Source organism: Hemitrygon akajei, chromosome 9 (assembly GCF_048418815.1).
Source record: "Hemitrygon akajei chromosome 9, sHemAka1.3, whole genome shotgun sequence".
Classification (NCBI taxonomy): Eukaryota; Metazoa; Chordata; class Chondrichthyes; order Myliobatiformes; family Dasyatidae; genus Hemitrygon; species Hemitrygon akajei.
Window position 1 is genome coordinate 45,348,487 of NC_133132.1, and position 60,948 is coordinate 45,409,434.

Sequence of the window (60,948 nt, forward strand, 5' to 3'; positions counted from 1 at the left end):
TCTAAGTATCGTCAGGGTCAAAGCAACGGTTTTGCTATTTCACCTCATAAAACAGCATTATACTAATCAAACTTGAAAAGAGTTACAGATTAAATATAAAGTTAGAACGAAGACCAGCAGGACCGGCAATCTGAAATGAAGCAAATTAGTATTGATAACATTGGACTTAAAACTAAACCGATATTTTAGAAAGTCTTACATTCCAAAAGTGACATTCCGAAGCCAACCTGACGTAATTTCATTTATTGATTTATTTGACGGTGGAGTTTATTGTGATTGGAACATTTAGGAGATTAAGCCGTTTTTTTGTAGTGTCCTGTTCTGTGTCTCGTCCTATAAATTAATTGTGGTTGTTGAAATAATGCCTTTCGGGGTTATGCTGGCGCTGCCTGCTTATATTTTCTAATCACAGTGAAATGTTTACGTTTCTCACTCTAGGCGTACTGTAAGATCTCCTGAGCATTTCCAATGATACTCCAACCCGTTTACTTTCCCTTCCGGTCGGTCTGGAAAGAGTAGTAGGTCCGTTGTGGATTTTCCGGCTACGTTTTTGGAAATCAATTTTGGAAGTCACCGTTCCTGACCCAATTACTTACACCACCGAATTCATTTATCAAATGGTTTATTAATTCTCGATAAATGTCCAATAACCGACTAAGGACTAAATGAAGAAAATATATTGCAACTTATGAGTTCTGAAATTAAGCTGTTGGGGTACGAGGAGACGGGATCTTGCTGAAATATTGACACGGGCTGAAAGTTATCGGCCAGTTATCGGAAGCCGCAAGAGGACGGATCCGCGACAGCCCGCCTGCACCGATCAAAACTTTTCCTATAGAGTTCAGAGCAAAAAAAAACTCTCCGGTAGAGGTGATCGGCGAAAAAAAAAACCCAATAGGATGTTTCAAAACGATACTTGGCAGAATTAAGGGTGTTGGGCCATGCCGTAGCAGCGAATGCCTTTATCGCAGAACTGAGGAATTCATAAATAAGTTATGAAAACTCGATCAGGCCCACTGAAACACAAAAGGCAAGTACCTGTGAGGTGTTGGGTGAGGTTCGAACGAGTGCGCCGCTTTCAAGCACGCACTCCAGATTTTAAGTAATAGTTCTTGTAAATAATGAAAGTCTTTTTAACTACCCGCGCATTAACATTTTAATAACGCTCTGCTCTAACTGAGGAGTCACTCGTTTGATCTGAACCACCTGAATGCCCTTCACTGAATGCCCCCCCCCCCCACCCCCTCCATGCTGTAATGTAACTGGCTTGCTGTCTGTTGCATTGTGCCTCATCGTTGCTTCGCGCTATCCGCCCGCGCGGTTGCCCCGAACTCCAGGGGCAACACCAGTTCTCGAAATGCGACCTGCTCCGGGTTCAACGACAGGATCGTTGATGACCAGCCGTTTAAAAATAGCCATAGCGGGGATCACAAAATGCGGCAGGAAACTTCCTGTCTGAAAACAAAAGCAGAGCGTGTTATAGTGACCTTTTAAAATTTCATTTGAATTTATAGCTCATAACTTCTGTTTTGAAGTTACAGTGTGTTATTTATACATGAGGGCTGCAAAATGATCTAAAGGACGTTGGGTTCTGAGATGCTACGAAACAATATTTAATGCTCGTCTTTCTGGGTTTTTTTTTGTGTATTGATTAAAGTAATCAGGACTTTTTTTTGTGAAAAGGAAGCCGAGATAAGAGAATCTCAGCATATTATTAAGGATAACATGCAGTTAATTTTGCATGAATGTAATCGTGCTTGCAATGAAGTGTTAATTTGCATGAGATGCCGAGCCCAGTACAAGAGGACAAAAATCACTAATTAGGATTGCAGAGTGTCTTGTAAGCTTCAAGAACTGTTTCAAGTGCTTGGGTGATGCAGAAACGCTTTTATGCAAATCTGTAGCAGAACATAAAATTTGGGCATTTGATAAAATGAATGATTATGATAATATATAGATAATGAAATTTATAAAGAAAATGATCAATCGGGCAGTAATTGTGTTCGCGCTTTTTACTAAAGCAGAAAGCAAATCTAATTCAAATCGATCTCCAATTTAAAAAGCGAACGCAGGGCCGAAAAACCACTGGGACGAAACGTTCTTTCAATTGTGGGGATAAATACTTCCCTTAATCGCCCCCCCCCCCACACACACACACACACACACACACACACACACACACACACACTTTATGATGGGCACCGGAATGATGGAATGATACAGTCCAAATTGTTTTTATTTACGTATATGCTCTTCAACGCTGAAATAAGAAGTCATCTCGCGAAAAGTCATTGAATTTAGGTGCACGACGTCCGTGTAAAAACAAAATTAAAAAGGTCCAAGAAAGTTTGCAGCGGTTTATCAAAAGAAGGCTTCCTCCCTAATAATAAAGCCACTCGACTATCCTGAATTCTGGTATGTGCAACTATGTCCAGTACAACCACCCAAAAAAAAACTCAGAAGAAACCGGTCGGGAATGAGGATGGGAATCGCCTATATATATATTTTTTGTTGTTGCCACAAATAGGAGTCAAAACATGATCAACTGCGTAAAGTTCCGAAATTTTTCATTAAAAACCGAGCAACTGCATAATTAATTATTTATAGGCCGATGTGTTCTGCACCGCAAACGCAACTGAACTGCAAGTTTACCCAGTGCATTTTAAAATTACACGGCAGAAGTCCGTCAGACTTGTAAATCCCCCGAATTTACTTCTGTTTATAAGTATAAAGCGTGGGTCCTGTTGATATCAAGCAAAGGCACGCTATATTTAATGGTAGGTAATAGTGGATGGGGGATTGAAAGCGGACTGTTCAAAATGTGAGATCTTTTGGTCTAAAATATTATTCTATACGTCGTGTGAGTCTCCCAACCCACCACGACCTCATAGTCTTCTCTAGGTGTCTGACTCGAATGACAAAATAGCTTATTTTTCACTACATAGCTGGGAAATGTAGTGACTGATAATAGAGATTTCTCTTTCATTTTTTACGCTTGACTTAGTTATTGTTGCTTTTCTTTTCCCGTGATTCCTTCAGAGGATTAGCTCTGACTTCACCACTATTCGCGGTCAAAGTGCCCCAACTCTATATGACAATTGACGTGGATCAAGGGATTGCTAAGATCTGATTTGTGCCAGGCAACTCATCGAGCAGGCTGTTTGAGGCGCATAATAAAGGCGTTTTTGGTGAAACGTTTTAAAAAGTAACGCTCAATTATCAATAGGTTTTTTTTTTGACGGATTACAATTCTGGGAGTTGGGAACTAGCGCAAACGTACAGCGTTTTCTGCGCACAGGCTGCAGTCTTACACATAATCTGCTTGAAAATTAGGTAGATAATCTTTTGATTCGTGGTATGTGATACTTACCAGTTTTTTTAAAAAAGCCAAGATTGGGGATATTACTCGACCAAAAGAATTCGTAAATAATAGTCTTAAACGGAGCTCGACTTTTACGGGCTGAGGGGCACTTACTGGACCGAATACACTGGTTGAGATTTTAAACAGAGATGATTATCTACCACTCTGTTATCGGCTGATTTGTAGACTCGCGTAGGGGCTTGAGTTAAAAGTTGCCGAGGGATGAAGTTTTTTTTATTACCTAATCAAAGTTAATCTTCACTAAGTGCGTGTTGTCTGTCTACTCGGTAAACTGGGTGGTTCTCTAGGGTTCAGACAGGGGGATAATTAACAAACACGCAGCCGAGAGGAGCGCACAAAGGCGGCTTTGACTTCCTCGCTGCTGGTCGCCTCTAAGATGGTAGCACATCTTGTGCAGGTCCAGCTTGTGTCGGTCACCCTCTCCCTGGCCCCAGCCCCCCATAACTCCTTCAAAAGAGACACACAGGAGCGGGTGGGAGACGTCCCGTCTCTGAAAAGTCAGGGAACTGACTTATTTCAACTCCGCTAAACAGAGTTTCAGATCTTGCTAACAAGTTCTGCCAGGCGATGACGTGATCGAGGTAGTGAGTGGTGGTGGGGGCGGGACCCCGGGAAAATGTAGCACATCGCGGTCGGGCCCACAGCGCCGCAGCCTTCAACAGCGTGCTCATCAAACTAATCATAATTGTCAGCAGAGCGCTGAACATCATTACAGCCACTCATCCCTCACTTTCCAAACACCGCACCTAGCTCTTGCACGCACACACACACACATTCAAAGTCAGTCGTACTACATTTTTGCAGGCTGTGAGTTCCCCTTTTCCAATTAGTTCTCTGCCTAGAGTAGCAGGAGTTCAGTCCGCCCCGAGCACCTCCGAGGAGGCGCATTGGTTTGCGTTTTCGTGAAATTGCTCCTTAAATAACTGTTTACCTCCTTGTTAGTGGCCAAGACTCAACCTTTGAAGAACAACGAGCCTACATTTTTTTGCGCCTGGGCTCATTCACTCGCGTTCTTTGGTAGGACTTTCTTCTTTTCAATTCTCAGTGTGTTACACCAATTAAAGGACGACGTGCTGTAAATGTAATGGGCTGAGGGGTGATTGTTTTTGACAAGCAACAAAACACATGGATCCACCCATCAGATTAAGCGATTCAAGGGAGGTTCATGCTGGTCAATTGCTTGAATGGTTCATGAACTGTAATACTGGGACTCCTGTGAAAAGGTCTCTTTGAATGGGGAACGCGCAGCATCTGCGGGAAATGAGTCTAACTATAGTCAGGGCTTGTCATTAGGAAAATAGATACCATCCACCACATTTCATGATACTAAACACACAACCTCTAGAAATGACTTTCTGAAGTAAAAACTGTACCTGAACTTTAATGGTTTTAATCTGCAAATACTAACCCTTCCAACAGATTTCAATAGTCTGTCATCTTTTCAGATATTTTAAATCTTTTAAATTTACAATAGTGTGACTTCCTGGAAACTCATGGCCGACATCAATTCCCAAATAAGAAGGCAGGTCGTTAAATATTCGCTTGCTATTTACCAACGTCCTGCAGCTTCCGCAGTTGTACTGAATCGTTTAAGTTACTTGCCTGGGTGTTTCAGGTCTTGCGTCGTGTGTGATAGAACAGCGCTGATCACAGGCAGAGCAAACTACCCAGAAGGACCGTGTAAGAAAATGAAGGGAAAGGCAGAGAGAGAAGGGGAAAGAGAAAGTGAGTGTGTGTGTGAGAGAGAGAGAGAGAGAGAGGAGAGAGAGAGAGAGAGAGAGAGAGAGAGAGAGAGAGAGAGAGAGAGAGAGAGAGAGAGAGAGAGAGAGAGGAGAGAGAGAGAGAGAGAGAGAGAGAGAGAGAGAGAGAGAGAGAGAGAGAGAGAGAGAGAGAGAGAGAGACATTTGATAACCAGGAACTTCCTACTGTTATCCAGAGCACATTACATTGGATTCAAAAAAATCACATCTGTCTCCTTGCCAGGGTAGATTATACCGAAACAAATGTGCGAGTCACATAAAGGCAAAATCACAATGACACAATTTCCTTTGTTTTATTTTAATTACTCAATCATTTTGAAACATAGTCAAATGCTACAATCCATGAATTCTTGAAAACGACGTACTAGCGTCCAATCAAGTAGGTAATAATTAAGTTCATTGAACAGTAATGACATTATATGTTGTATGTTTGTTAAACCCTTCTTTAAATAGACAAATGTCCAAGTTATACCACAATTTAGTACTATTAAACGACAGGGCGGCCAAATAAAAACATTATTTGTATATTGACGTCTTAGCTTATGTATAGCTGATGCGCGCAATAAATAGCATTCATTAATATCTTACATTAATTTGATATGTATTTTATAGCATTGAAATTTATGCGTCTTATTTATTGATTGCCCAAATCGTGTTAGCAAATTTCAGACATAAGAACGAACATTTTTTAAATCTTTGCCAACAAGCTAACCCTCCATGTGATGGTATGCCTGCCTTCCTTTGCAACACGAATAATGTTCCCTCCTACAATTTATAATTATTTCCATTAAACCCATTATGTTCTTCGTCCCATAAATGATCGTCTCTTTCGGTCTTCTGGCCAAATATTTCAAAAGCTTGGCATCTTCCCTGCTTCTATTCCCAGCTTAAAACCTGAAAATTGATATTATTTTTACTGAAGTTAAATAAAGTCATTTGCCGCCCTCTGACTGCTTAAAAGATACAGAATACTTATTCGTGATAGTTAAGATAATGAAACTTGATATGTCGCTCCCTTTTGTGACGCTAAGCACAAAGCCTATACTGTTTTACTGGTCCGTATTTATTGAAGGCATTTTCGATGTAGTGATAACTCTTTCGAATGTTGTAATGAGACTAATGAGAGTTGAACAAGAATCCTAGGTAATAACAGTGCTGGGTGCTATATGCCGTATCAAGCCAAGGGCGGGTGGAAGAGAAAGAGCGCATTTCACAAAGTGCAGGGCATTGCGTGGAAATAAATACATAAATGTACGCGCGTGTCAACAATGCGCCAAGGGGGGACAACCTTCCTTTCAGGGCAATTAAAATCTGGTCCTTGCAACTTCCAGTCTGAACCAAGCCTCTCTGAGACGCTTCATGCCTTCTATTTCGATAGTTCTATAGATGTCCCAAGTATATACTTGAAGCTGCAGAAGTGGCGGCGCAGGTCAACTTCTCAGCGTGAAACCTGACGTCTACAATACTTCGCCGATGTGTACATTGAAGCATATCACATGCATGCATATATGCACAAGTATATACGTATACCACAACCATCTATAGGCTGCCTGCTGGAGTTACTGTATGTACACTGGCAGATGCACAGGCCATAATTTTAATGTTGGTGTCTGTCACATGATGAATTTTAATTGGCGTGGGGACGCTTTTATGATTTAACAAATCGCGGAGTGCCTAATACAATGGACTGATATAAATATGAAATGCGGCTCCCATTCAGTTATGGGAACATAAAAGAATCCGCGAGTTAATTAGATGCAAGCGATGAAACTACTGTACATGTCTTCTCTTTGGTAGTCTGTGGTGGAAAACAAATGTTTTCGGGCCTTTACGCTTTGTACGTAGCTGGGGTCTGCTGAAAGGAAATAAAATAAGGCAAACTTAGCTTGAGAGTCATAATGTTAACTTTTACTGGTCGGTCAGATTACTAGGTGGCATCTCTGCCCACAGATTCCGCCGATTACATCATAGACAAAATATGTTTGGACGTCTTGCGAAAGAAGGCCGGGACAATTGTCGACTACTTTAATTCGAATATATTTCTTGAGACTCGCACTCGCCGATTTTGAGATTGAGGTTTGGGACGAGAGAAGGCGACCCATCTCTCTCTTGCAATTTAAGTAAACGTCACTGGCGCTGGGACATGCTGATCAAACCGTTGACCGCCAACTGCAGGTTCTATGCAGGACAAAAAGCCACCTTAACGATTTTCCTAATTAATAGTTAACATCTTCCACTAGATGAGAGTGATGTATTCTGCCGCAGTTTATTCTTTGTTAACCTCCTAATTAACTTTCGTAGGTCACCCAGGTCTCCCCAACCTAAAAGTGAAGAGAGGCTTTGTGCGACGTCTCGAAAACTTATTCTCTTTTTTTGGACCGAACGAGAGATTAAGGACAAAAAGACTCAATTTTGGCTTGATTGCGGCTGCACACACGCAGATACTTTTTCTGTCAGAAACGTAACCTCAATCCATTTCACTATTCTTGGTGGGTAATTGCGGTATTCGAGAGGGGGGGGGGGCTGCCTCCATGCATTTTTAAATGACCACAAACACGTGTCCAAAGCGGTATTTTGATGGTAGCAATGGTCAATTGGTCGTACAGTCAAGTGAGCCGTGCAGTGGCAATATTAAATGTGCGGTATTTGTTCACTAGGTTTTTGAAATTTGCTCTGAACGCGACCCAAAACCGGAGCAAGTGACGGTGCGGGTGCGGTGATCCACATACAGGGAGGGGGGGGGCGGGAGGGAACAGGAGAAACCAGGTCCAGGTTCAAACTGAGAGACAGTCAGTGAAATACAAACTGTAGTTTAGTAGGGCCCCCACCCCTCCATACCCCAACCCCCCTCCCAACCTCTCCCCTCTCATAATGAATGAAATTTAGCATTTGGCCGTACAGTACACCGCTTTTCATGTGACTCTGTATCAACACAAATCAGTATTTCCAGCAAATCCTTTGCACTTTCCATGTGCCAGAACATTCCTGTACTTGTGTCTGCAAGAAAAGGCGATTTTCTCACACTCATTAGAGGCGTACCTAGACGCAAAGGAGAGTCAAGCTCCTAGCCTGCCCGCCACTCCGACAAGTCACCTCATAGACCAAAAACACGGGGATGATTTTGAAAAGAAATTGACTTTTGTTTCGAGTTTGTGAAAACTCGGAATCAGGCGGGGGACAATGGGACTCCCCGCAGTGCTGAATGACTGGAGCCATCTCGAATCAGTCAGCCAAGGCACCAATTAATCCGCTCTTTGTGAGCTCCGAGCCAGCTCGGCCACAGCCACCACACTGCATTCGGCCATTGTTCAGACCTTCATGTGGCGGGATTTATCCATTTCAACAGGAAAGTTTTGTCTAAAATAGTTCGAGCGGAAGTTTCTCACTGACAATTTGCCCCAAATTGATAGATTGCCGTATCCCGACCTGCAGCAGGTTCGACAACGGTGTGCAGCGACGTTGCAGAAATAAACTCTGCTTTATAATTTATTTTATAATTTATCCCGAGCACCTTCAGAGCTAGGGACAATTTATTATTAAAGGATTGGAGGTCCCCCTTAAGCCACCTTAACTTTCTAGTGACCATATATCGTACCGTTTCCATTTGGCTTCTGAGGCTCGAGAGATGCTAAAACGCCAAGTAACATCACCCGCCGATGCAAACAATTAATATTACAATATGACTACTACCTGCATTACCAAGTTACAGTCTGTTACTGACGTGCATTATTAAGCACTGACTAGCCTCGTGCCTTCAAGAGAGCGGCAATGCGATGTTTCTCGGGGTCAAGTTGGCTCCGAGATACAAAATGTCTGCTAATGGGATTCCATTCCATGCAAATAGGACTAAAAGCACGCCACCGTACTCTAGGGTGACCTCCTCTGCCCATCAGTTCACTGGGTCCTTGACAGAAACACAACGGTGAGTGGGATTCTTCGCACTTCCTATTGGCTGTATATATTTTTTTTAAAAATCAAGTGTTCCCACGCGCGCAGTGATTCTGGCGGGAAACACCACAGAGCTGCGCGTCCCAGCGTTGCGTGCTTGTAGATTGGTCGGCTCCTCCGGCACCCTGCCGACACTCAAAGCACCGAAAGATTTCCCCTTAAGTTCGCTCTTACGTTCTTTAGCCTTGCCGTAGACCCCAGGAAGAAAAGAAAATGCGCGTCATATTGCACCAACCGTGTAGATTCCTGAGAAATATGGTCTGAAGTTCTTTCCCCATCAAATGTTTTAAAAATAAATTCCAGGGACAGTTGAATGGAAAATAAGCACTGACGCGATCTCATTGTGTTAAGCGTGGAGATATCACTCTCATTTTAATAAATCACGGAATGCCTGGCCTTGAACTTGGTTTCAATCGATTTCTCAACCTATCTTGAGAAAAATTCCCAAGGTGGATGCTACAGTTCGATATTTCTCCTCCTGCAAATGTCATAAAAGAAATAAATATCTCGATTCAATTCTTGACTTCTCGTATCTCAAAGCGCCCTGTGCGATTTACCACGGTGAAGGACATTAGCAAGCGTGGGACTTGTTCTGCCGCGGTTGGAGTGCACGATGACACGTTCCCCGCAACAGGATCGCAGAAATGACTATCTGACGGGGAGCGGAAAATATGCATCGTAAATGTTTTTTTATTGCACAATAAATAATGACCACAGGGGGAAAACTTCCTATTTTTCGAAATGGTCATTGGGATGTCTTATAATCACCCGAGACAGTCGACGAGAATGATTTTAAAGTTTCATGCATAAAATGGCACCCCCGGCAATGCGGCACGCCGCCGGCGTAACGTTGTGACTGAAATAGAAATTAAACAATTAGGTTAAGTCCTTTTCAGTCCTGATGAAGGGTTTCGGCCCGAAACGTCGACTGTTTATTCCTCTGCTGCCTGGCCTGCTGAGTTCCTCCAGCATTTTGTGTGTGTTGCTCTGGATATCCAGCACCTGCAGAATCTCTTGAGCTCGGGTTAAGTACAACAATTGGTATCACTTAGACGTGGAATTTTCTTCTGACAGAGTGGGGTTATATTATTTGAAACGAACTATAAATCTGAACCAATCTCACTTTGTTGATCATTAAGGTTGTTTGTCGCCAACCCAGCAATTAATGAGACACTAATGACTGTGTCACGATTCAGAGATGAGGTATGCGGTATATTGGATATGTGATGTATTTTCATATGCATTAATAAATGGAGCCCTTTCGCGCAACAGTCATAATGACTAGTGACGCAGGGAGTTAATAATCCGGAAGCACGAGCTCAAATCCCATCACGCCAGCTGGGGAAGTTAAATTAAGTTAATCAAATACAAAACTAGTATCCGTAATAATGACCATGAAACTACCGGATTGTTGTTTTAAAAAAGCATCTGGTTCACAGTTGGAAATTTGTCGCCCTATCGACTTTGGCCTACATGCGACTCTAGACCCAGCGAATAATGGTCGACCCTTCACTGCTGTAATCAATGGTCAATCAAGCCGCGCAGTTCAAGGACAATTAGTGATGGCACATAAATCCTGACCGTGCCTTCGATCGTCAGACATATCGCTGGAAAAGCATTTGCTTAAAGACATTTTTTTTCTCGTATTTTTTTTTACCTGAAAAGGATGAACATAAAATCTGGTGTTAGGGGCGACAGAATTCTTGTTGCGGATGTCACTGAGATTAACCGCTAAAATAGGAAATGTTGCAGTTGAAATCAAGACGATGAGAGCATTACATATTTAACAACAACTTGACACAACGTGATTTGCCAACAGATAAGCCCGCTTGTTTTAAGTCTGCCTCGGCCCAGAGGGGCTGCCTAAGAAGATGGTCACTTTTACCAATAGGATATAACGAAACTTCTTAGTTCACCAAGGATATAAAGATAGCGAGATTAAGATTATGTGTGTCGCTGTAGAATAGAATATGGCCAGTTTACTGTACGCCGATGGATGTTCTGCAATAACTTTTACAGCATGCTAAATTGAAACAACTTGCCCTTTTCTGTTATCTAAATCAGCATGCTATTGGTCGGTTAGCCCAACGCCAATATTTTTGCGTATGTTATTCCCAGAGTGAGGCTCAGATTAGATTATATCATTGGCACAGTAAAATTCGGGTGTTACTTTGACCTCGCGTTCCGATTGTCAGAGAGGCGCAAAAGTTTACAACTTCCATTGTTCGTTCGTTTAAAGATTCGACGCATTCTGTAGATTCCGTCCCGCGTTTCAAACTTAAAATTTAAAAATAAACATTAGTTTTTATTGACCATTAAGATTTACGCGTTGCTTCATGTAATCACCCCAGAGTTTTGATGTAATCGATAAATGTTAAATTCATGATCTTTCTCCATACCTGTTAAAGTTTATCACTGAACTGGTTAGCTGTGTACTCATTGTTATTTTGCGGCCATAATCGATGCTTTCATGCCGAGTATCTTGGGAATCAATGAAATATTAAAATAGAAAGACACCGAAGTTTGGAGTAAATAATGCAAAAGCAGTGAAACCATTTAAAAGTGCTCTAGAGACGTTGTTTTAAAGTGAATCCAGTTTTGAAAGGTTTACTTCGTGAAAGTAAATAAAACGATGGACTTGATTGTTTTCTGTTTGTATTTAAAGTTTCTGTACATATGTTGTTTAAACCATCCCAATATCCTCTACAGTTACATTTGTACAACATGCATTGGGCAATTGAGATGACAATATAATTTGGTGCTCTAGATGCCACAACAACATAAAGAACTCATAACCTCATGAGTTAGTATTCAAACGTCCAAAATGACAGTAACCTATCTTTATAAACTAGGATTTTCGTGGGTCACGTGACAATGATGCTGGCAACGGACCGCGGGGACTGGCTGTCACCGCTTTACCGCAAGGAATTTGTGTCACTATTAGAGTAAAATCGATAATGTTATCACCTAGAAAAGATCCCGTTGAGGTCGTCCACAGAGTCGGGCCAAAGCCAAGCTTACCAGCCCGCCGTGATCCGTTTTGCGGCGCGGTCTGCTTCGGCAGCGGCGGATCCTCGCCCGTGATGTAGTTAGCGACTGTAGCAGTCTCGATGCGCTGAAACTTTGAGGAGCGTTTTGCTGCGGCCCGGCCCAAAGCATTGCCAAGATCAATGCTCCCGACCTGTGATCGAGTAACAGCTCAGAAGTCGAATCTTCATCCGGGAGAGGTTAGTAACCTCTTGTTGCACATGTTCTCGCCACTCGGACAGAGTGTAACCTCGACACGAAGAACTGAACAAATTCGGGCAGTGGGGGTCTTGTTTCTGTGTTCATTGAAACTGGCACTGGATTCACAGGCTGCATCGTCAGTAGGCGATTTATAATAATTATATCTTGTTATATTCGTTGTTACGCTATGGAAAAGATACCATGTAGACATTAGTGGCATATTGAAAACAACTACAATAAACGAGACTATCCCGGACTTGGTTTCCTGCATTACACCGCGTTCATCAACATATTCAGAAAACCATGCCTCGGTGCTGCTAGTCCAGTTGCTAGATTTGTGAACCAGAACTTCGCTAAACAAAAAGCTGCAAGTTTCATCCTGAAGTTTCCTGGCGAGGTTAACCAGGGGAACAACATAACAGACATAATTTTACGTATATGCGTACATCTTTACTCACCGGAGCGCGTCTATGGCCAAGAACTGCAGCTTAGAATGAGATTTTATTGAAAGTGAATAATTCTGACATTTTGCTGCTGAGGATGGTGTGAGAAGCAATGCACGTGACTGCTCCAGTTTCCTCGCCAGTTTTCAACTTGCTCGATTCCGAAGATAAACACTGTCCTGACGATATTTGTTTTATTTCATGGATCAGATGACAGAGTGACGGTTTCGTCATCTCGCTCCCTTCTCGCACACCCCGCGATTATTTTTTCAAATTATATATCTTAAAAAAAAATCTTTTGTAACTTTAAAGTCTCAGCACCGCTCCGAATGCCAATGGCATCTTAAAAGCTGCTGACGTAATGGCTTAATAGTTGGGAGGAGGTGGCTGGTCGAGGGTGATGAAAGATAAAGCGGCGAGCCACACTATGGAGACTGGGGAAGGAAGTTTGTGCCCGCGTTGATCTATCAAATCCCGTGCTTGTGTGAAAGTATTGATGTTCGAACCTGGGTCCGGGGAGACGTATTCACTAGATATCGCCCGAATGCACAAAACAAATCATAGTTTGGTTCACGTTACCGGAAGCTGCTTGCAACTTGTTCCTTTTTATCCGGACCGAATCGAAAGTCAGGACTCTTTTTTCTCTCTCTCTCTCTTTTAACCGCTGACAGCTCGAAGGATCGGAACTTCCAAGGGCTTGATGTATAACGGATGGACCTGCTGAATTCAACAGTCGAATTCTTCCCACTTTGCAGGAGCCGGGGCGAGAACGGGGCACTTATGGACGGCACTGGCTGAAGACTTGGCCGGAGGAAGGTGGCTGATACTGTTAGAAGTTACCGCCCCGCTTGTTGGGTCGCCAGTGGTCAACAAAAGGAGAGTTATCGGAATAAATCCGAACATACTGTTGAACCAACTCAAGCCACGCGATACATCTCTATATGTTAAAAATATTCACACACTGCCACATATATCCATACGAACCAATTTCAGTCCAAGATCGCAAGAATGAGCAAGCCCGCCGGATCAACAAGTGGGTGATGCATATAAATATGGATTTTTATTTTGTGATATGGGATTCTGGTGGAGCAAGTATTCCAATAATATTAAATTGAGGAGTATGGGGAAGACGTGTGAATGGGAGATTTGTGAAGCTCTCTGCTGAGTGGGTGCATCAGTCACAAGTACAATTTGTGCAGGTTGAGAATATTTTGCTCCTGGGCCTTGAACTACTCCTCGAGCTGTTTTAGCCGAGGCAGTTTTAACGGGCGGAGCACGGAGAGACGAGGTGCTCGAGTGAAAGCTTTTTATTTGGTACTGAGCAAGTTTGCAGGTCTCGGTTTGTGGTCTTTAACGTTAGCCTCGCTTACTGTATTTTAGAAATCCCGTTCCGAGTGTCTGTTTACGCTGATGCTGCTCGAGGACCTGTTACTCAGGCTGGGGATTAACAACTAGAACTTCGATTCTCGTCGCTGTGGTCTCTGGGTGTGAGCATTGTGGCGAAGGAGTTTTGCTTTTCCTTCCTAGCTCCCATAGCATTTAAAAGGAGGGGGAAAATGTACAGAAGCTGCCAGTTCCTTTCTTTAGCAACACATCTAATGGTGGGGGGGTGGGGGGGGCTGTTAATATGAGGTTCCAACAGCAATCAGTTCCTGTCTTTCTCTACATCCCAAATGCACGACCAATGCTTACCTTTCTAACCTTACCTAGAGTATTTTCACCACATCAGGTGATTTACATAGATTAACGTCTATCTATAATTCAAGTCCAATCAGCACACTGACACCGGGATTTAATTTTACAGAACCAGAGTTAGAGTGTCGGTTTATTAATACTAACACTATGCTCACTTTATTTTAGCGTGACGCACTATCGCTAGTCATGGTAATAACCATCGATTTCTCATTCCTTAAACTGAAATCAGGAGATCCTTCTTCTATAGAATAGGGATTCATTTTATTTAATGCATTTTTTTTTGTTTGCCAAATCCAAGCATTACAGTAAACGTATTGAAGCGAGTGAGCAACGATCTCAGGATTTGCTTGCTAAACAGACTGGGCTTTAGGTAAAATGTAGTCCGAAACCCTGGCCAGCAAGAAACGCGGGTAAATGGCCTCGAACAGAACATCTTTATTAAGATTCACTCTATTTGGCGAGAACCACTCAGAATAACACATAAGTGGCACTAAAATTATTCAAGGTATTACTGAGGAATTCACAATGAAGCGCATCGATAAAAGCATTTCATCCTCTTTACATGATGTAGGCAGGCCCAAAAAGTTAAAGTTTTACAGTACAGAGCAAATGCTAAAAGATACAGATCTATGGTATTACAACTGTAACATGAAAATATATATCCCCAAGGATATTGAAATGGAAATGATCGCATTTACTAGATTCATTGGCTGGCTAATGGGGAATGCTCTCTATATAATTGCTGAATCTGAAAACGGAATTATTACCAGTATGTTTAGTATCACAACGGAAGAAAAACCTAGATTTAAAAAGAAATGAAGAAAACACTAAATATAGGCGAGCAGAAGGCAGGCTGAGTTAGACAGATAAACAAATGTCCTTGTAACCGAACCGAGTGAAACATTCCGAATTAACGAAACTACTGTCCTCAGCATTGCAAGTTTTGTGTATTATACCATCATTGGAGATTAAATTACAAACAATAATGCTGATACATATTAAAATGTACAAACCCCACACCCCCGACAGGATATGCTTAATTATTTTGTTTTGGTTTTATTGCCAAAAATGTAAGTTAGATTACCGAGGTGATGAATTGAACACGTTAACTTTAGAAATGGTTAATGCAGCAACATCTCCCACTCTTGCCAAGATGGGGAAAGGTATCGCACCTATGGAGTCCCATCAATGCGTGCGAATTACATTGGTTCCATGTGTTGAATTTCTTACTTTCTGTGAGCAAATATAACGTTTCTTGAGATTTTTTGTAATTTCACTATGATTTGTTAGAACGCAGTTTGATAACCCCCCCCCCCACCCCCCACGCTGTTAGATGAACTGTGGTGGGACTGGAGCTTTCACTAACTCTGCCTATTAGTTTATGCTGAGCACAAACAAGAATGCTATATGGGTGGCAATAGAAACCAACTCGTCTCCCAACAATCACTTTCCTCGAATCAGAGATAACTTCTTTCAACGGCTTATAGCATTGATGGTAATTACAGTAATATAATATGCCATATACTTTTAAGTAATTATTATACACAATAAGTGTCAAATGACCCCCTACTGACAGAAGTTAAAGGCATGTTTCCTAGTGAATAATATCGTGCTGCTTTTTATTTTACAAACGTCAAGACTAAAGCAGTCGATCACCTGTTTAATTATTTGCTCTGCTAATAATGTTGCTACCTTAGTCCGTCGATTTCTTTTTTGTTATTATTGAGAATTCGTTCTCCTTGGCTGAACTTTATTTGAAATATATTCCGAACGCGCGCGCGAGTGGTATTATAATTAGAAAAAAATATAGAAAAATAAAAGGGATAACATCTATAGAATTGAAAACTCCATTGTTTATTCTTACCGTGATATTATTGAATGAAAAGGACTGATAAATATTTTGAGTGGCTTTTAAGTTTTACATCGAACTTTTCCATGGCAGAACTCGTTTATTAAGAAGTTTTAAAATTGTTTAGTTTCGGCATCGGTATCTCTGTATGCAAGAAACAAGAGATAGTGAATAATATCTCGTTTTTCAATTTTTAAAGAAAATCCAATATATATGTCCATGATTACTTGCATGAGGAGCAAAATAAACATCTTTTCACATTTAAGTTCACTTTTCCCCATCGAAAGTAACTTTGGTGAAGTAACGACTAATAAACTCAATACTTTATGTTAATCAGATCTTTTCTTTTCCACATGAAGAAGGCTATGCGCGGTCTGAGCTTTGTGATGTTAAATGAAATTGAAGCCATACGATTGGACCTTGTCCTTACATATCGATTGCTTTCCCCTGCATCCATGCTGGCATTTCCGAATTCTCATGCTACCGTTTTTGACGGGTCACTGGTAAATCAATGGGCAGGTGGGAATATATTCACATAATTACACATTTACGAAATGATTCCATTTTCACTGGACGCTGATGTTAATCAGATATCCGACGGAATATCTGTTTTAAAATGACTTGATGGTCTATATCTTTCCTGTCTAGGCTCATTATACCACTTTTTAATTCGCGTCTTTGGAGAAGGTTCTAATCCCCCGCACTATAGCGCTGTTTTTCTTCAGCTCTTGTATAAAGCAGCTGTCAGGACTCATTTAAGAAAGTCATGACAGCTTGTCCTCATTGGGAGCAGTCAACAAGTTCAATGGGAAATCATTAACTCAACACTTTCCCCCCAATGTTCCGACTCATAGTTTGACTATCACAGACATTGTTACAGCCTTCTGTACTTCTAAAACCCTGATTTTAAATTCCCATGGTCTGCATAAGCAACCTGCGACATAAAAAGTCCTCAAAGTCCCAAGATCCGATGATGTTCAACATCAGATAACTGCTGACATCTGGACTAATGAGGATTTTCAAGAATTATACAGATGTAGAGTGTAACTGCTGTTAATAGTATCGGACCGCTCTGACAAAGTGCCTATTTATTACTAACCTACAGGTTCTCTGCCAGATGCTTTCATCGCATCAAGAAATATATTTTAAACAAGTCGTTTCTCGCTCGCTTTTCATGTCACTTTTATCCACTGACACAAAAAAAGGGGGATCTGTTATCTTTTTGAAAAATTGTTCCTGGGTTGTGACACGATAATGTTACTGCCCAGACTGCTGCCAGGATCCTTAAAGCTCATCTCTCCTTTTGGCAATGCCCTCCTACCCATGTATTAAGAACTTTTAACCTGGTCAGTTTACTCTCGCCCCTTCTTTCGCTTGTTGCCCACATTTTTTTTTTGCCCATCCCCGTCTCTGAAGTAACAAACTGACTCACTTTGAACTGAATCCAAAGTTTCAAAAGAGGATCCACAAATAAGAGTGTTTAAAAATCCTCCAAAGTAAGCGCACTTTTAAAACTTGTCCAGGGTCAACGCGTCCATCAGTCAGCTTACAATTTATTTACAATAGTGCTTTATCTATTTTCATAGTTTTTAGGGACCAGCGTAAGCAAACTTCTGTCTGTTTCAAAGCGGCACTTGGGTATACCGTGTTTTACTTATTCATTGCAGCAAGCTTATTTTAAACAACGTCTTTAAAAAGTTTATTGATAAGAACACAAATGGTGCCAAATTCGACATAGATGTCCAGCCGCCCATGGTAGTTGTCTTTAGTTGGATGGTAGGTCCGTTCCATGTAAATAAATTAAAATCTTTTGCTCTGTGGTAGATGATTTAACTCCAACTCTCTCTGTTGAGGTTGGCTGAGCCTGTTGATGATAACACCCTATCCTCTCCAACTTCTGCTATGGCTGGAATAAACAAATAGACGAGCAATCATTCCCTAATGCTAAATGAAGATAAAACTGACAAACTCTTGGATAGTCCCAAAGGTAAAAAGAGGTAAACTTCTTGATAAACTTGGGAACTTGGCTCCCCTTGTAAAATCACAAGTAACAAGCCTGGGTATTATCCTTGATTTAGATTTGAATCTTAAATCCCACATAAAGAAAGTGGCCCGAGTATTTCTACACTATTGCAAAGGTACTGTCACGTAAAGATGCCCCCCCCCCCCAACTCATTCAGGACGCCGCTGCTAGACTTTTAACAAAAACCAGGAACAGGGGGCACATCACTCCCGTCCTAGGTACTCTGCACTGGTTTCCTGAATCTTTTAGAATTGATTTTAATGTTCTCTTACTTGCTTTTAAAGCTCCCACTCGTCTGGGACCGGAGTTCATCTCAGAAGCGCGTTCGTTTTATAGTCCTGGTCTTCTTCCGCCGGCCTCTTAAATTTAAACTATCTCCCTCAAACGACCATTGGCAGGTCAGCTTTTCTGAACTACGCTCCCAAACTATGGAATTCAATAGCCTAAGCTATAACGGATGCAGCCTCGGTTGACAATTTTAAACCTCAACTCAAAACCGATTTATTTAATCTTGCTTTTAACTAACATCTTCCTGTCTTTTATTTTCATGTTTGCACTTTATCCCATCGTAAAACACTTTGAACTACACGGGTTCTATGAAAACGCTCTATAGATAAGTTATTATTATTGTTACTGGCATGTCGGCAAATCCCCACTAGCTATGCCTGTCTCAGCTACTTGCAAGGTTGTGTAATTACTCAGCTCAAAACACAATCTCTGAAGGAATCTTATTGCCGCATATTTTATGGTTCGAATCTAATTAATCCTGATTAATTACTAGTGCTGCATGCAATATATCTGAAAATAACTGTTGCTGGAGCCACCGATGTGGAGGTTTCCATGGTTCGAAAATGATCGATGCTAGACACTGACAACTTGGACCCGTGATTTTGTTTTGTGCATCTTACTCGTTCTCTTATGCAGGTCTGTGGCTAACGAAACCAGTGCATAAAACGCTTATTTCCTGTGAGATTTCCAGTGTCTCGCTAGAAGGTCATCACTTCATAATTCTGAGAATATAATCTTCATTTTCAACACCCTTGATATTTCTTTATATTGGACTACTGTGCTAAATAAACCGTGCTTCTAACAATAACTTCAATTTGAAAACCTGAGAGTCCCTTCCATCTTCAACTTAAATCATCCAATTTGTCATTCCGTAGGTCGTATTTTGGATATTCCGTGCAAAGTCTGTGGAGACCGAAGTTCTGGTAAACATTATGGAGTTTATGCTTGTGACGGCTGCTCGGGTTTTTTCAAGCGCAGTATTCGCCGGAACAGAACCTACGTTTGCAAATCAGGAAATCAGGTACCAACGAGGCTCCAAGACCCGACGCGATTACCTTCTGTGCTCAGAACATTTGAGAAGCATTTCGCATCTCTTCGCCACGCACGATCGGCTGAAATGTTCTTTCGAAAGGACAAATCCGGCTGTGCGTTTGTCGGGATTCGCTCGTTTGCGGCAATTTATAGGAAACAGGTCTCTGTCCAGTTACGCTGGCAGACGCCATAAAGATGCACCTACTTTCTACCAGTATACCCAGCCTAATTTTTTATGGGGGGGGGGTGGTTGTGGGAGTGAGAAATTACTGTTAAAAGTAGATAGGATGCCGATTTCACTTTGTATTGCAGGATGGGGTGCTCGCCGGGGTTCCCATACGGGAATCTTCCTTGTTGGGTTCCAGGCCCTTATGGGAATTGTTAGTGAAATGGGCGAGGGGTGTAGGATCGACTTCGGCTGCTCGTGAAAAACAGCGTTGCGGCAGCGACGTTAAATTCTTAAGCAAGTTTGATTCGACGCAGAACATTTGAGATCATTGTAGTATTAGACCGGTCAGGGAATAAATCAAGTTCAGAAGTTAAACGTTTGTAAACTTATTTGGCCTATGTATAATGAAGATTTTCAAACTGACATGTTGCAGGGAATGAGAGACAGTTTGGTTCTAGTTACTCAATCATAAACACAATATTTCGACTTCCACCTTCATTAAAGCACTCATACGCGACGTCTAAAGTGAAACACATTTCATCTCTACCAGGCATACTGTGCTTATATTAGGTTACTTTTATCTTTTTTAAAGGGTGGCTGTCCTGTAGACAAGACTCACAGAAATCAATGCAGAGCCTGCCGACTGAAAAAGTGTCTTGAAGTTAACATGAACAAAGATGGTAAGTTTTTTTTCCGTCATGTCTCGATCCTGCCACTCCGCAACTCCACCGGCTCGAGTTGCTGGGTGTTTCGATCTGTGATTTAAACGAATCTTCCCTTCTAAGCATAATATCGTTCGCCCGATTTGAGTCTCTAAACCATAAAATACAATTTTCAACTTTTTGTCGTAGATGGAAAGCGTTTCTTATAAATCTTAGTTAGTTCAAATCGTAATTCTTTATTGTATCACAGCAGGAAACGAACCACGCCATGCCACCGAATCAACTCGAACCCTACCCAAGCTTGTCAATACTTCGCTGGGCGTCTTCCATTGCGAATGTCTTTCACAAATTTCTTCTATTGTTGTTTGACATTCAAAACAAAAATGATTGCTTTCCATCTTTTTGCTCCTTAACGAGATGTTGACATCAGTGGCAAGGCCGACATTGTGTTGTCCATGTCCATCCCTAACTTGCCCGAACCGGTGAGGTAGTTAAACACTTTCAGGTTCAAGCATGTCACACGCAGGCCAGACTTAGCAGATTTCCGGAAGGACATTTCGGAAATAGGCGGGCTTTTAGTGCTTTTACTAAAAGAGCTTCCATTTGGAAAATTCATTATCTATTTGATTACTTGAATTAAAGTTCCTATCAATCACCCCCAGTTAAAAAAAACTTCCCTCCAATTCCCCTTTAAAATTCCTTCCTCTCACCCTAAGCTAATTTCCTCCTGTTCTTGATACTCCACCATGAGAGAAAGTTTCTGATTACCCCATCTGTGCTTCTATAATATTATTTACCTGTTTCAGATCACCCCTAAGCCTCCTTCGCACCAGGAAAATTAAATCCGACCTAATTAAGGTTCTCAAGTCCTGCTGAATCTCCTCTGCGCTCTCTTTAGCCACATCGCATTCTTCTGTGTTGTTATACGCCATTAAACGCTTAGAAAAATAAAATGCTTTGGAACAGTTAGTAAGAAAGTTTATCTTCGATTCAAAGTGCCGCCCAATCCTCATCACAAACCGCCCAAAAATTTTCAAATTTAGTGGAAGAAGTACATTTTTCGGCCGGCATTGAACTATTGACAAGAGCTTTCAGCGGAAACTTGAATTAGGTCTAGATATCCCCTACCAGACCCCAGTCATTTCCTTTCCTTCTGGCGCTTTCTTCTCTCTGAGTGTCTCTCTCTCGGCGTGTCCCTTTCGGGCAGTCCACACGCACGATAACCTATTGATTAGGATAGCTCAAAGCTTGTGGTTTTAGTCCCAAATGGGACCCAGTTCCTAACGTATATGGCGCCGCTCTTCTGGAGCAGTTTGGCAGAAACCGTTTCTCGAGAGTGTCATGCAGGCTTTCCCTTCCACCTCTCCCTCTTCTTTTGCCTTAAAGCCCCAGATGAAACCAAAGGTCACTTTCCCGCCATTCTTATTGGTTAAAAACTATTTATTCAACGGGCAAATCCGCGATTCAACCCCCAATCCACTCAGACTGAAATTTTTTAACAGTTAATTTGAAGACTGTTTGTTATTTGGTTGTTAGGTTAATTAAATCGAATGACTGATTTGCTAAGACTTAATTAGAAGGATGAAATTCGCAAACATCCCAAGTTATAATGGGGATGAATGTCATTTAATTAGTGTTTCATTTTTATGATTAAAACTACTGATATCACGTTCAATATTTTGGCAGCAAGTGCGTGACGTTTTACAATTCATGATGTACGTACGATGTGGAAATCTCTGATCAGCTGGTGCCACATGTGTTTCGTGTCTTCTCTGTTTCTCGTATCGACGTGGTGTCCATTCAATCGGACAGTTGAAATAATCAGCTTTTTAAAAAAAAAACACCCTCAGTGCAAATTTCAATCAGCAGCCACAATCATATTTTGTGGCCAAACGTTGTTTTCGTTAAATGACTAATATTAAACTCTGACTTTTCCTTCTGGATGCGGAGGCTCGGTGCTTAATTCACTGAAGTAACCGTTTCGAACTGATTATCAGAAACAGGTCTTCAGATTCCGCCCCGGCACCTGGGCCATGTTGAACAACACACCTGGAGTACGCTAACTCCAGACTAGAAAGAGATCATTAGTTATGGACAACGTGAAATTGGCGGATGATTGTAAATACTGGTTATATGTGATACAGGGAAATTTTAAAAGGCCATTCGTCCCAACCAGCTCATGCTCCACTCAAGCCTGCACCTAAGTTTCCTCGTCTAAATCTACCAGAGTGACGGTCTTCTATCTTCTTCCATTGTCTAGCTTCTGTTTAAATGTATTCGCTTCACCTGCAAAGGAGATTTCCTCATTCTCACTTTGCTTTTGGGTCGGGCATTTTCCGGATTCCCAGATGATTTGCTGTTGACTTATTTTTACTAATGGGCTCCCCTTAAAAATTTCCCGACAAAGGAGACAATATTTCGCCATCCTTCCAACAAAACCTTTTGTCTTTGGAAAGACATGTTTCAGGTCAACTGTCTATCCTCTTTCTTGAAGAGGGAAGACGTTCCATCTGTTGAAAATCCAAACATCTGCGGATGCCGGAAACCTGAAATTAAAAATAATGGAAACAGCTGGAAGCACACAATAGGTCAGACAGCACCCGTGGAAAATAAAAGTTAGCGTTTCCATGCTAAAGACAATTCATCAGGTTTCTGATGTGTCCGTCCTCACATTCTTGCACCTCTTCTCCGCACCCCCTCCTCAGGCTTTGTTTCCTCTAGTATCTTATATTTATCACAACACAGAGGTAGCCCTTTCAGCCCACTGGATGTACGTTTGCTTCCATCGGAGCCATCCCCTTAGTCCCATGTCCCCTCTTCTCATTTCTCTATACCCCTTGTAATTTGTTCTCACAGATGATTACTCATTTACTCCCCTTAACTCTTTTTACATAAGGCAAAGAGCATAGAGTATAGACCATAGAGTATAGAACATAGGTTATTGACCATAGAGTATAGAGTATAGAGTATCCTCAGACAGGATGAAGAGGTCAATACTCCCCAATGCCATTAGGCTTTACAATTCAACCGCCAGGAGTAAGATATGTTAAAGTGCCGGGGTTGATTGTATTTAATGTATTTAAGTAAACTACTTAAGAACTTTTTAAAAGCTATTATTAATGCTTTTTGAGAGAGTGATTTAGATGCATATCATATTTTTACTGAGTTAAGTATTGTATGTAATTAGTTTTGCTGCAAGTGTATGGGACATTGGAAAAAATGTTGAATTTCCCCATGGGGATGAATAAAGTATCTATCTATCTATCTATAGGACATAAGAGTATACAACATAGATTATTGACCATAGACCATAGAACATAGAGCATAGACCTTAGGGCATAGATCAGTACCATTAACCTATGCTGAGATATAATTAACAGCTACCAAAAAGCCTACCGGTCTTTCTTTGGGGTGTGGGAGGAAACCGGAGCACTCAGGAAACCTATGCAGTCATGAAGATGAGTGTAAGTACCGCAGAAACAGCAGCCCAGGTCAGGCTTGACACTGGGACCTAAAGATATGAGGCAGCATCATGAACTGTTGCATTAGTGTGGCATGCATATGTCTAACCAAGGTTTGATAGAGGTTTAGCAGAACCTTCCTACCTCTTAATACTTCCTCTCGAGAAATAAACCCTGGCAATTGATTGGCATTCTATGGCCCTGTTAATCTGTGGAGAACATTTCAGTGATCCTAGCATTTGTTTGTCTGCCCAGTCTGCACTCACACTTTCCAAGAGATGTGACCTTCCTATTCCTTCTGCCAAAATGTCGTGGTGTACATTTAACTGTGCTGATTTTTATTCACGTGTATTTGCTTATGATGAAGACTTACTAACAAATTCATGATTTGTTGTCTCCATTGTCTTTCTCACCACCCACACTTCTCACCCTCACGCCTCCCCCCCCCCCCCCATCAGCCTGAGTACCTCAGCCATGGCCACCACCTCTGCCACCTCAGCATACCCATCACTAAATCTAGTATCATTCATAAATCTGGTAGTGGTGTTTATGTTTCCATAGTCTAAATGGTACTGTCAATTGAAGTTAATGGTATCAGGCAAGCTGATTCACCCCATTGTGTATTTGCCAGCTGTGAAAGAGCTATTGTAAATAATCCACCTTCTCACGTTTTGTCCTGCAGCCTTAAGCTTCAGGCTGAGCCCAGATAGATAGACAGATAGATAGATACTTTATTCATCCCCATGGGGAAATTCAACTTTTTTTCCAATTGTCCCATACACTTGTTGTAGCAAAACTAATAACATACAATACTTAACTCAGTAAAAAATATGATATGCATCTAAATCACTATCTCAAAAAGCATTAATAATAGCTTTTAAAAAGTTCTTAAGTCCTGGCGGTTGAATTGTAAAGCCTAATGGCATTGGGGAGTATTGACCTCTTCATCCTGTCTGAGGAGCATTGCATCGATAGTAACCTGTCGCTGAAACTGCTTCAGATGTACCAAAAACTTATCCTAGTATGTCTTAAAAGTATTCAGGGCTTCGATCTCCACCTCCCCAGAGCCAGACATAAAAAATGGACCTGGGAGATACAGGCAGATGGTTGAATGAAGTTACATTTAGAGATAAATTTTAATCATCAATTGCAATTTATGAACATCCAAGTTATCCAGCAATTGATTGAATGTGTGTTGCATCTTATATTCCCCATTCACGCAGGTTTCTTATTTAGACTTGCAGTACTTTGCTAAAGTCTTGGGCGCACTTATATAGCTAGGGTGCCGAACACTTTTGCACAGTATTGTAGTAATTTTATGTATTGCACTGTACTAGTGCCTCAAAAAAAATCATTACATTTATGCGTGATGATAAACCTGATTCAGATACGGGTCTCTGTGGTGGACTGAGAATGGGGAGGGTGCAGGAAGAGAAGGGGGTCCTGATTGGGAAAACAGAAGGGAGAGGGAATGGAGTGGGAAGCGCCAGAGAGACACTCTGTAATGATCAATAAACCAATTATTTGGAATCAAATAACCCTGCTTGCTGTGTTGGGCTGGGTGAAACTGCATCCATGCCACCCCTCACCCCTGGCACTCCTTCTCCGCCACCTATCCCTTCCCGCAATGCTCTACCCTCACCAATCCCAACATCTTTTGCTCCTGCCAGATTTACAAACTCACTCTCTGCTCTGCGTTGACAAATACAGTACTGTGCAAAAGTCCCAGGCACTCTAGCAACATATATGAGCCTAAGACTTTTGCACAGTACCGTAGCTACAACAGTTTTGACTTTATCATGTCTCCTCTGCCGTGCAATAAATACTAAACAAAAAGATCATTGTAAATATTCCTAATGGGGGCATTCGCAGCAAATCATGCTGTGAATGTTTCTGTGGACATTGTTTCTGTGGAATACAGACATAACTTACCATTCTTGCCTCTGTTGCTCTTTCAATGCAATGAAGTCCTCTCTAATTACTCTACCTATTATCTTAAATCAATGTCTCTGTTATTGACCTCTTTGCTGGGGAAATAATCCCTTCTAATCATTCCACAAAGTCCTCCCTCAAGTTATCAAACTTTAACTGAGTCTCTTTGTCCTTCCATTCCAAAGCACGTTACCGCAAGTCCTCACAGCCCCGTTTCACCAGTTTGAGCAATATACTCCTCTGAAACCTGTACAGGGCTATCATGTTTCCTGTAATACTGCAATTGGAACTGTCTAGATGTTGTGTACCAAGTGTTTTCAACAAATCTTGAATGGCATCCTTGCTCTTAATATTCAAAGCCCTGGGCAGTAAAGAATCATCCCACAAATCCTCTTAACCAGCACATTCCGTTTCTCAGCAACTTAAGGGATTTTTAAACACATAGTCCTAGATCCTTCTATTTCTCCGCACATCTCAGTTACAATGTACACATCTTTGCATTGTTTACCCTCCCAAATGCATTTCTTTCAATTCTCTGGACTGAATTATACTTGCTGCTTTTCAGCCATTGATATCTATCTGCAACCAGCAACAATCTCTTTCCTTTCAAATGTTCAAAGGTCCAATTTAATGTCAGATGAAATGTATACAATTTACGTCCTGAAATGCTTTTACTTCACAAACATCCACGAAAACAGAGAAGTGCTCCAGAGAATGAACAACAGATAAACGTAAGAACCCCAAAGTAACCCCCCCACCAGCTCCCCCTCCCCTTACTGGCAAAAAAAGCATCAGCACCATCGTCAAGCACTTTAGCGTAAACAAAGCAACAGCAAGGCACAGACTTGCAGTTACCCCAAAGACTTCGCGTTTCATCCAGCATTCGACATACCACAGGTTCTCTCTCTCCCTAATAAGGGAGAAGGAGGTGTCTTCATTTTCCCAGCGAGCGGGGAGACATAACAAACAACTCACTGGTTTACGATGTTAAAAAGTCAGTTATGTTGCCTTTTTCGAGCTCTGCTCCCGAAGATCGCGAAGATCCCGGGTCTTCGGGCCCACAGCAGATATCCTGACTCCCCCCGCCGATGACACACGGGTCTCCTGTCGTGACACTGACCCTCGATCCGCCTGTCTCCAGAACCCCGAGATCTTAGGCTTCCGAATTCGAGCCAGGCACTCAGGCCGAACCCTAGGTGTGTCAAACAACAGCTAGTCCTGAGACCCCGAGACTGGGTCCCATTCCCGCAAAGAACCGAAGTCAGCGTGTAACTTCAGGTCAGGGTCTTCAAAAGAACCCTGAAAGGGAAAAATAAAGATATTAAAGATGGAAATGGAGTTGTTTCCAAAGATGCAAACAAAGGAGTCACCTTTTAGCGCCATCTTAACTCCGCCTCTTAATCAATTATATTCTGGTTTGAGTATCTCAGAAACTGCTGCTCTCCTGTCTGGTAATAACAATTATCCCACAGTCAAAGTCACCTAGATCACATTTCTTCCCCCATTCTGATGTTCGGTTTGAACAAATGAACCTCTTGACCATGTCTGCATGCTTTTATGCATTGAGTTGCTGCCACATGATAGGCTGATTAGATATCTGCATTAATGAGCAGGTGTACCCAATGAAATGGTCACTGAGCGCACATAGTGGAAAATGGAAAATGGTAAACTATCGTCCACCAAGTGAAGAAGTCATTAGTGTAAGTGCACTGAACCGTTGTTTCAGGATAAAGGGTGGACTGAGAACGTTCCTCTACCAGGATGGTTCTGAAGTGGAATTCTCTATCTCAGTGAACCATGTCTGAGTACAGGCAAGGCAGATATATCTTGGATTAATTACATGGAGAATCGCAGGACATGGCAATATGTAGGAGATTGGAATTAGGGCAGGCATGAGGTTATTGAGAGGCAGAATAGGCTCAAGTAGGTGTATGGCCTATTAATTTACATAGTGTCTTTCAAAACCTCCATTGGCCAAAACACTTTAAACCCAATTAAGTACTTAAATATCCACTGTTGTAAAGTGAAGATCATGACAAATAATGAGGTATTGAATATCCAAGTGGGTACAAGAAATGAGAGCAGGAATCGACCATACATCCACTCAGGCTTGCTCTGCCTTTCAACAATATCACGTCTGAGCCCATTTTACCACTGTATACTTGTATTCCTTGATTTCTTTTATGCTTCAGAATTTATCATTGTTGTTACGATGACAATGACTGCCTGTTACTGGTGTTTAGGGCAGCAACAAAGGTCCTCCATCTCTGGCGGTGTTCATGGCTTCCTTCATTGTGTCAGTAGCTTCCTCTTGGTTTTCACTACTGTCCGTCATGCAAGTCCCAGGTGGAGGCTCAGAAATAGTGCCACACTCAGATGTAGAAGGATTCTTCATTGCCGTTTCCAAACCAATTTTGCTTTACCAGTCAGGGTTGTGAGCTCTGAACTGAACCCCCGAACCTGGAGGACTGGTGGATCACCCTTAGTCTGGCCTCTACTGTTTGGCATGGGTGACTCTATCAAGAGCCAAAGCATAAGACCCTGATTCCAGCCAAGATAGTTCTCTGGGCCTTTGAGGCACACAAGCCTCCAAACCACGACAAGGTTGTGCTCCACTTGGAAGATTATTGCGTATAGTCAGCAGCTAAGTGACCAGAGTATCCCGGGATAGAGAATTTCACTTTAGAATCCTCCTGCATTTCAGTCCCAATGTCCTGCTCTTAGCCTGAAGCAAGAGGCATCAGTTCTAGACAATCTTTCCATCAAAGGAAACAGGCTTAAGTAACTCAAAAACTCTAAGATTCTTCCATGTATTTAATAGGATTTCATCTCATCCTTGTAAATTCAAGCACTGCAGTGCACTGCAATCAAAATATCCTTAAAAGTAGGCAAATAATTTGGATGCATTGAGTGTGAACTACTTTGAAGATCTGCCATATCTAGAGTACTTTTTTCTTCAGTTCTTCTGAACAGCATGATTCAATTAGGGTTAATTAGTGCAGCTCAAATTTCTCTTTTTTTTCTTTGCAACCAAAGGGAATCAGTTACTCTTAAATTCCCTGTGTGGCAGGGTGGTGATACATCTCTGCCACAGGAGGTGTAAGTTGCTCCTTCCCTCTGTTAGCTTACAGGTCACCCTTGGGCTAGATGTTGCACCTGCTTAGCCCCACAATCAGGATCACGTGAAGCCATGGGAGCAGGTGGTGGACGGTCGTATGAGCAGCCCGTGCACATCACAAGTCCTGGTTATGCGACCACTGACGCCAGGCAGACAATCTCTGAAGAGTTTTTGGTAATGGTTGGGGTCACCCATCCTGTAAAGACATTGCCCAGAGAGAAGGCAATAAACAACTTCTGTAGAAAAGTTTGCCAGGAACAGACACGGTCAAGACCATAATTGCCCACGTCATACAACAATGACTGAATGAAAATGCCCAGATCTAAGTGAATGACTAATCATCAAACTAAAGTACAGCTGATTTGTTTCTCTTTGGCTCCTCTCAAGTTTTCTTACATTTTTTCTCCACAGCTGTGCAACACGAAAGAGGACCCAGAACATCCACGATAAGGAAGCAAGTAGCTCTCTATTTTCGGGGGCATAAGGAAGTGAATGGAGGAGTCACTCCTTACCCATCTGCTGCATTGCCTGGACCAGCTTTCTTCACTGCTGTAACCCAGCTAGAGACACACAACATTGACCTCAATACTGGGTCAGATCATCAGGCGTTAGTAGGCTTACCACAGCCGACTCCAAAGGTAAATGACCATCTACAATAGTAATGATACAGATATTGATAGTGACCTTTAAGATGCATTTGACAAACACATGAACAGCCACGGTCGGTGGGACTTTGATCAGGTCCAGGCAGATGGGATTAATTTAATTTATCATCGTGGTTGGCACAGACATCATGGGCCAAAAGAGCTGTTCCTCTGCAGCACTCTTCCATGATCTATGTCCTTTTTCACCTTTGATATCAAACAGCTGCTTTCCGAGTGAAGCAAAGAAAATCTGTGGATAATTGATGCCATTAATTCTTAGTCAATACAGCCAGAGGCAGAAGGGTTCCTGCATAAAATATTTCTCTATTTATTTAGTCACAAAAGCATTTGTATCAGTAAAAAAGAGGGCCCTGTTTTTATTTAAATATTAATAGTTACTTAGATCAAATTGTTTCTTCTAATGCAGATGGTGTGAATCTGAAACAAAAACAGGACGTGCTGGAGGTACTCATGAGGTCAGGCAGCATCTGCAAAGAGAAGAGAACTAGCACAGACATTTCTATGTAAGGTCATCGATCTGTAACATTAATCTCCCCAGATGCTACCTTACCTGTTGAGTATTTCAATAATTTCAAATTTTCAGTGACCTGTGTTCTTGATTTCACAGTTCTAGTACATAGTTTTTTAAAAAAAATCTCCTTTGTCCTCATTCATGTGTGTCTCTCTCTGTTGATATCTCCTCCAAGCAGCTCAGCTGTCATTAACCAACCCTCACTGCCCTCAACACTAACAGTATCCGAGTCATCTTGACTCATGTGGCCTCCATCTCATGAGATGTTCTCGCCTCTCCAAACCCCTGCCTGCTCTGTCACTTAAAATGTACTTGTCTTCTCAAAAGAAGATAAGAAATAGGAGCAGGAGTCGGCCATCTGGCTCATCGAGCCTCTTCCACCATTCAATGAGATCATGGCTGATCTGGCCATGGACTCACCTCCACCTACCCGCCTTTCCCCATAACCCTTAATTCCCCTACTATGCAAAAATCTACCCAACCTTGTCTTTAATATAATTACTGAGGTGGCCTCCACTGCTTCATTGGGCAGAGAATTCCACAGATTCACCACCCCCTGGGAAAAGCAGTTCCTCCTCATCTCCATCCCAAATCTACTCCACCAAATCTTGAGGCTAAGTCCCTTATTTCTAGTCTCACTTATCAGTGGAAATGACTTTCCTGCCTCTATCTTATCTATCCCTTTCATAATTTTATATGTTTCTATAAGATTTCCTCTGATTCTCCTGAATTCCAGCGAGTACAGTCCCAGAGGGCTCAATCTCTCCTCATAGTCTAACCCCCTCATCTCTGGAATCAACCTGGTGAACCTCCTCTGCACCGTCTCCAATTCCGGTATATCCTTCCTCAGGTAAGGAGACCAGAACTTCATACAGTACTCCGGGTGTGGCCTCACCAGTACCCTGCACAGTTGCAACATAACCTCCCTGCTCTTAAATTCAATCCCTCTAGCAATGAATGCCAACGTTCCACTTGTCTCCCTGATAGCCTGAATTTTTCTCACATGTATACTTTCTGATGAAAAGTCATTGACCTGAAAGAGCTCCTCTCTCCACAGTTGCTGCCTGGTCTCCTGATTACCTCCGTTACTTTTCTGCTTTGTTCATTACAAAAGCCTGCTTTCTGTTCAGCTGTTTGCTGCCGCAATACTGTGATGTAACTAGCCACACACACAAATATGCCGACACAATAGGCCAGGCAGAAACAAACCATGAAACACCCAGAAACAAAATAACCATCACTGCTCATACTGATAGGCCGGTACAAAGAATATCCACAGGTATTTGTAGACACAGACGCATGCATTTATCTGCATTGATTGGCATTAATGTATCGAAATGCCTTATACACACACACACACACACACACACACACACACACACACACACACACACACACACACACACACACACAGACACACACACACACACACACACACAGTGTCACATACAACTATATAAGCAGGCACGGGATGGATGTTCACATAGGAAGATATCTTCACCTACACAAGCGACTCACACGCAATGATCATCTGACTAAGATGTTTGCGGTCGTTCTCTGCCATACAAGAAGGGGGAGGGCAGTAGTTTATATCAGCTAGCGCCTATTGTTGCCTGCTCTACCCCGCGAGTGAACCCACGCTAACCCCCATGTGAAAAGATTCAGTCGTTTAATCCGCGGTTGGAAAATGGCAGCGCGGCAGTTTCCATTTCCCTTTGTAGCCTTGTGTGGCGAACCATCTCCTATTGATCCGAGAACAATACACCTGACTACTGTAAAATGCGGATTGACTCCAGTGCAACCCGATGCCGTCAGCTGAAAACGATCCCGGTTCACGGGGCCAAAAAGCACCCTCTACCTACATCCACAACAACCCACCGAGGACAATGACATCACCACTTTGTTCTCAGACTCCGGCTCGCATTTGTACTCTTCAAAAAGAGCGCAAATCGCTTTAGCTTCCGTAAATATGTAAGTGTTAAAAAAAAACAGCTCTGGGGTTCAACAGGCACAGACATGTTTGCTTGCAAAGGCTCCTTACGGTGCAGATATCAATTTACTTATTAGTGCCTTTTGTGGACCGTGAACCACTATTTCCCTCTCCGTTGTGTCAACCTTTGAAGGAAGTACAACTATGGTCTCAACCCGTGCTGGAACAGGATTAACGATGTGTTCCTGGTCTGAGAATGTACCTCCCTCGGTGAACTAATACCGATCCCGCAATCAAAAGATCCGAGGTACCGAAGCCCTCGGGAAATCTGTGGTTCCCCGGAGCTTTGGGTTCGCGGAGGCAAACCCGTCCTTTGACGGTTGCTCGGTAATACATCGAGGGACTGGCGATGGCCGGGGGCTGTGTCCTGTCCAACTTTGTGGCTTCTCGGAAGGGCCTGGTTAGGCAAAATCGTTCCTTGATTGAACCAGATATGACATAGTCCCTGCAGCAAACTCGGTGACAGTGGATCGTCGTTTTACATCCAGTCAGGTCTGTCCATTTGGATAAAGTCAATGGGTTGCCGGTTCGTTCTCGTCTGCTTAGCGTGACATTCACCCCTGAAACTGATATTGAAGTCCGCCCTGACAACCTTATTCGACAGCGACGTTGGTATAAGCGGTTGTTCTCTACCAGGAGATATCACAGGCACACAACATTAACAAGAAACAACACGAATTATGCATAAATTATATAAAACGTACAAGAAAGGACACAATGAGAAGAAAGAACGTCCTCTATAGTTCAAAATAGTCAACGTGGTCATAGTGCTGCGACGCTGAGGCAGTGATTAGGGTTGTTCAGGTGGGTTAAGAACCGAATGGCTGAAGGGAGGCAACTGATCTTGAAACTAGGGGCGTGAGACTTCGGGCTGCTGCAAGAAGATGGCATGGCTTGGATGGTGGAGATCTTTGATGGCAGATGTTGCCTGTTTGAGGTAGAACCGCATGTAAATACTACCAGGACTGGGGAAGGATGTACTAGTGATGTATTGGGTTGAGTCCATTACTCGCGGTTGTCATGCCTGAGCATAATGCATCCAGTCAGGATACTTTCAGCAGCACATCTTCAGCAGTTTGACAGCGTTTGGTGACAGAGTTTGTTTTTAATGTTGAGAACTGTGGGGAATACAAGATTGTGAACATGAAGACGAAGAGGACGAGGTGAACAGAATTGGAAGCAACATAAGATAAAAACAAATATCTTTTAACAACATATTGTAAAAAGGCATAAAACACATTATTGGGAAAAATCTTCCTTCTGATTGTAGTACTGCTTGTACTCAGCTTTGGTTTTTAGATTAGGCTATTATGCTCATCGTGTCTCTGCTGGCTCTGATTATCTGATTAATCTCAATCTCATGCGCTTTCCCCATAGTTTGTTAAAACATTAAGTATGCATAGAATTGTTTTTGCAAAGTTACTATTGCATCTACTTATACCATTCTCTCAAACGTCCCCATCAAATCTATTCAAAACCTTTGGTAATGTTTCATCTCCAACTTCTGCATACTTATTCTCTGGCAAAACCTAGACATCTAAAGAGCAATGACAGACTTCAGCCAGAGTCTAGGTAATTTTCACCCCTCAGTAACCGAGGATATATTCCCAGCAGATTGGTGACCTTTCCACTTTGAAAACTCTTGACCAATTGTATGCTATCTTATCTTGTTGTCATAGAGTCATACAGTATATATACAGGCCGTCTGGGACAACTGGTTCATGATTCCTATTGATGCTAGTCCTAGTTGTCTGCATTTGGCCCATATCCCTCTAAACTAGGAGTTCCCAAGCTGGGGTCAATGGAACCCCTAGTTTCCTAATCATGTACTAGTCTAAATGCCTTTTAATTGTGGTTAATTTACCTGCCTTAACCCTTTTCCAAAATCCAGTCCCTTGAGTATGGGCAACATCCCTGTAAATACCTTTTGCACTTATTTGCTTAATGACATCCTTCCTTTAGCAAGGTGACCAAAGCTGAACACAATTTTTCAATTGCAGCCTCACTGACATCTTCTGCCACTGAAGCATAGTAACCCAACTTATTTTCTCAATGACTGGTGAAGGCCAGTATGCTAAGTACCTTCTTCACCACCCTGTCTACCTGTGTCATCATTTTCAGGGGACCATGTACTTATATTCCTATGTTCCTCTTTTTTTTGCTCCACAAAGAAGAATGTAGTGCTTCTATTGGTACTAGGGAATATTATATGTAAAATTTCAATGGGAAAGTGTTTGGGAAACAATGATCACAACATAAAAAACTTAGAGTAGTCATATAAAATGACAAGAATCAATCAAGTGTAAAAATATATTGTTGGGGGAGGGCTAAATTCAGAGAGTTGCATAAAGATAGAATAAAAAAGGTTAAAAATTAATGGATTAACAGATGAAAGGAGCTGGAGTTTGCATCCAACCCATCAAGTCCATTCAAAAAGAAAGGCTTAATTTCTACCTCATAATCATTTTCCTGATCTTTCCCATATTTCTTGATTCCTCTAATATCTAGAAATCCATTGATGATTCAGTAAAAGCAACCAATAACCGAAAATCCCAAGGATTAACCAGTCTCTGAGTGAATAAATTTCTCCTTGTTTCATTTTTCAATGGTCTTTGCCTTAATTTGAGACTTTGACCCTACCCCCATATTCCTTAACCAGGGGATACATTCGTCCTAAATCTACATTATCATGGCCTCTAACTGGTTCACCTCCTAGGAAACAGATACCATAAGACCATAAGCCCATAAAACGTAGGAGCAGAATTAGGGCATTCAGCCCATTAAGTCTGCTCTGCCATTCCATCATGGTTGATCCCAGATCCCACTCAACCTCATACACCTGCCTTCTTGCCCTCCTTTGATGCGCTGACCAATCAGGAAACAATCAACTTCCACCTTAAATATACCCACAGACTTGGCCTCTACTGCATTCTGTGGCAGAGCATTCGACAGATTCACTACTCTCAAGCTAAAACAATTCCTCCTTACCTCTGTTCTAAAATGTCACCCCTCAATTTTGAGGCTGTGCCTTCTAGCTCTGGAAACCCCCACCATAGGAAACATCTTCTCCACATGAATGCCGAGTCCATTCAGTCACTCCTCACATGAAAACCCATCTTCACAGGAACCACAGTGGTGAATCTTCGATGCATTTACCTCTGTAGCAATATTTTCTTCTTTAGGTCAGTGGACCAGTATTTCACATAATACTCCTGGTGTGTTCTCACAATGTCTGATATAATTGTAGCAAGAAATCCTCAATTTTGTACTCAAATCCTCAAGCAACTAAGAATAATCTATTGAGTAGTTTCATGGTTACCATTAATGAGACAAGCTTTTTTTCCCCCAAAAAGAATTCCATATTTACTTAATTAGGTTTAAATTCCCCTGCTGCTGTGATAGGATCTGAACCAGAATATAAGGATCAATGGTGAAAACTCTGGTTGCTAGTTCAGGAACTTATTAACCACACTGCATTAATTAGTAAACATATCTCATAAAGGAACATGAAAGGTCATCAAAAAGTAAATATCTTTGTATGATCTTAAATAAAACAGAAAAAAGATGGCCTGAGATACCTATAAGGTTTATAATGTACTAGACAAACAAGTTGAGTATAGAAATTATAAATGAGATTTTAAAACTGAATAAGGTGCTAAGAAAGGCAATGAGAATAGATAGAGGCACACATAAAAGGTAACCCAAAAGCCTTTTATAAATGCATGAATAGGAAATGAGTACACAACTATAAGGTAGGTTTGATTAGGAGTTAAATAGAATGCCTGCTTTTGGACGCAGACAGAAAATCAAATTTTGAACTGAATGTATCCGATTTTTCACTAAAGAAGACATTGGCCATAGGGGCTACAAAATGGAGTGGGTCAAAGAGGAAGTGACAATATTGGAAAGGAAGTTACAGCTAAATATTGTTAATAAATGGCTGGTGGATCTCAAAGTTTTGAGAAGTATCCAGGCTATAGTGTCAATATGGTCACAGTACATAGGGATGATGCCTGGAAATGTTAAAATGGTGCTGGAAAGGAGAAGAGGGATAAAGCTGACATCTACAGTCCATTCACTAAACAATGAGGATTGGAAACAACTCCAGGAAGACTTAGGTTCTTCAGTAAAATTAGCAGGCATGGCATATGACATTTAATACAAAGAAGTCAAGTAACAGTTGACTATATGCAAAATACTGGTCAAATTTTAGCACCACACTTTTAGATGAATTTGGAGAGGATGCAGAATGGATTTACCAGAATGAAGGAACTCATTTATACAGAGATGGAAAACCCCAAGATTTCTCCTTAGATCAGGAGAGATTAGTTGGTGGAAAAACACGTGGATGATTTTGGTGGTGCAAATGAGAGACATATTTCTAATGAGAGAAAACTCACAAAGTAGACAACGATGATTTAAAGCGATTGCCAAAAGATATATTTTTTTCAAAGTATCTTGCTGTATTCGGATATGCCCTGCTATAAAGCAGATTCACAAGTAACAGTGAAAAAATGCATAGAATGGAAATGATTAGCTAAAAGATTACGAAAAGGGCACAGGAGATGAATTAATTGAGCTGACTCTACCAGACAGGCATACAAGGGCAATGGCCTCCTTCTGCGCCGAGCCATTCAATAAATTAATGAGCTAGGAGAAAGAATTTAAATACTCAAGAGGCCAACAGTTAGCTCAGAATTTAGCATCATAACCGGGTTTAATATCACCGGCATATGTCGTGAAATTTGTTGTTTTGCGGCAGCACTACACAAGGATAAAAACTGTAAATTATAATAAGAAGTACATATAAAATAAGTTTAATAAGTAGTGCAAACAGCGAGGGAAAATAATGAGGTAGTGTTCATGGGTTTATTGTCCGTTCAGACACCTGATGGTGGGGGGAAGAAGCTGTTTCTGAAACGTTGAGTGTGTGTCTTCAGGCTCATGTGCCTCCTCCTTGATGGTAGCAAAGAGAAAAAGGCATGTCCGGGGTGATGGGGGTCCTTAATGATGGATGCTGCCTTTCTGACTGAGGCATCGCCTCGATGTTGGGGACACTCTTGCCCATGACGGAGCTGTCTGAATTTACAACTTTCTGCATCTTTTCCCCCGATCCTGTGCAGTGGGCCCTCCATACCAGACGGTGATGTAGCCGGTTAGAGTGCAATCCACTGTACCTCTGTGAACTTGCGAGTGTCTTTGGAGACATCCCAATTCTCCTCAAACTCCTAATGAAAGATGGCCGCTGTCTATGCACCATAAATATCCTCAATTATTCCACTGCATGACGCCACGTTCATTTTCACAGTACCCACATGAAGTCAACGGAGCGCCCATGTATCTGTACGAAGTGGCGACTGAATCGGTGTGTGAATCGGCCGCGAGGCTTCTCTTCATGAGCATCAAGTGGGCGAAGAGCGTGCCCGCCTTTTCCACGCTCCCATTCCAAGATCAGGTTAGTACGCTCCTTTCTATCCAACTGTCGATGATCCCAAACGCTCAAGCAACGCTGTCCAGTTGACGGAAATCATAAGCGACAGGTGTCTTCACATGATTATATAGAGAGGGGAGCTAATTCCAGGATGAACACCTGAATGTGGGCTTTTTCATTGGTTCGGTGAATGCGTTCCCCTAGGTAGGAGGGCGCGCCGAAGCTGGACAAGAAATCAAAATCAGGTCATAAATCTTTGGAGAAAAGCCATTAAAAAGCCATTGCAACTGTTTTCAAATATAAAGTGGGGGGGGGGGTGGGCACATTGTCAAAACTAACAGAGACATTTCTGCGCTTCGTCTCATTCTAGCTAATTCTGTTGGAAGATGCGTGGAGGGAGCTCTTTGTTTTGGGGATAGCCCAATGGGCGATTCCAATCGACTCCAGTACTCTGCTGGCCGTATCCGGTGAGTCGCCGCATGTTTATGATATACAGTAATCACCGTAATGTCAAAACACAGTTCTCTTGCAATTCTCGGTACTTATGTAAGCCACGCGGAGATAACCTACGTGAAGAAACCTCCATTTGCACTTAGTTTATAATCATAGGTAACAGGGTACATTGAAACCCCTTGCTGAAAAATAGTAAATGCAGTATTAACGACGAGCGCAAAACTACAGCGTCGTACAAAGGTTGCTGATTTTAAACTCTTTGTTCAAGTTTGCGGCATTACAAGTTTAACAGTGTGGTAAGTTCCTGGACGCCTATTTGACAAAAAGATCTGCAGATGCTGGAAGTCCAAAGTAACACACACACAATGCTGGAGGTATTCTATGGGAATATACGGGTAGTAGCCAACCTGATGTCATGAAAATCGATTTCTCGTACTAATGCCCCCACCCCACCATTCCCTTATTCCCGTTTCCGCCTCTCACTTGCCCATCACCTCCCTCAGGTGCGCCTTCCCCTTCCCTTTCTTCCGAGGTGTTCTAGCCTCTCCTATCAGATCCCCCCCTTCTCTTTCACCAATCAACTTCCCAGCTCCATACTTCATCCCTCCCCCTCTCCCGGTTTCATCTACCACCTGCCACCTTCTACCTCTTCCTCCCCTCCCCCACCTCCTTACTCTAACTTCTCACCTTTTCTTTTCCAGTCCCGATGAAGGGTTTCGGCCCGAAACGTGGACTGTTTACTATTTTCCATACTCTTTTCCTGGCCTGTTGAGTTCCTCAAGCATTTTGTGCTGTGGATGCCAGTTTTCCTGGTTTTAAAATCGACTCAGAAACGAGAAAATCGGCAGATGCTGGAAATCCGAGCAACACACACGAAACACACGTACCTCCACTGTCGCGATAAGACCACACTTAGGCTGGAGGAACAACGCCTTATAGTCCGTTTCGGTAGCCTCCAACCTGATGAACACCAATTTCTCAAACTTCCACTAATGCCACCCCCTCTCCTTAACCAATACTCACCCCCTTGTCCCTCTCTCACGTTATCTCCTTGCCCGCCCATCGCCTCCCTCTGGTGCTCCTCCCCCTTTTCTTTCTTCCATGACCTTCTGTCTCTTTCAACCAATCAACGTCCCAGCTCTTTATTTCACCCCCCCTCCACAAGTTTCACCTATCGCCTGTTGTTTCTCTCTCCCCTCCTCCCACCTTTTAAATCCGTCCCCCCCCCCCCCCTCCAGTCCTGCTGAAGGGTTTCGGCCTGAAACGTTGACTGTACTTTTTTTTCCATAGATGCTGCCTGGCCCGCTGAGTTCCTCCAGCATTTTGTGTGTGTTGTTTAAAATCAGCTGTCGGGAGCCTCAGCCTTTCCAATGAATTCAGCAATCTTGCTAAACTAACTCACGGCAAGGACAGCGACAGCCCGCCTGAGAATTCCGCCGCTACACGGTACTGGAGTTGTCCGTGTGATGGAAAACTACCAGTACGGCGGGAAACAACTGATGGGTGGAGGGGCCTTGTCTCGCTGCCTCTGGTGGCGAGGGCTTTCTGAGACTGAGCCAGTTCTCAAGTCACAGACAGCACAAGCAAAGCATTAACGGCGTGTTAATGTTAGAATCCAATTTCTACCCATCAAGTGGTGTAAATTTACGTCCATGAACGGAGACCCAAGTCCCAGGTGATGGCACTGCTCGTTAACCTCACGTATATTAGTCCCATCGTTTTACAATGCTCGCTGAGTATTTGGTAGGTCAAATATGACAGCAGATCTTACCATATCAATGGTAAGACTCTTGGCAGTGTGGAGGGTCAGAGAGATCTTGGGCTCCGAGTCCATAGGACATTCAAAGCTACTACGCAGGTTGACCGTGTGGTTAAAAGGCATACGGTGTATTGGCCTTCATCAACTGTGGGATTGAGTTCAAGAGCCAAGAGGTAATGTTACAGCTACGTAGGACCCTGGTCAGACTCCACTTGGAGTACTGTGCTCAGTTCTGGTTGCCTCACTACAGGAAGGATGTGGAAACTATAGAAAGGGCGCAGAGGAGATTTACAAGGATGTTGCCTGGATTGGGGAGCATGCCTTGTGAGAACAGGCTGAGTGAACTCGGCCTTTTCTCCTTGGAGAGACGGAGGATGAGAGGTGACCTGATAAAGGTGTATAAGATGATGAGAGGCATTGATCGTGTGACAAAGGCCTTTTCGCAGGGCTGAAATGGCTAGCACGAGAGGGCACAGTGTTAAGGTGCTTGGAAGTAGGTACAGAGGAGATGTTGGGGTAAGTTTTTTTACTCAGAGAGTGGTGAGTGCGTGGAATGGGCTGCCGGTGACGGTGGTGGAGGCGGATACGATAGGGTCTTTTAAGAGACTCCTGGACAGGTACATGGATCTCAGAAAAAATAGAGTGCTATGGGTAACCCCAGGCAATTTCTCAAGTAAGTAGACGTTCGGCACAGCATTGTGGGCCGAAGGGCCTGTATGGTGCTGTAGGTTTCCTCCCTGTTTTTGAGTCACCGGTTACACAGTCCGATGTCTGACTGACCGCCTGCCTCTCTTCTCTTGTCATTTAGTCCCCTTGACCCATGGATTTCTGAGGGCGGAGTGAACGACAGCTGTGTCGCGGCGTAGCCCTGAGAGAGGCAGCTACCAACTATTCAATAACCAGTTAAAATCTCAGCAAAGACATGGATCACTAGTTTACCTACACCACCACAATATGCAAATACATTTGGTGTTATTCCTAGTTTGAAGGTTTTATAATGAGAAGTGCCTTTTTGAATTACGCACTGAATTATTAATGTCAAAATCGCATAAATTTAGTGTACAGTTTTCCCTAACGATCTGAAATCGTTGAGCCTGATGAACTAGACTTTGAAGCGGTTGATGTGATAAAACTTGCGGAAGGGTTTCCTCCACAAGTCCAGACACCGATCTGATGCCAGGAAGGAACCCGAGTCACGCTGAGTGATGGACGGAGAGTAAGGCTGACTAAATTCGTCCCTTTTCGTTGTCTTTTTCCTCAAGGAATGAACAGCGATAACACCGACTCCCAGAAGCTGAACAAGATCATCGCGGAAATCCACGCTCTGCAGGAGGTGGTGGCGCGGTTCCGTCAGCTCCGCGCAGACGCCACCGAATTCGCCTGTTTGAAGTGCATCGTGACTTTCAAAGCCGGTCAGTTCGTACTCCGTCGCGAGGCGTAAACCTTCGGCACGGATTCTCATTTTAAAACCAAAAGTAAAATCGCAACATTTCCCAAAGCCCGGGATTTTCGGGATGTTGTTATCCACATCGCAAACTATCACTGGGAATTTTGTACGTGGAAAACGGGCTTCGTCGTTGCTGATGGCTTTTGGAGTGGTATTAGGACTAGGGATTCGGCAGCAGCATTTGGGATCTCTAAAAGTATAATGAAGTATTTGACGGGAACTTGCTTTAAAATTGGATACACTAGAGACTGCAGGTGCTGGAATGTGGAGCAATAATCTACTGCAGGAACAGGGGGTCAAACAGTATCTGCGGGAGAACGTGTAGGGGGAAACTGTTGATTTTTCTAGTCCAACGCCCTTCATCGAGGTCGTCCTTACGCAGGGATTCCGCCCAAAATTTGACAATTTTCCCATCACCACCATCCCTTCAATACCACACACACACACACACACACACACACACACACACACACACACACACACACACACACACACACACACACACACACACACACACACACACACACACACACAGTTCCCCCTGCTGAGTTCTCCCAGCCAATTGGAATTGATCATTGTCACATGTGCCAAGATACAGTGAAAAGCTTGTCTTGCATATTGTTCATACAGATCAAAGCATTACATTCAGATAGAACAAGGTAACACAATAACAACACAAAATAAAGCGTAACAACTACAGGGAAAGTGCAGTGCAGGTGAACAATAAGGTGCAAGATCATTACAGAATAGATTGTGAGGTCAGGAGTCCATCTTATGGTACTGGGGAACTATTTAATAGTTTTATAACAGTGGGGTGGAAGCTGCCCTTGAGCCTGGTGGTATGTGCTTTCAAGCTTTTGTGCCTGTGATTCGCTGTGATGAGGTGCTTTAAGAGATTGGTGATGAAACATATCAACTCATATCAACTGAGTATTCAAATATGATGGCAGAATATAGTATTAGTGGTAAGACTCTTGGCAGTGTGGAGGATCAGAGGGATCTTGGGGTCAGATGAGTCCATAGGACGCTCAAAGCAGCTGTGCAGGTTGACTCTGTGGTTAAGAAGGTGTACGGTGTACAGTATTGGCCTTCATTAATCGTGGAGTTGAATTTAGGAGCTGAGAGGTAGCGTTGCAGCTGTTTAGATAGGTACATGGAGCTTAGTAAAATAGAGGGCTATAGGTAAGCCTAGTAATTTCTACGGTAGGGACATGTTCGGCACAACTTTGTGGGCCGAAGGGCCTGTATTGTGCTGTAGGTTTTCTATGTTTCTATGTAACTCCTTCCTGAGAAGTGACTTGGACCCTCTCCAGTTTGCCTCCCATCACAAAAGGTCAACATCAGATACCATTTCACTAGCTCTTCGCTCAGCGCTGGAACATCTGTATAGTGAAGATGCAGGCATCAGGATGTGCTTCATGCACTACAGCTCTGTATTCAATGTTATCATCCCCTCATAACTAATCAATACGTTCCAAGACCTAGGATTCAATATGTCCTTGGATCCTCGATTCCCTCATTTGCAGACCCCAGTCAGTTTGGACTGGCAACAACATCTCCTCCACAATCACCATCAGCACAGGGGCCCCACAGGTACTGAGCCCCCTGCCCTACTCACTTTATACTGTACTCATGACTGTGAGACTAAGCACAGCCCCACCGCCATATTTAAGTCTGATGATGACTTGTGGTGGACTGAATCAAAGGTAGTGACGAATCAGCAGACAGGAGGGAGGCTGAGAATCCGGCTGAGTGGTGCCATGACAACAACTTCTCACTGAATATCAGCAAAACGAAAGAGCTGATTACTGATTACAGGAGGAGGAAGTCAGGGGATCAGAGGTGGAAAAGTCAGCGGCTTTAAATCCACCGCTGTTATCATTTCAGACTGATCTGTCTGAGGTCCAACACGCAACTGCACAGCAGCACCTCTACCTTCTTAGAAGTTTGCACAGATTTGGTATGACATTGAGAAGACTTTGACAAACTGCACACACTTGGTGAAAAAAAAGCAGAGAGTTTTAATTTATTCCTCTTTGGGGATCTGGGTATCACTAGCAAGGCCAGCATTTACTGTTCATCCCTAAATGCCCTCGAACTGAGTGACCTACCAGGCTACTTCAGTGGGCAGGTAAGAGTCAGACACATGGGGTAGAGGTTTGGGGTCACATATAGACCAGACTGGGTAAGGATGGCAAATTTCTCCCCTTGAAGGGTATGAGAGAACTAAATATCAGATGCATTTTTACAACATTCCAGTGGTTTCTATAATTGTCAAAGTCAACGTTGAGTTTATTGTCATATGCACAGGTAAATGCATGCAGAGGTGCAATGAAAAAGTTACTTACAGTAGCATTGCAGCCAGATAGCATCAGAGCCACAACCTTCACAAGAGAAATATAAAATTAAATATAAATAATACAAGAAAGCACACATTTAGAGTTTTAAGAAAGCCTTGTGTTGCATGTTTACAAGCTTTTGCATCTTCTGTTGAATTGAAGGTGGGGTGGTGGGGGAAGAAGATAGATGGGAGGCATCTTGGATTAATTTTTGCTTTCCTGAGCCAGTGAGAATGTAGACAGAGTTAATGGAGTGGAGGATGGTTTTTGTGATGGACTGGTCTGTGTCTGCACTTCTGTGCAATTCCTTTTGGTCTCGGGCAGAGCAGTTGTCATATCACATTTTGATGTACCTGCATATTTTCTGTGGCCCAGCAATAACAACTGGTGATGGTCGATGAGAACTTGCCAGATCTTCTTAGCCTTCTGAGGAAGTAGAGAAATTGAGTGTGCTTTCGTGGGCATAGCATCTGTGTGGTTGGACCAGGACAAGCTTTCTGTGATATTTGCACCTGGGAAATAGATGTGTCCATTTCTTTGATTATTATTCCTCAGATTGTTAGCTGAACGTATGTTCAGCAGCAGTCTAATGGAGCTTGAAACAAACTGTGGTAGGAACTCAGGGAGTTAGGCAACACCTGTGGAGGCAAAGAGATGGTTGACACTTGGGGCATGATGCTACATCATGACTAAGACTGTGGAGGAGAGATAGCCAGTATAAAGAGGCGAGGGATAGGAATAACACATGGACTGGTAAGTGATGGGTGGATCCAGGTGAGGGGTGTTGATGGGCATCAGCCCTCCCCTTCACCTCTTTACACTGTCCACCTCCCCCCTACACTCTCAGTCTTGATCTGAAATGTCAACCATCACTTTGTCTCTGCACATACAGCCCGATGAACATATTTCCTCCAGCAGTTTGCTTTTGCTCTGGATTTCAGTGCCTGCGGTCTCTTGTGTCTTCTGGCAGAATTTGGACTTGGTTTTCTGGATCACTAGCTGGTTATTCAAAATGCTCAGTAGATCAGGCAGCACGTGCAGGGGGATCACCAGAATTAGCACCGAGTGGACGATCTTTCATCATAAGACATGGGAACAGAATTAGACCATTCAGCCCATTAAATCTGATAATCTGATTCACCATCTAATTTACTTCCTGCCCATAACCCCATTCTCCTGCATTCTCCCCATAACCTTTAATGCCCTTACTAATCAAGAACCTATTAACATCCACTTTAAATGTACCAATAACTTGCCTCCACAGCTACCTGTTACAATGAATTCCACAGATTCACCATGCTCCGGCTAAAGAAAGTCCTCCTTATCTCTGTTCCAAAAGGACATCCTTCTATTCCTAAGCTGTGTTCTCTTGTCCTAGATTCTCTCTGTATTGAAAATATCCTCTGCATGTCCATTCTATTCAGGCCTTTCAATGTTCAGTAGGTTTCACTAAGATATCCCCCCACCTTGTTGCGCAGAGCCATCAAACACTCCTTATATGTTAACTCTTTCTTCCCAAGATCATTCTTATAAACCTCCTCTGGACCCTCTTCAACGCCATCCATCCTTTCTTAAACTTGGGGTCCAAAACTGCTCATAATACTACGTATGGTCCAACCAATGCCTTATAAAGCCTCAGCATTACATCCTTTCTTTCATATTCTAGTCCTCTCAAAATAAATGCTAACATTGCTTTTGCCTTCCTTGTTACCAACTCCACCTGCAAGTTAACCTTTAGGGAATACTGCATGAGGACCCCCAAGTCTTTTTGCACCTCTGAGTTCTGAATTTTAGAAAGTAGTCTACACCTGTGTTCCTTCTACCAAAGTGCATGGCCATACACTTCCCTACACTATACTCCATCGGTCACTTCTTTGCTCGTTCTCCTAATCTGGATGTCCTTCCTCAACACTACCAGCTCCTCTACCTCTTTTTGTATCATCTGCAGACTTGGATGCACAGCCATTAATTCCCTCATTAAGGTCATTAACATACAGCGTGAAAAGTAGTGGACCCAACTCCAACCCCCGTGGAATACCACTAGTCACTGGCAGCCAACGAGCAGCAGATAAAAGTAATCAGAACAGATAAAAACTTAGATACCAATTACCTCCTCATTTGCAGAGAGGGATGAGAGGTGTGGAGAACAATGAAATATGTGTGATAGGATGAGTGCAAGAGAATGGTGTTGGTTGAAAGACGGTGTGAAGGGTGGAGAATAGCTCATTTGGAAGTATAAGTAGAAGATGAATGAAGAGGGAGAAAAAATAATAGTGCCAGAATGGTGATGGTGCAGATGTTTGAGATCTAAAGTAAAACAGAATGCTAGAAATAAACATAGAAACATAGAAAATAGGTGCAGGAGTAGGCCATTCGGCCCTTTGAGCCTGCACCGCCATTCAGTATGATCATGGCTGATCATCCAACTCAGAACCCTGTACCTGCTTTCTCTCCATACCCCCCGATCCCTTTAGCCACAAGGGCCATATCTAACTTCCTCTTAAATATAGCCAATGAACCGGCCTCAACTGTTTCCTGTGGCAGAGAATTCCACAGAAATAATACAATTCCACACAATAATAATTCCACACAAAATAAGCAACATCTACAGGAAGTACCTGGGGTCAGTTCCAAAACAAACTGCAAAGGTTGGTCATCTGAAGTTGTTGAAATCAACGTTCGTTTTGATAGGTGCTCAGATTTAGTTCAAAATGTTTTAAGATACCTTTGGTCCAGAGAACCACTTAGCTTATTAATGGATGGCCAACAAGGCACTTGGTTACTGTACAGAATCCATCCAAGTATAATCCTGGACAGTGCAGAAACACCTCCAAAGGTGAAAACAGCAAAAGAATTAACACCAGTTACGTGGAATACAGATTCACTTATCAGAACTCAACATCACCAGCCTTAAACAAGGCCATATATTTTGTACGTAATTGACTTGTGCCTTTTGTTGATGCATGAATGTGCTCTATAATGTTCAAAATCAAAGGGAAAGTTAGAGGTTCACTGAAAGTAGTTCACATTTGCAAGCCGATGTGTTTAGAAAATTGCTTCTTTTCTTCTTGCTTGGTCTCGATCATGAGGTTGTCATACCACAGCAGCTCACCATGGCCCCTTCTCACCAGCCCTTGCCCACCACAACACCCAGCCCACTACCCGCAACCTTCACCACCCATCTTATCACAATCTATTACACCCACCATCATCTCCCGATCTACCAGCACATCTCTACTTCCATGACCACCTCATCTTTCAAAGCACCACCACCCAACCTCATTAACGCCCAACTCCCTCTCACTCCATCACCACGCCCCCCGCTTGGGTTTGTAATTTGATGAAGCCATTCGATAGAACGATTTTTTTTCCTCTCTAGGTAAAGATTGCCAAAGGCTACAATGTTACTAAAAGCGATTTCTCTCTCTCTCTCTTTTTCACTCCTAGTTCCAACTCAGAGTGGCTCAGAGCTGAGGAACTTCCGCAATGCTTCAGCCATCGCAGCTCTGCAGGATGAGGCTCAGCTCACTCTTAATAGCTACATCCACACCAGGTAGAGGAGAGTGGGCCCCGCACCCACACTGGAGTACATGCTAAGTGCATCTGGGTCGCAAGGGAGAAACCTGTTTCCTTAGGGGTTAATTATTGGCACATGACCTTCAGATTTGCTAACCGTAATAAGTAAAGAAATCCTTGAACTGATCAAAATAGCTTAAAAAGCTCAAAATAATTTATACCCCTGTTCTAAAACACACGAGCAAGCCCTGAATTCCCATTACTTAATTTCTGAGTGATTCCCACTGTTCACATGTAAACATACTGGCAAATAGATGCTTCAGTCCGTTTTTGCCAGCTTCTGTCTTAGGATATTGAAATCAGCTTTCCCCAGGACTTTAATTTCTGGTCTATTCCAATCCTTTTCTGTAACTACCTTGAAACTTACAGAGCTATGTTCACCGTCTTGGAAATGTTCTCCCACAGACACTCCCCTCAGTGTGCTTGACCTCGTCCGTGTATTGTCTCCTCTCTCATAGGATTATCCACATACCGCCTCAACTATCTATCCTGGATGGACTTTAAAAATCTCACCCCCCCCCCCCTCTGAACCTTTCACACTAAATCAGTTTTATCCCAGTAACGAAAACAGAAACGCTCGGCCGTTCAGCCACTTCTGTAAGTGGTGTTGTTGGGTGTAAAGTACAAGGATGTGGTCCTAAATCTCCAGTGGAAGTGGAATATGCTGCACATCCTCATAGATGGAGAGAGGAACAAAGTTAACTTTTCACGCCAGTTTAAAATAATCTTAAATCTAAGCTGCCAAGTACAATTTGGGAATGATTTGATGGTGATCGTATCTGATAAAGGTGGGGGAAATGCCTCTTCACAACTCTACGCGCCAGCTGTAGAGAAGATCATTTGAAAGATTCGGGGTGGTGGGGGGGTTGCTTTTCAGTCTCTCAGGTCGTTCTCTGCCGCCACACAACACACGCCGTGGATACGTGCTGGTCCCCTCTATCTACCTCGGGTTAGCCGGAGGTTCAAGAAGGCAGCCCACCAACGCCACCATCTTCTCAGGGGCAGTTGGAGATGGGCAAGGAAATGCAGGCCCAGTCTGCGAAACGCACGCACCCTTTTTGCGTGAATAAAACAAAACTCCGCAAGTGAGAAATTGTAGGTAGGGAGTTGTGAGCGATGGCGCGTCAAAACGTTCACCCGGGCTTCTGCGCTTGACGTACGAACACCGCGTTACTCTTTCAAGGGGAAGTATTGTCTGCCCTCAAAATGCTAACTCTCTTTTCTCCGTACTCCCCAGATACCCAACGCAGCCGTGTCGCTTTGGCAAGTTACTTCTACTTCTGCCAGCCTTACGTTCCGTGAACCCTTCGACTATTGAAGAAGTGTTTTTCAAGAAAACCATCGGCAATGTCCCTATCACAAGACTTTTGTCGGACATGTACAAATCCAGTGATATTTAACTCTCAAGTCTTTCCGACACGGATAATCAACCTCGCCGGTGTTATAATTGAAACTTCTTAAGCAGACTAACAAAATTCATGACTCTTACTGTCAAGCAGATGTTTTGTGCGCCGATATAAAACTGGGCCAAGGGTTGTTGATGTTGAGTAAGTAGCACGCCACCCGAGAACTGCCTGTCCTGCGACTCGAACTGTTCGAAGCTCACACCAATTCAAACTTGAACATTGCTCTTCTCCACAGAAGGCATCAGAACACTGGCAAGTCCGACATGTCCCTATGAACGTCTTGGGGGCTTCTCGATGCTGACAGTGGGCGAAATGTTGCTCAGGTGACTGGTGGCTAGACCCACTTGACTGACCTTTAAACTGAACGGAATCGAAGAAGCGGCCGAAGCTAACTTCAACGTGGCAAAACTCAAGACTTCCCATACGTCGCGTTTCCAATATAATTCTTGCCAAAATCGCAAATGGTCTTTAAAACATAGTCTTCAACTGATCCGTTAGTTCTACCAGGCTGCAAGAAAGCAACTGTTTAGATTATTCACGAACAGGCGCCTGCATGTTTGTACGGTAGTGGTATTCCTCAGTATACTTACTCCTGCGGTTCTTAGTAGATCGTTTTAATTTTCTTTTTTTTTTCGTTGTTGTTGTTAACATTTCAAACGTGGGTGTATAAGGTCAACACGTGTACACGAGACAAGCCAAATGTGAAGTCTGAAGCGACGGATCCAGCAGCTGGTTGCTGTTCGGTATCTTAGTACTGAGACCAAAGGAGAGGACGGTTTGACTCTCGGCGGGAGAACTGCGGGAACAAATCGTGCAGTCAGATCCTAAAACTCGAGGTCAAATCCTGCTGCTCTCACACAAGATAGAAGGCTTTCGTTCTGGCAGGAGACCAACTGGAGAAAGTTTGTCTAATCACAGACTCCGTTATAAGTGCCTTTTTTTTTTGTCGTCTTAAGGTATTTGGTTAAACTAGCAGTGCAGTTTGAAGGCGGTAGGGAGGGAGATCCCGCTGTCGGTTGGGAGGCCGAAGCACCGTTTATTCCGTCTTGGAGCGAGAAGCGTGGAGTGGACGAGTTAACTTTCAAATAAGCACTGAGAAAGTCAGCACTTGGATATTCTTTTCTCTCTAACGGAACGTTTATTGCGTTGTTCTGTGCATAAGTATCAAATGTAACTGAGTTGTCAAGTCAAGACCCTTGTAATTCATTTGGAATAGAGAATAATTATACGATTAAATGTCAACGTTCAGAAGTTTCCTTGGACGACAAGGTCAATCTCTGAAAATACAAGTAACTCGGGTTACTCTCAATGGTGTCCGCCGCATCTTCTTCCATGTGTTTAATACCGATAGTGTGTTTGCCCTGGCCGTCTAGCGGTTCGGTTTTAGCTAAATAACTGGAATACCAAGTTTGCAAAGATGAAGCCGATATGAATCTGAAACAAAAACAGAAAATGCTGTGGATGTGCAGTAGGCCAGGCAACGGTGTGTGGAGAGCGAAACAGGTTCTGCATTTCAGGTTGACAATCTGTCGTCAAAGGCTGTGGTTTCATGGAGGACGAATCTCCAGAAACTCGGCATAGAATTGATTACTTGCATCATTGTCTGAAGCAATATTTTAATGCCAACTAATAGTGGATAGACCGTGTCTGACTTTGCCTTTTATGTCTGCTTGAACCATTGCATCATTAGATGAGTAATCAATTTTGCAATATCTTCCGGCCGCCCTATTTCAAACCCGGTCTCACCTAGTCTCACTCATCACTCATCATCCCTGTCCGAGGTAAACGCCAACAGCTGGTTGGTCATGCAGAAAATTACAATCAAAATCGGTCACCCGGTTTCCAGTTTCCTTAACAACTTCCCATATCCTGCCTCTGAAATTTAATGCGGGTTTAAGACCCGCTCTGAATTACAGGAAGGTTCTAGCATGAAAGTCTAGTCACCTCACAAAATTCCTGTCGGGTCACTCCGCGCCTTCTTCCAATAATCCTGCAATTTCTCCCTGCATTTCCCAATTACATTTGACTCTACATCCAATAACCCCACCCTCAAACTCTTTGTCAGTGCATTCCAAACTCCAATATATAAAAAAAGTTTCCTTAAAAAACACTTTGAGTTCGCATTCAGTCCAAAGCATTTGGTTTCTATCCCTTCCGCCAATGGGAACAGCTTACCTTAAGTACATTTTAAAAAGAGGCAGGAGTTGGCTATTCAACCCCTTGCTCCTGCTTTATTCTTCAAGAAGACCATAGCTGATCTTTTTCCTTCTACCACTCTTTTGCAGTAACCCATATCCATGGATTAATTACCTAAAAAAGAACATCCATTTTCTTTTTATCCCGGTCTATTCCGTGTAGACTTTTCATGATTTAAAATATATCATACAACCCCTAATCAACCTTTCTTTTATCCCAAGGAAAGCTGCTCTGCTTCTCCATTCTATTACAAAGCTAATGTTCTTCATTACCAGCCCCGATGAAGGATCTCAGCCCAAAATGTTGACTTTTTATTGCTCTCCGTAGATCCAATGCCTGACCTGCCGAGTTCCTCCAGTATGTTGTCTGTGTTAGTTTCCATACCTGAAATAATTGAAGTAAATCTCTCCTGCACCTTCACAAAGGCTTCCATGCATTTCCCTGTGTGGAGCCAAGAATGACACAATACATTTTTCTTATAAAGGTTCGTCATGATTTTCTTTCTCTTGTGTTCCATGCCTCCATTTATAAAACCCAGGATAGTCAATAATTCTTTTTTTTTCACTTTTCTTTCAGCTCTCCTGCCACTTGCTGACAATTTAAATACTATTGTTTTCGTATTGTATCATATTTAGAATTCTGCCCTCCTGTTTATATTTCTTCTCTTTGTACTTTCCATAAAATGTAACATGTCACAACTTTCTACACTGAAGTCCACCTATCCCTCTAAGCTTTTTGCATCCTCTCCCATCACCATCCTCCTCATCGTTCACTATGCTTCCATCTACATGTTTGGAAGCAAGTTTCTGTAAACCCAGTTCCACTGCAATGTATGTTAACAACAGCCGTGGCCCAAGTACCAATCCCTGGGAAAGTGCACAGTATAACATCATCCAGCTGGCTAAATAACCTTTCACTACTCTTTTTCCCCCTATCTCTGCTGCAGTTGCACCTTCTATTTCATGTGCTCCAGATTCCTTTAATCTGGCCTCTTTATCCTAATGCTTTTCACTTGGTTGCAGTTTCAATTATATTGACATTCTGTGGAACTCTCTTTGTAGGATTCTTTCTCTATTGAGGTGCTGCACTTGAGTCAGTAGTAGCACTTCTTCTTTTGAGTTCAGAGATTATGGGTTCACGTTCCACTTCTTCACCATCCCCCCAGCATACTACAACGGCAAGAGCACAAAACTTAAGATGTTGTTGTTCCATTGTTCTGCATGGTCATCCTGTATTATATCCTTGAAGAGCAACTACAAAATTCCAACAGGTTACCACATTCATTTTCTCTTCGGGAGAAGGGAGCTTCAAACTCATCTCCAATTCATTTCTGATGAATGCAACTTTCCCATCCTTGCAGCAGTTTAGTAAACACATTTAAGACTTTATCTCATATCACCACCGCTTTTTGATATCCGAATCTCCACTGTGCTCCAGGGATATGGTCCAAGTGATATTGTATGTACGTTTAAAATTATTTCTTTATTTCTTTATTTTAACACCCTCGACTTATATCTTGATGCTTTGTCCTGTCTTTTTTTATAGCACCGAGCTCTACCGACCATTTTATTGAGTTATTTACCCTTATATCCCTCTGCTCCGCAGTCAGACACCAGCCTTCTAAGGGAGCATGTGAATTCCAATATTTTCCATCTAAAATGAACCATGTTTCACACTTACAATGAAATTTGGTTACCAGTTAATTGCCCAACAGAAAATCCTCACAACTTAATCTGATTCAGCATTCTTATCCATCACTCCCTTACTTCTCCATGCATTTTGAAATTCCTCTCTCAATCCCTGAGTTAAGGTAACTGGTGAGAAACAGTGGCTGCAGCAACAACGTTTTTAAAGAAACCCTTCCCAGTACTGCCTGCCTAATTTGGTGTCTGTTAATTTGAAAAATCCCAATGCATTCTGATCTTTTTATGTGTTGCCTGAACTGAAACATCAAGGGAGTGATGTACTGTAGACAACGCAATCTTTTCAAACAGTTTATTAAAGAGGCAAAGATCTCAAGAGCCTAAATGCTGGCAGCTTCTCAAACCATATTTATCCCTCATTGCTAAGGATAAATTTTCAGATCATCATGACGTTATTTTTAGAGGAATTCTGTTATATTTAAACTAGCAGCTATATGTTCTGCACTACAACCTCAACAACACTACAGAAGTACCTAATTTACTGTAAAGCATTCCAGAATGTCTTGTGGTGATATATTCTCTATGTAAATAAAAGTCATTATGGTCTTTCAAAACTGTTCAAACATTCCCCTTTTACTTTTCTTGTTCCACTAGTATTCCCAGTCGGTGAGATGGTTTAACGTGAATAAGGAGCAAAAGTAGTTACTTGACAGCTCAAGCGTTCTTCGCTAGTTAGTGAGATCACAGGTGATCTGAAAGCAGGTTAAATTCTGTATTCTGCCAACCCTAGGTAATTTTTCGCACTTTACTTATCAGGAATCCAGCTATTGCCACCTAAACAAATACATTATGTGAAAGACAGGGCACAAGTGCAAATAAAAGAAAAGATTTTGTTTCAAAAGTTAATTTTTTGATTCCTTTGATCAGTACTAGAATTACGAAGTCCGTTAGATGAATTACCCACATCAGCTAGGCCTCTGAACAGTAGCCAAGATGTGAGGTGCAAATTAACAACATGAGATAGAAAAAGCATGTAAAACGGGTAACGTTAAAGGAGATTTCTGTATGCAGGTAGATTGGGAAAATCAGGGTGGTTCTAGATCCCAAGAAAAGGAATTTGTAGAATGCCTACAAGATGACTTTTTTAGAGCAGCTTGTAGTTGAGCTCACCAGGGGAAAGGCAATTCTGTTGTGTAATAAACTAAATTTAATTCGGGAGCTTAAGGTCAAGGAACTCCTAGGACAAGTGATTACAATATCATATAAATCAACCTGTTTTTTTAAGAAGAAGTTAAAACCAGATGTATTACAGTAAAGGGAATTACAGAGGCATGAGAGAGGAGATGGGCAAAGTTTCTTTGGAAGGGGTCACTAACAGGGCTGGTAACAGAACAGCAATAGCTAGGGTTTCTGGGAGCAACTTGGAAAGCACATGATAGTCATCCCAAAGAAGAAATATTCCAGAGAGAGGATGAGACAACCTAGTCAGGGAAAATGTTACAGCAGTGCTCAGTCAGAACAGACTGGAGCCATCACCTAGTCAGGCTTTATGGGTAGAACTGAGGAATAAGAAAGGTATGACCACATTGATGGAATTATTTTATAGACCATCCAACAGTCTGAGATTTAAAGGTGCAAATTTATAGAGGGATCATAGACTATTGCAAAATACATAAGATTGTGACACTAGGTGATATTTACTTCCTACATATTGACTGGGATTCCCATACTGTAAAGGCTCTGGATGGGAAAGTGTCAAACACGTTCAGGGAAGTTTCCTTAACCAGCACATAAAAGTCCCAGCTAGAGAGAGTGTGATATTGGATCTCCTACTAGGGAATGAAAGAGGGCAGGGAACAGATGCTTGTATAAGGGAACACTTTGCATCCAGTTATCATAATGCCATTAGTTTCAAGGGGTAATTATACAAATGCATAGGTCTTCAGCTTGAGATTCTAAATTGGAGAAAGGCCAATTTTGATGGTATCAGAAAGGATCTGGCAAGTGTGGATTGTGATAGCTTCTTTTCTGGCAAATGCGTGCTTCTTAAGTGGGAGGCCTCCCTACTTTGAGAGTACGGAGTTTGTATGTTCCTGTCAGAATAAAAGGCAAGGATGGCATGTTTATGGAATGTTGTTGTTTTTTAGAGATATTGATGCGCAGGATAAGAAAAAGGATGTACTTAGGCAGGCAGGGACAAACAAGATACTTGAGGAGTGTAAGAAATGCAAGAGGACATGTAAGAAGGAAATCAGGAGGGCTAAAAGTCATGAAGTTGCTCTAGCAGACAAGGTGAAGGAGAATCCCAAGGGCTTCTACACATATATTAAGAGCAAAAGGATTGCAAGGGACAAAATTGGTCCTCTGGGAGATCAGGGTGGTGATACATGCATGGAGCTGAGAGAGGTGAGGGAGATCTTAAATGGATTTTTTGCATCTGTATTTACTCGGGAGATGGACACAGAGACTCTCGAGGTGAGGCAAAGCAGCAGTGTGGTCATGGATCCTATGCAGATTACAGAGGAGGGGGTGTTTGCTGTCTTGAGGCAAATTAGAGTGGGTAAATCCCAAGGGCCTGACAAGGCGTTCCCTCAGACCCTGTGGGAAGCTATGGTAGAAATTGAACAGTCCCTAGTAGAGATATTTAAAACATCCTTAGCTGCCGGAGAATTGGCGGATAGTGAATATTGTTATGTTGTTTGAGAAAGGCTGTAAGATAAGCCAGGAAGTTATTGGCCGGGAGCCTGATAACAGTAGTGGGAAAGATATTGAAAGGTATTCTAAGGAATCAAATATATAAGTATTTTGATAGACAATGACAGAGTAGGGATAGTCAACATGGCTTTGTCCATGGAAAGTCATATCTAACTAATCTTATAAAGTTTTTTCAAGTAAGTTACCAGAAAAGTGGATGAAGGAAAGGCAGTGGATGTTGTCTACGTGGACCTTAGCAAGGCCTTTGACAAGGTCCCACATGGGAGGTAGGTCAAAAAGGTTCAGTTATTTGTCATTCAAGATCAGGTAATAAATTAGATTAGACATTGGCTTTGTGAAGAAGCCAGAAAGGGGTTGGAGATGGTTGCCTCTCTGAATGGAGGCCTGCAACTAGTGGAGTGCCACAGAGATCAGTGTTGGGTCCATTGTTGTTTGTCATCTATATCAACGATCTGGATGATAATGTGGTTAACTGGATCATCACATTTGCAGATAACTCCAAGATTGGGGGTGTAGTTGACAGTGAAGAAGTCTTGCAGCGGGATCTGGACCAGCTGGCTGAAAAGTGGCAGATCGAATTTAATGCAGACAGATGTAAGACAAATGGTCCTCCATTTTGGGAGGACCAGCTAGGGTAGGTCCTACACAGTGAGTGTAGGGTACTGAGGTGTGCGGTAGAATGAACGGATCTGGGAATACAGATCCATAATTCCTTGAAAGTGGAGTCACAGGTAGATAGGATCATAAAGAAAGCTTTTGGTACATTGGCCTTCATAAATCAAAGTATTGAGCAGAGGAGTTGGAATGTTATGTTGTATAAGACATTGGTGAAGCCTAATTTGGAGTATTGTGTGCTGTTTTGGTCACCTACCTAAAGGAAAGATGTAAATAAGATTGAAAGGGTGCAGAGAACATTTACAAGGAGATTGCTGGCTCTGGAGGACCTGAGTTTCAAGGAAAGATTGAATAGGTTAGATTTTTATTCCCTAGAATGTAGAAGATTGAGTGACAATTTGGTGGAGGTATGCAAAATCATGAGGGGTATAGATACGGTAAATGTAAGCAGGCTTTTTCCACTGAGTTTGGGTGAGATTGCAACTAGAGGCCATGGGTTAAGGGTGAAAGGTGAAATATTTAAGGGTGAACTTCTTCAATCAGATGGTGGTGAGAGTGTGGAGCAAGCTGCAAGTGTAGGTGCTGGATGTGGGGTGGATTTCAATGTTTTAAAAAAATTGGATAGGTACAATGATGGGAGGGGTATGGAAGGCTATGGTCTGGGTGCAGGTCAATAGGAGTAGACAGATTAATGGTTCAACACAAAGTAGTTATACTGAAGGGCTTGTTTCTGTGCTATTGCAGGACATATAATATAGGAACAAATTAGTGGAAAACTAAAGCGTTGGGAAGGTTTTAAAACAGAAGGCAACAGAAAAAGCTTTATGGAGAGAAAGAGGAGAAATATGAAGGTAAGCTCCCAATAATATCAAAGAGGATACCAGAAGTCTTCAGATATATAAAGGGTAAAAGAGAGGCAAGAGTGGATATTGGACTGCTGAAAAATGATGCTACAGAGGTAGAGAATCAGAAACACGGTCCTGAAGAAAGGTGTCGGCATGAAATGTCGACTGTTTACAGTTCTACAATTCACCTACCGACACAACTGATCAATAGATGACGCAATAGCCACTGCTCTACACAGTGTCCTTACACATCTGGAAAAGAAGGACGCTTGTGTTAGAACACTGTTCTTGGACTTCAGTTCAGCATTAAACACCATCATTCCTTCCAGGGTCGACAGGAAGCTCAGAGACCTCGGCCTTCACCCTGCCTTGTGTAGCTGGAACCTGGACCTCCTGTCATCGGCAGGTGGTAAGAGTGGGCTCCCTCAACAGGTGCCCCTCAGCGCTGTGTCCTAAGCCCCGTCCTTTACTCTCTGTATACACAGGACTGCATCGCCACCCACAGCTCCAATCTGCTAATTAAATTTGTTGATGATACTATGCTGACTGGCCTAATCTCAAATAATAATGAAGCAGCCTACAGAGAAGAAGTCATCACTCTGACACAGTGGTGTCAAGAAAACAACTTCTCCCTCAATGTCGCAAAAACAAAGGAGCTGGTTGTGGACTACAGGAGGAATGGAGACAGGCTAACCCCTTTTGACATCAATGGATCTGGGGTTGAGAGGGTGAACAGCTTTAAGTTCTCGGCATACACATCACCGAGGATCTCACGTGGTCTGCACATACCGGCTGTGTGGTGAAAAGGGCACAACAGCACCTCTTCCACCTCAGACGATTGAGGAAGTTTGGTGTGGGCCCACAAATCCTAAGAACTTCCTAAAGGGGCACAATTGAGAGCGTCCTGACTGGCTGCATCACTGCCTGGTATGGGAACTGTACCTCCCTCAATCGCAGGACTCTGCAGAGAGTGGTGCAGACAGCCAGTGCATCTGTAGATGTGAACTTCCCATTATTCAGGACATTTACAAAGACAGGTGTGTAAAAAGGACCTGAAGGATCATTGGGGACCTGAGTCACCCCAACCACAAACTGTTCCAGCTGCTATCCTCCGGGAAACAGTACTACAGTATAAAAGCCAGGACCAACAGGCTCCAGGACAGCTTCTTCCACCAGGCCATGAACCCATGCTGATTTGAGTGTACTCTATATTACATCGACTGTTCTATTTATTATAAATTATTATGATTGCATATTGCTCATTTAGATGGAGACATAACAAAGATTTTTACTCATCATGTATGTTAAGGATGTAAGAAATAAAGTCAATTCAATTCTCTTGGAGGACCCAATATACAGACTAGGTAAAATACAAATAGGATAGATAAAGGGGATGCAGTGGATGTTGTATATTTGGACTTTCAGAAGTCCTTTGACAAGGTGCCGCACATGAGGTTGCTTACCCAATTAGAGCTCATGGTATTACAGGAAAGTTACTAACATGGTTAGAGCATTGGCTGATTGGTAGAAGGCAGTGAGTGGGAATAAAATGATCCTTCTCTGCTTGGCTGCCAGTGACTAATGGTGTTCTGCAGGGGTCGGTGTTGGGACCAGTTCTTTTTATGCTGTATGTAAATGATTTAAATGGTGAAATAGAAGGCTTTGATGCCAAGTTTGCAGATGATACAAAGATTGGCGGAGGAGCAGGTAGTGTTGAGGAAACAGGTAGGATGCAGAAGCACTTGGACAGATTAGGAAAATGGGCAAGAAAGTGACAAATGAAATACAATGATGGAAAATGCATGGTTGTGCATTTTGGTAGTAGAAATAAATGTGCGGACTATTTTCTAAATGAGGAGAAAATCCAGGAATCTGAGATGAAGAGGGACTTGGGAGTCCTTGTGCAGGAGACCCTGAAGGTTAACTTGCAGGTTGAATCAGTGGTGAAGAAGGCAAATGCCATGTTAGCATTCATTTTAAGAGGTCTCGAATACAAGAGCGAGGATGTGATGCTGAGGCTTTATAAGACTCTGGTGAGGCCTCACCTTGAGTATTGTGAATAATTTTGGGCCCTTTATCTTAGAAAGGATGTGCTGGCATTGGAGAGGGTTCAGAGGAGATTCACAAGGATGATTCTGGGAATGAAAGGGTTATCATATGAGGAACGTTTGATGGCTTTGGGTCTGTACTCACTGGAATTAAGAAGATGAGGAGGGATCTCATTGAAACCTTTCGAATGTTGAAAGGCCTAGTCAGAGTAGATGTGGAAAGGATGTTTCCCATGGTGGGACAGTCTAGGACAAGAGGGCACAGTCTGAGGATAGAAGGGTGCCCTTTCAAATCAGAGATGCTGAGAAATGTCTTCAGCCAAAGGGTGTTGAATTTGTGGAATTTGTTGCCACATGCAGCTGTGGAGGCCAGGTTGTTGGCTGTATTTAAGGCAGACATTGATAGATTCTTGATTGGACATGGCAACAAAGGTTACGGGGGAAAGGCTGGGAACTGGAGTTGAGGAGGAGATTAAAATAAAGGATCAGCCATGATTGAATGGTGGAGCAGACTCGATGGGCCAGATGGCCTAATTCTGCTCCTATGTCTTATGGTCTTATGGAAACGCAGCATAAAAGCCAGAACCAACAGGTTCCGGACAGCTTCTTCCACCAGGCCATCAGATTGATTAATTCATGCTGATATAATTGTATTTCTATGTTATATTGACTGTCCTGGTGTATATACTATTCATTATAAATTAACTATAAATTACACATTGCACATTTAGATGGAGACGTAATGTAAAAATTTTTACTCCTGATGTGTACGAAGGATGTAAGTAATAAAGTCAATTCAAATTCAATTAAATTTTCCATTGATGCTGCCTGGCCTGCGAAGTTCCTCCAGCATTTTGTGTGTGTTGCTCTGGAAAGATAGTAATGGGAAACGAAAAAATGGTGAACAAACTCAATAAGTATTTTGCTTCAGTCTTCAGTACGCTAGAACTTCAAGAGAGTCAGGGGGCAGAAGTGAGTGTAGTCACTATTACTAAGGAGAAGGTGCTTATGATGCTGTAAGATCTCATGACACATGCCAGTGATAATAAACTTGATTCTGCTTCTGATTCTAATTCTGAAGGTAGCTAAGTCACTTGGACCAGCTGGACTACAGTATATTCCAGGGTTCTGAAAGAGGGAGCTGAAGAGATTGTGGCAGCATTAGTAGTGATTGTTCAAGAATCACTAGATCCTGGAATGGTTCTGGAGGACTGGAAAATTGTAAATGTCCCTCCAATCTTTAAGACGTGAGGGAGGCAAAAGACAGGAAATCTGACTATTAGTCTGACTTCAGTGGTCGGTAAGATGTTGAGTACATTAGTAAGGATGAGGTTTTGGGGTACTTGGAGGCACATAATAAAGTAGGCCAAAGTCAGCCTGGTTTCCTTGTGGGGAGATCTTGCTTCAGAAATTTGTTGGAATTTCTTGAGGAAATAACAGGCAGGATAGACGAAGAAGAGTCAGTGGATATTGTTTACTTGGATTTTCAGAAGGTCTTTGACAAGTTGCTACAGAGGCACTCAACAAGATAGGAGACCATGGTATTCCAGGAAGGATAGAATGGATAGAAGATTTAAGATTCTGGTTTAAGATGGCATTGGTAAAACGCAGTGAAGCCTTACTGGCTGCAAACAAAACTACTAACTGTTCTATTAATCACACTATTTCAGGAAGACAATCCCTGCAATCAATAGCCTGTGACTTCTGTTTTGCAGTTGAGCTTTTTTGGGGTTGCCTGTGTGACCTGGCATTTTTGTGGTGTGACATGTAGTCTCAAAGGTGCAGGACGGTTGTGGTGCACCATGTACCGGTGGAATCAATGTGATGGGGCCCAGGCCCGAGAGCAAGGAAGGTGCTAGTGTTTGACCGATTAAAGCGATGGGCCAGATTGGAAAGGTTGGGCATGGGCCGAATTGAACCAGCAGGGCCCGGATCCAAGAGTGTATTGAAGTAGCAAGGCCTGAGTCCAAAAGTGAGGAGTGAGCCGAGGTTTGCCTGATTTATGGGCGGGGCCCAGTTGAAAAGTTCACGGTGTCGGGTAACCGGAGGCAAGGGATGGGCCAGTGGTCAGCTTGCTGCTCAGCAAGTTTTACTCATCTCTGCGCTGAACTGAGGCTGTGGCCTGCAACTAACAGGCTTCTGGAGAGGGCCCAGTGATGACTGGTTTCGTGGCTGCGGCCTCACTTGCAGGTACGTGAACTTCAGTTCTTACTCTTATTTGCTTACTTCTTATTGTTTGCACGATTTGTTTTCTTTTGCACATTGGATGTTTGATGGTCTTTTCAATGGGTTCTAATTGGGTTTCTTTGTTTTCTGGTT

The 60,948-nt window shown here is 42.6% G+C and overlaps 1 protein-coding gene across 1 annotated transcript; it reads left to right on the forward strand.

Moving 5' to 3' along the window:
- The first annotated feature begins 11,766 nt into the window (after positions 1–11,766).
- On the forward strand, positions 11,767–53,063 carry nr2e1 (nuclear receptor subfamily 2, group E, member 1). The gene is made up of 9 exons (XM_073055878.1): positions 11,767–13,794; positions 19,492–19,637; positions 20,410–20,497; positions 29,402–29,628; positions 37,465–37,611; positions 37,958–38,054; positions 41,062–41,211; positions 47,033–47,138; positions 48,399–53,063. Exons 1-9 carry the CDS (start codon positions 13,770–13,772, stop codon positions 48,559–48,561), a joined length of 1,149 nt encoding a protein of 382 aa, XP_072911979.1. The 5' UTR covers positions 11,767–13,769; the 3' UTR covers positions 48,562–53,063.
- Positions 53,064–60,948: the final 7,885 nt, after the last annotated feature.

Coding starts and splice junctions, on each gene's coding strand:
- nr2e1 (XM_073055878.1), top strand. CDS start 13,770: ATGAGCAAGCCCGCCGGATCAACAA. Junction 37,612..37,957: donor CGCTCCCATTCCAAGATCAG/GTTAGTACGCTC, acceptor GTCTCATTCTAG/CTAATTCTGTTGGAAGATGC. Junction 38,055..41,061: donor TACTCTGCTGGCCGTATCCG/GTGAGTCGCCGC, acceptor TTTTTCCTCAAG/GAATGAACAGCGATAACACC.